Raw genomic sequence first — 72,089 nt, forward strand, 5'->3', positions numbered from 1 at the left:
GGTTACGGTGGAGTCTGTGACCTTCATACCCTCAGGTCACATGGCATGATACAGTGATGATAATGTGAGCATGTCCCTCTTAAAGGTAAACTGCACATTAATAGGAGATAAACAGAAACTGGGTCAACATTTCAGGAGAAGTAGGATGGGCCAGTGTTTTTGTGCTGGCATTTCTCACTCCTCCCCATGTGACAGTAAAACTCTACTCACTGTGCCTCTGGTCAGGTTTGATTTTGACCTGATGAAGGGATGTTAGCCTGTCATTCCCTCAGCCTCTCCTGCTGAGGACTACTCTAATTCAATGGAATACTATCTCCATTAATCCATCCATTGCGCCAGGAAGGATTTGAGTATCAGTGTGGACACAAGTTCAAGCTCCCTGACTTTTATTGTCAGGTTACGTTCTGGCTCAGATACTCGCGAGGTTTTCTGATCAAATTTGATTTTATCTGCACCCTGTAGTTACATGAGCTCGGATCCTTGACCAATCTTCATGACAGAGCCTTGCTCAAAGCTTAACAGTCCTGGTTGAAAGACTGTGGAGATGGATATATTGGATCTCATTTACCACCCCCTGAGAAAAAGAACAGGAAATGACGTCACATGGGAAATGACATCACCAACCCAAGGAATCCCCAACATATAAATAGAAAGCAGGAAACACTAGGAGTGCTTCGTCCGGAGGCTCACTGAAGATGTTACCTCGTACGGTGATGAAACGTCTGAAAATGAACCTTCCAGCTCAGTGAGCAAACCTACATCCAGAACCCCAACCTCAGCTACAAATCTCAAAACTTGCTAAGACGGATATAATCCTAGAATTTTACAGTGCAGGAGGTCATTGCACCCAGCATGTGTGTACCAGCTCCTGTAAGAGCTAGCCAGCTAGTCCCATTCCCCAGCCCTATCTCTGTAGCCCTCTTCATCACTTTCAATGGAACGCACCTCCACCACTCTTCCAGGGAGCACATTCCAAATCCTAACACCTCTCTGAGTCAAGGAGATTCTCCTCATGTCACTCCTCGCTCTCTTGCTAATAATCTTAAAATGGTGACCCCTAGTTACTGACAGACTAACTACTAAAATAGAATATCCTTCCTTACCCTGTCAAAATTGTTCATAATTTTGTACACCTCAATGAGGTCACCTCTTAATCTTCACTGATCTAAGGAGAATCAACCCAATCTCTCTAATCTTTCCTTGCATTTAAAATCCCTCATTCATGGTATTGTTCTCGTGAATTTCCTTTGCACTTTCTCCAGGATTTTAACATCCTTCCTTATACAGTATACGGTGCCCAGAACTTAACACATGATTCCAAAAGTGCTCTGATCAATGATGTGTCAAGGTGTAACATCACTTCCTTGTGCCTTATTAAATTTGAAACAAACAAGACTTCTCAAGTGTTCTCAATCAGAGTACAATCACAGAGGAACTCTGGAGAATGGGGAGTTTTGAGGCTCTGAGGAGGCATGAGATGGTGGAGGTGTTTGAATGAACTGAAGATGTAGGGGGTGAGGGGAGGAATATATTGGATGGAGGACAGAGAGGATTGGAGGAATTGAACTGGTGCAAAAAGTACTGATCACATGAACTGTTTTCATAACCCTGAGCTCTGGTGATTTAATGTGTTTGTGTCCGTTTGTGTGTGTGTCTGAGTATGTAAATGTTTGAGAGTGTCCATGTGTGTGTTTGAATGTGTGTTGTCCAATGCAGTGGTCCTATCTCACACTGGCCTTCCCAGCACGTACACTCTGCTCAGGCAGCAGAGACTGCGCTGGCTGGGCCACACCCACCGCATGGAGGACGGCCACATCTCAAAGGATACCCTCCATGGAGAGCCTGCAACTGGAAAGAGACCCATTGGGTGTATACCAGCTGCACTACAAGGACATGAAAGGGCTTGAGGGACATGAAAGGGCTTGATATCGATACGGAACCCTGGGAAAGGCTTGCAGCTGACCGCACGAGATGGAGAATCACCCAGAACCAACACCTGAAGACAGGGGAAAAGAAGCTGATAAGAGCTGCAGCAGACAAGCGGGCAACAAAGGAGAGCAGCAGCTCCAGCAGATCAACAACCACATACAGAAATGATCTCTGTGACTGGGACTGGGGTCACTCCAGCATTGGTCTCTTCAGTCACAAGCAACATCGCTTCAGGGAAACAGAAAGCCAGAATAACCAGGATTCAACCCATGGTCAGCCATGTTTGAAAGGGGCCTCACTCACTCACTTGAGTGTGTATGTGTTTGAGATTGAGTGTGTATGTATGGGTGTGTGAAAGTGAGGACTGCAGATGTTGGAGATCAGAGTTGAGAGTGTGGTGCTGGAAAAGCACAGCAGGTCAGGCAGCATCTGAGGAGCAGGAGAATCGATGATACGGGCAAAAGTCCTTCATCAGGAACAAGTGTATGTGTGTGTGTTTGAGTTTGAGTTTGAGTGTGTGCGTTGGAGTTTCTGTGAGTGTGTTGGGGTTTGAATGTGTGTATGCATGTGTTAGGGTTTGAGTGTATCTGTGTGTGTGTGTCTGTGCGTGTATATTGGGGTTTGAGTGTGTGTGTGTGTCTGTGTGAGTGTGTTGGAGTTTGTGTGCGTATGTGTGCATGTGTTGGGGTTTGAGTGTGTCTGTGTCTGTGTGTGTGTTGGGGTTTGAGTGTGTGTGTGTGTGTGCATGTGATAGGGTTTGAATGTGTCTGTGTCTGTGTGTGTTGGGGTTTGAGTGTGTGTGTGTGTTGGGGTTTGAGTGTATGAGTGTGTTGTGGTTTGACTGTGTGTGTGAGTGTTGGAGTTTGAGTGTGTGTGCGTGAGTGTGTGCATGTGTTGGGGTTTGAGTGTGTGTGTTGGAGTTTGAGTGTGTGTGTGAGTGTGTTGGGGTTTGAGTGTGTGTGCGTGAGTGTGTGCATGTGTTGGGGTTTGAGTGTGTGTGAGTGTGTGTGTTGGAGTTTGAGTGTGTGTGTGAGTGTGTTGGGGTTTGAGTGTGTGTGCGTGAGTGTGTGCATGTGTTGGGGTTTGAGTGTGTGTGAGTGTGTTGGAGGTTGAATGTGTGTGTGTGTTGGGATTTGAGTGTGTGTTGGAGTTTGAGTGTGTGTGTGTGTGTGTGTTGGAGTTTGAATGTGTGTGTGAGTGTGTTGGGATTTGAGTGTGTTTGTGTGTGAGTGTGTGTTGGAGTTTGAATGTGTGTGTGAGTGTGTTGGGGTTTGTGTGTGAGTGTGTTGGGATTTGAGTGTGTTTGTGTGTGAGTGTGTGTTGGAGTTTGAATGTGTGTGTGAGTGTGTTGGGGTTTGAGTGTGTGTGTGTTGAGGTTTGAGTGTGTGTGAGTGTGTTGGGGTTTGAGTGTGTGTGTGTGTTGGGGTTTGAGTGTGTGTGTGTTGGGGTTTGAGTGTGTGTGTGTGTGTGTTGGGGTTTGAGTGTGTGTGTGTGTTGGGGTTTGAGCGTGTGTGTGTGTGTTGGGGTTTGAGTGTGTGTGAATGTGTTGGGGTTTCAGTGTGTGAGTGTGTTGGGGTTTGAGCGTGTGTGTGAGTGTGTTGGGGTTTGAGTGTGTGAGTGAGTGTGTGTTGGGGTTTGAGTGTGTGTGTGAGTGTGTTGGGGTTTGAGCGTGTGTGTGTGTTGGGGTTTGAGTGTGTGTGAATGTGTTGGGGTTTGAGTGTGTGTGTGTGTTGGGGTTTGAGTGTGTGCGAGTGTGTTGGGGTTTGAGTGTGTGTGAATGCGTTGGAGTTTGTGTGTGAATGTGTTGGGGTTTCGGTGTGTGAGTGTGTTGGGGTTTGAGCGTGTGTGTGAGTGTGTTGGGGTTTGAGTGTGTGAGTGAGTGTGTGTTGGGGTTTGAGTGTGTGTGTGAGTGTGTTGGGGTTTGAGCGTGTGAATGTGTTGGGGTTTGAGTGTGTGTGTGTGTTGGGGTTTGAGTGTGTGCGAGTGTGTTGGGGTTTGAGTGTGTGTGAATGCGTTGGAGTTTGTGTGTGAATGTGTTGGGGTTTCGGTGTGTGTGCGAGTGTGTGTTGGGGTTTGAACATGTGTGTGAGTGTGTTGGGGTTTGAGTGTGTGTGAATGTGTTGGGGTTTGAGCGTGTGTGTGAGTGTGTTGGGGTGTGAGTGTGTGTTTGTTGGGGTTTGAGTGAGTGTGAATGTGTTGGGATTTGAGTGTGTGTGTGTGTTGGGGTTTGAGTATGTGTGAGTGTGTTGGGGTTTGAGCGTGTGTGTGTGTGTGTTGGGATTTGAGTGTGTGTGAATGTGTTGGGGTTTGAGTGTGTGTGAATGTGTTGGGATTTGAGTGTGTGTGTGAGTGTGTGTTGGGGTTTGAGTATGTGTGAATGTGTTGGGGTTTGAGTGTGTGTGTGTGTGTTGGGGTTTGAGTATGTGTGAGTGTGTTGGGGTTTGAGTGTGTGTGTGAGTGTGTGTTGGGGTTTGAGTGTGTGTGAATGTGTTGGGGTTTGAGTGTGTGTGAATGTGTTGGGATTTGAGTGTGTGTGTGAGTGTGTTGGGGTTTGAGCGTGTGTGTGTGTGTGTTGGGGTTTCAGTGTGTGTGAATGTGTTGGGGTTTGAGTGTGTGTGAATGTGTTGGGGTTTGAGTGTGTGTGTGAGTGTGTTGGGGTTTGAGCGTGTGTGTGAGTGTGTGTTGGGGTTTGAGCGTGTGTGTGAGTGTGTGTTGAGGTTTGAGCGTGTGTGTGTGTTGGGGTTTGAGTGTGTGTGAGTGTGTGTTGGGTTTGAGTGTGTGTGTGAGTGTGTGTTGGGGTTTGAGCGTGTGTGTGTGAGTGTGTGTTGGGGTTTGAGGGTGAGTGTGTGTGAGTGTGTGTTGGGGTTTGAGTGTGTGTGTGAGTGTGTGTTGGGGTTTGAGCGTGTGTGTGAGTGTGTGTTGGGGTTTGAGTGTGTGTGAGTGTGTGTTGGGGTTTGAGTGTGTGTGTGAGTGTGTGTTGGGGTTTGCGCATGTGTGTGTGTGAGTGTGTGTTGGGGTTTGAGCGTGAGTGTGTGTGAGTGTGTGTTGGGGTTTGAGTGTGTGTGTGAGTGTGTGTTGGGGTTTGAGCGTGAGTGTGTGTTGGGGTTTGAGTGTGTGTGTGTGTGTTGGGGATTGAGCGTGAGTGTGTGTGTTGAGGTTTGAGTGTGTGTGAGTGTGTGTTGGGGTTTGAGTGTGTGTGTGTGTGTTGGGGTTTGAGCGTGTGTGTGTGTGTGTGAGCGTGTGTTGGGGTTTGACTGTGTGTGAGTGTGTGTTGGAGTTTGAGTGTGTTGGGGTTTGAGTGTGTGTGAGTGTGTGTTGGGGTTTGAGCGTGTGTGTGAGTGTGTGTTAGGGTTTGAGTGTATCTGTGTGTGTGTCTGTGCGTGTATATTGGGGTTTGAGTGTGAGTGTGTGTCTGTGTGAGTGTGTTGGAGTTTGAGTGTGTGTGTGTGTTGAAGTTTGTGTGCGTATGTGTGCATGTGTTGGGGTTTGAGTGTGTCTGTGTCTGTGTGTGTGTTGGGGTTTGAGTGTGTGTGTGTGTGTGCATGTGATAGGGTTTGAATGTGTCTGTGTGTGTTGGGGTTTGAGTGTGTGTGTGTGTTGGGGTTTGAGTGTATGAGTGTGTTGTGGTTTGACTGTGTGTGTGAGTGTTGGAGTTTGAGTGTGTGTGCGTGAGTGTGTGCATGTGTTGGGGTTTGAGTGTGTGTGTTGGAGTTTGAGTGTGTGTGTGAGTGTGTTGGGGTTTGAGTGTGTGCGTGAGTGTGTGCATGTGTTGGGGTTTGAGTGTGTGTGAGTGTGTGTGTTGGAGTTTGAGTGTGTGTGTGAGTGTGTTGGGGTTTGAGTGTGTGTGCGTGAGTGTGTGCATGTGTTGGGGTTTGAGTGTGTGTGAGTGTGTTGGAGGTTGAATGTGTGTGTGTGTTGGGATTTGAGTGTGTTTGTGTGTGAGTGTGTGTTGGAGTTTGAGTGTGTGTGTGAGTGTGTTGGAGTTTGTGTGTGAGTGTGTTGGAGTTTGAGTGTGTTTGTGTGTGTTGGAGTTTGAATGTGTGTGTGAGTGTGTTGGGATTTGAGTGTGTTTGTGTGTGAGTGTGTGTTGGAGTTTGAATGTGTGTGTGAGTGTGTTGGGGTTTGTGTGTGAGTGTGTTGGGATTTGAGTGTGTTTGTGTGTGAGTGTGTGTTGGAGTTTGAATGTGTGTGTGAGTGTGTTGGGGTTTGAGTGTGTGTGTGTTGAGGTTTGAGTGTGTGTGTGTTGGGGTTTGAGTGTGTGTGTGTGTGTGATGGGGTTTGAGTGTGTGTGAGTGTGTTGGGGTTTCAGTGTGTGAGTGTGTTGGGGTTTGAGCGTGTGTGTGAGTGTGTTGGGGTTTGAGTGTGTGAGTGAGTGTGTGTTGGGGTTTGAGTGTGTGTGTGAGTGTGTTGGGGTTTGAGCGTGTGTGTGTGTGTTGGGGTTTGAGTGTGTGTGAATGTGTTGGGGTTTGAGTGTGTGTGTGTTGGGGTTTGAGTGTGTGCGAGAGTGTTGGGGTTTGAGTGTGTGTGAATGCGTTGGAGTTTGTGTGTGAATGTGTTGGGGTTTCGGTGTGTGTGCGAGTGTGTGTTGGGGTTTGAGCATGTGTGTGAGTGTGTTGGGGTTTGAGTGTGTGTGAATGTGTTGGGGTTTGAGCGTGTGTGTGTGTGTTGGGGTGTGAGTGTGTGTTTGTTGGGGTTTGAGTGAGTGTGAATGTGTTGGGGTTTCAGTGTGTGTGAGTGTGTTGGGGTTTGAGCGTGTGTGTGAGTGTGTTGGGGTTTGAGTGTGTGAGTGAGTGTGTTGGGGTTTGAGTGTGTGTGTGTGTGTGTTGGGGTTTGAGCATGTGTGTGTGTGTGTGTGTTGGAGTTTGAGCGTGTGTGTGAGTGTGTTGGGGTTTGAGTGTGTGTGAGTGTGTGTTGGGGTTTGAGTATGTGTGAGTGTGTTGGGGTTTGAGCGTGTGTGTGAGTTTGTTGGGTTTTGAGCGTGTGTGCGAGTGTGTGTTGGAGTTTGAGCGTGTGTGTGAGTGTGTTGGGGTTTGAGTGTGTGTGAATGTGTTGGGATTTGAGTGTGTGTGTGTGTTGGGGTTTGAGTATGTGTGAGTGTGTTGGGGTTTGAGCGTGTGTGTGTGTGTGTTGGGATTTGAGTGTGTGTGAATGTGTTGGGGTTTGAGTGTGTGTGAATGTGTTGGGATTTGAGTGTGTGTGTGAGTGTGTATTGGGGTTTGAGTATGTGTGAATGTGTTGGGGTTTGAGTGTGTGTGTGTGTGTCGGGGTTTCAGTGTGTGTGTGTGTTGGGGTTTGAGTATGTGTGAATGTGTTGGGGTTTGAGTGTGTGTGTGTGTGTCGGGGTTTCAGTGTGTGTGTGTGTTGGGGTTTGAGTATGTGTGAGTGTGTTGGAGTTTGAGTGTGTGTGTGAGTGTGTGTTGGGGTTTGAGTGTGTGTGAATGTGTTGGGGTTTGAGTGTGTGTGAATGTGTTGGGGTTTGAGTGTGTGTGTGAGTGTGTTGGGGTTTGAGCGTGTGTGTGTGTTGGGGTTTGAGTGTGTGTGAATGTGTTGGGGTTTGAGTGTGTGTGTGAGTGTGTTGGGGTTTGAGCGTGTGTGTGTGTTGGGGTTTGAGTGTGTGTGAATGTGTTGGGGTTTGAGTGTGTGTGAATGTGTTGGGGTTTGAGTGTGTGTGTGAGTGTGTTGGGGTTTGAGCGTGTGTGTGTGTTGGGGTTTGAGTGTGTGTGAATGTGTTGGGGTTTGAGTGTGTGTGTGTGTTGGGGTTTGAGTGTGTGCGAGTGTGTTGGGGTTTGAGTGTGTGTGAATGCGTTGGAGTGTGTGTGTGAATGTGTTGGGTTTTCGGTGTGTGTGCGAGTGTGTGTTGGGGTTTGAGCATGTGTGTGAGTGTGTTGGGGTTTGAGTGTGTGTGAATGTGTTGGGGTTTGAGCGTGTGTGTGAGTGTATTGGGGTGTGAGTGTGTGTTTGTTGGGGTTTGAGTGAGTGTGAATGTGTTGACATTTGAGTGTGTGTGTATGTTGGTGTTTGAGTGTGTGTGTGTGTGTTGGGGTTTGAGTGTGTGTGTGTGTGTTGGGGTTTGAGTATGTGTGAGTGTGTTGGGGTTTGAGCGTGTGTGTGTGTGTGTTGGGATTTGAGTGTGTGTGTGAGTGTGTGTTGGGGTTTGAGTATGTGTGAATGTGTTGGGGTTTGAGTGTGTGTGTGTGTGTCGGGGTTTCAGTGTGTGTGTGTGTTGGGGTTTGAGTATGTGTGAGTGTGTTGGGGTTTGAGTGTGTGTGTGAGTGTGTGTTGGGGTTTGAGTGTGTGTGAATGTGTTGGGGTTTGAGTGTGTGTGAATGTGTTGGGGTTTGAGTGTGTGTGTGAGTGTGTTGGGGTTTGAGCGTGTGTGTGAGTGTGTGTTGGGGTTTGAGTGTGTGTGAATGTGTTGGGGTTTGAGTGTGTGTGAATGTGTTGGGGTTTGAGTGTGTGTGTGAGTGTGTTGGGGTTTGAGCGTGTGTGTGAGTGAGTGTTGGGGTTTGAGCGTGTGTGTGAGTGTGTGTTGAGGTTTGAGCGTGTGTGTGTGTTGGGGTTTGAGTGTGTGTGAGTGTGTGTTGGGGTTTGAGTGTGTGTGTGAGTGTGTTGGGGTTTGAGCGTGTGTGTGAGTGTGTGTTGGGGTTTGAGTGTGTGTGTGTGAGTGTGTGTTGGGGTTTGAGCGTGTGTGTGAGTGTGTGTTGGGGTTTGAGTGTGTGTGAGTGTGTGTTGGGGTTTGAGCATGTGTGTGTGTGTGTGAGTGTGTGTTGGGGTTTGAGCATGTGTGTGTGTGAGTGTGTGTTGGGGTTTGAGCATGAGTGTGTGTGAGTGTGTGTTGGGGTTTGAGTGTGTGTGTGAGTGTGTGTTGGGGTTTGAGCGTGAGTGTGTGTTGGGGTTTGAGTGTGTGTGAGTGTGTGTTGGGGATTGAGCGTGAGTGTGTGTGTTGAGATTTGAGTGTGTGTGAGTGTGTGTTGGGGTTTGAGTGTGTGTGAGTGTGTGTTGGGGTTTGAGCGTGTGTGTGTGTGAGCGTGTGTTGGGGTTTGACTGTGTGTGAGTGTGTGTTGGAGTTTGAGTGTGTTGGGGTTTGAGTGTGTGTGAGTGTGTGTTGGGGTTTGAGCGTGTGTGTGAGTGTGTGTTGGGGTTTGAGTGTGTGTGTGAGTGTGTGTTGGGGTTTGACTGTGTGTGAGTGTGTGTTGGGGTTTGAGCGTGTGTGTGTGTGTGTGTTGGGGTTTGAGTGTGTGTGTGAGTGTGTGTTGGGGTTTGAGTGTGTGTGTGAGTGTGTGTTGGGGTTTGAGCGTGAGTGTGTGTTGGGGTTTGAGTGTGTGTTGGGGTTTGAGCGTGAGTGTGTGTGTTGAGGTTTGAGTGTGTGTGAGTGTGTGTTGGGGTTTGAGTGTGTGTGTGAGCGTGTGTTGGGGTTTGACTGTGTGTGAGTGTGTGTTGGAGTTTGAGTGTGTGTGTTGGGGTTTGAGCGTGTGTGTGAGTGTGTGTTGGGGTTTGAGCGTGTGTGTGAGTGTGTGTTGGGGTTTGAGTGTGTGTGTGAGTGTGTGTTGGGGTGCTGTAAGGGCAAATTGTTGTTTTCATGTCTATGCTTCCCCCAGCACAGTGTGTTGTGTGGGGAGAGGAGAGGTTTATTGTTTGGGATAATGCTAATTTCTGAGGTTGGATTTAGGCTATCCCTACCACTGTCACAAAGTGTAGTGGGAAATTTATGGTGAATATTAACATGAAGTGGATGGTAGCCCAGTGTTCTGATTTCTTCCTTAAATGCTGGTTTAGGATTACTTTGTACATTCACAGAATTAAATTGCTCTTTTGTTAGAATCTAAGAACTCAAAGGAGGATTATCATTTTAATAAGATATAAAACCTCTCACACAGCCTCTGGATCTATTCCACCCCATGAAGCACTCAGTTTATCACGAAGGAGGTGAACTGGTTGTAACTCAGCTCCTTGATATGGAGGGGGAGGGGACTCACTCCCTTTGTGTTCATTAGGTAGCATGGCTTGCAAATCCTGCATTTTAACATTGTTTGTCCCAAGGCCATTTCACAAAGCGTTAGTCTGATAGCTCTCCCATTATTGATTCTGTGAAGTGTTTTGATCTCCTCCTTAACATGGTGATCATTCAAAGTTCAAACTAAAGGCAGCAGAAACTATCCCTGGAATATCACACAGCAGCAGCTGAGACCCCTGGGACATTAGCCACACGTGGCTGTACACCTCTTTGGTGGATCTTCTTGCAGAACACAATTACATTGAAGACATTACGTCAAGAGGATTTCTGTTACAAGCAAGGGCCACAGTGTTGCACAAACTGGAATAATGTTTGAGAAAATCTAAGCTGCTCATTGGTCTGGAGACTGGACTGAACATGAATGTTTTCAAAATTACTGAATCAAATATCAGTAATTTTCATTTTCAGACAGCCTTTGATAACCAGACAATGATGACAATTCCCTCCCCTACTGCAGCTTAGTGTACAGACAGCTCAAAGTGGCAGGATAGTCAGGTGTGAGCATCAGGAAGAGCAGACAGTAGTAACATGACAAGTGTTCCGATTATTAGAAAGAGATGTTCAGGAAAGGAACTTTTTCTATCACCAGTGACCACATCATCGTGTGAAAATTCAGAAGAGATCAAATGCACATGCACACTTAACAGGATATCAGATATAACAAGATACCCTCCGTCAATGCGGCACTCCCTCAGCACTGACCCTCTGACAGTGCGGCACTCCCTCAGCACTGACCCTCTGACAGTGCGGCACTCCCTCAGTACTGACCCTCTGACAGTGCGGCACTCCCTCAGCACTGACACTCTGACAATGCGGCACTCCCTCAGCAGTGACCCTCTGACAGTGCAGCACTCCCTCAGTACTGACCCTCTGACAGTGCGGCACTCCTCCAGCACTGACCCTCCGACAGTGCGGCACTGCCTCAGTACTGACCCTCCTCTATCATGAATCAGGGTGTTGGGTTAAGCAGTTTAGTTGAGATTTGATTATGATCGTGCAGTTCAAAATCTCTCCGGGCTCTTCCTATCGCCCTTTCCCTGTTTCTGACGACAGAGCAGTAAATCCTCGGAGGATAATTCTCAGCGTTTGCTGTTTTTCAGCAGCTCTTCCTGCAGATCCTGGTGCAGTGAACCTAGTTACTGATCATTGTGTGGGTGTGTGTGAGGGTGGAATACTTACAGAATGTACTCGTGAAACTTCGGGGTATGGAGAGTGGTGCATCCATTGAAAGAACAATGAACACATATCTCAAGGAGTTGGCATTAATATTAAATTTTTGGCTTATTATCCATACATCTGAATACAATATCATGGAGTAAATTAAACAACTTAGTACCTTGGATTTTGCTTGTTCCAATGTATACCCTGTCCTAGAGTCACAGATGAGGACACGCAGTCCATCGAGTCTGTGTGCTAGCTCTGTCCCTCTTGCTCTATCCCCACTCTGTTACATTTCTGCCCCCTGTTTGCAGATTGGAATTTTTTTTTGAGGGTGATGTGATGTCTGTGAGTGGGGCACCTGGAATCAGAGTGTGTGACAGGGTCAATAGTCCGTACCTCTGGGCAGGGAGGTCTAAGGACAGAGAGAGGTCCATTTGGCCCCACCAGCCTGCTCTCTCATTCAATGGGATCATGGCTAATCCAAAATTCCTCATGCCTACTTTCTTTTGTCTCTCCCTGTAACCCTGATCCCCCGACTGATCAAGGATCTGTCTCAGCCTCAAACATGCACAGGGACTCTGCCCCACAGCTCTCTGTGGCAAGGAGTTTCAAAGACACTCAACCCACTAAGAGAAGAAATTCCTCCCCACCTCAGTCTGAAACTGATGCCCCTTTATTCTAAGGCTGTGTCCTCTGGCCCTAGTTTCTCCCTTGAGGCGAAACAACCACTCAGCACTTACTCGTTAAGAATCCAATATATTCCAATGGGATCATCTATCATTCTTCTCAATTCAAAGAATTCTTGAATTCCAAAAGGACCAGTGAAGGTTCAATGGAAGTCTTTAGAGCTCACAGGAAATGGAGCCATGATAGAAGCAGGAATTCTGAAGTACACTGGCCATAATGATGGAGCGCTGCTCGTTGGATGCTGCCTGAACTGCTGTGCTCTTCCAGCACCACTGATCCAGAATAATGATGGAGCAGACCTGAGGGGCTGAATGGCCTCATTCTTGTACCTATAAGAGAGGGTGAGGGCTGACTGCCTGCCCCTCTTCCGCGATTACGTTAGAGCCCAGGTGTCCTTGGAGAAGGAGCACGCGGTGTCCACCAACACCCTGGAGTTGTTCAGGGAGAGGTGGGCGCCGCAGGGAGTGGAGTGCATCATTTCTCCCTCCAACTCTATTTTGATTTAGTCCCTACCCTCCCCTTCACTGTTTTTGATCACACAGCATTGCCCTTTGATGTGAAGGGCAGTGTTTGTCACTGGCTACCCGGGTGTTTTCCTATCTTCCTGGTGGTGGAATTTGAATAAAGATTCGTGCACTTTGTGTCTTTCACTGTGTCTCACACCTGCACACACACACCATGGGTGCTGGGGAAAAAAATAAGCACTACCGCACTTAGGCGGTAGTGTGGGGGTTTAAAAAAAATTACAAAAAAATAAATAGAAGTGTCTTCGAAAAAAAAATAAAACAAACTCCATTTGATGTGAAGGGCAAAAAAAGAAAAAATAAGACAGGGTGAGTGTGTAAACCAGGATCATTACAGATTGCACCCCTCCAGTGCTGACTCCATTATAATTAAAAGAGTGCCAGTCATTTTGGATGATCTATTTAATTCTAAAAGCTCCCCTTAGATCAGTGGGTGGTCTTTCTGCATAGAGCGGGAGATGAATCCACAGCGTTTATCCATTATCAGGAACACATGATATTGAAGAGAGGTCTGAAGGACTCAGTAACAGCACAGAGTCAATGTCAGTTATTGATAATTAAACTGGGAGAGGTGTCTGGCAGCTAATGGGAACTGATCACCTATTCATGGAGCGTAAAACTGAAATCAAGTGGTTCCACTCTCAGGGCAATCTCAGTGTATTCTGTCGCTGTAAACACGGGCAGAACCCAGGGATCTCCCTTTGGGTTCTGTACAGCAGCAGTGGCTGCCAGGGAAGGGGGGAAAGGTCACAGTGAACTCATCCAGGATCGGGCCTCATTGGTGGCTGTGCAGGAGCTGAGGCCTCTGTCAGTTCGCATCTGCGCGTCTCCCAGCAAAGGAACAGGCCATTGGGTCCATCGAATTTATGTCAGCATATTGCCATACTAACAACAATAACTTGCAGTTAAACATTTAAGTGGAGAAAATATTGGAGGGATCACCGCACTGTCGGAGGGTCAGTGCTGAGGGAGTGCCGCACTGTCAGAGGGTCAGTGCTGAGGGAGTGCCGCACTGTCGGAGGGTCAGTGCTGAGGGAGTGCCACACTGTCGGAGGGTTGGTACTGAGGGAGTGCCGCACTGTCAGAGGGTCAGTGCTGAGGGGGTGCCGCACTGTCGGAAGGTCAGTGCTGAGGGAATGCCGCACTGTCAGAGGATCAGTGCTGAGGGAATGCCGCACTGTCGGAGGGTCAGTGCTGAGGGAATGCCGCACTGTCAGAGGGTCAGTGCTGAGGGAATGCCGCACTGTCAGAGGGTCAGTGCTGAGGGAGTGCCGCACTGTCGGAGGGTCAGTGCTGAGGGAGTGCCGCACTGTCAGAGACGCCTATTTATGTTTCAGGCCCAGTTTACGTTCAACACTTTGACACTGTCTCAGGCTGACTGCCAGCAGTGTTTGCAACTAATCTTATTTTGCATAAAAACACCTTTAAACATGGCTTCTTGCGGTACTGATTTGCAAAATGAGTATTTGATTCCTGTCACTGGCTGGTTGTTTACACAGAGCGGTGTTAGAGCTTTTCCACTCTGTGAGAAGGGTGTCAGGTTAAGTGCCTCACGTCAGTTTTGCTCTGTCTGCAGATCAGGATAAGACTTTCATCACCATTCTGACAAGGAAACTCAAGGCAGGAAGGCTTTCTGAACCTGCGCCAGATCCCAAGTGAGACTGTGTTCAATTTTGGGCTTCACACTTTTTGAATGTTGTGATGTTGTGAAGGTTCTGACAATGTTACAGAGACAGTTTTCTGGAACAGTGCTCATAAATTGCAGCTCTGATGGGCTTTTGTGGATACAGGCTGTCCGTATCCCGAGGGGTCTGGGGAGAGGGAACTGTGTCAATGGCTGATGGGTGGATAATGACAGGACTTGGCTCACGATGACTGGCAAAAGACACAGAGGTGACCTCAGGAGAAGACCTTTTTTGCAATGAATGGTTAGGACTTGGAATGAGCTGCCTGACTAGGCAATGGAAACAGATTCTCATCTGGCCTTTGTAAAAGAATTGGATAAATACTGAAAAAGGAAAGAATTTATATAATCTATAAAGAAATTATAGGATGCGGGACTCATTGGATTGCTCCTTTAAAGAGCCAGCAGAAATTTGATGGGCTGAATGGTCTCCCTCTGTCCTGTTCTGTTTTATGATTCTATGGTCACTGATCCAACATCTGAGGGACTAATTGCAGGTAACCCTCCTTTTACTGTCTGATAACTCCCTTGTGTCTTATCATACTGCTCAGACACTACCAATCCTCTCTAAGGTACAACAGTAATCATGGACACTGATATCCCTCTGATACCTCTGTCTGAATGTTTCGTGGGAGCTCGGTTAATCCAGGTCAGCTGGACAAAGGCCAAACGTTTGTTTCTCCGACTCCTCTTTGAGATTTTTCAACAAAAACGTTTTGATTTTCCGGGGCTGTGTTTTGGTTTCCAAGGGCTCATTTTTCATTCTCACCAACTCCTTTATGAGGTGATATTGTCATGTGATCATTTTACCTTGTGTGCTTGTGTTACAGGACGAGGGATATGCTCTCAAACAGAAGCAGGATCAGAAATATTCATCCATATCCTCAATAATCATTTCCATTCACAACACATGTGGAAAGCATTGATTTCCTCAACACTACCATATTTAAATTAGCATATGAAACAGGTAAAAGTTAAAAATAGTTATTTTAAAGATAATGGACATACACATTTGTATATGAAAGACCTTTACCCTAAACATGTATTTTTGCAACTGGTGAGGTCACCAAATAGTTGCATGTTTGTTTTTTGAACAGTCACCCTTCTCAAATAATGCTCGGTTTGTAAAACAATGGGACGTAATTTATGCATATATGCAAATCCTTATGAAATAGAATTGTTCAGTATCAAATTATCTCTTTGACACAGTATTTATTACATAGCAACCATTACTTTTTCACTCCACCAGTAATTCCTGAATATGTACAGCTTTAAGCTAGAGACTCCACATTCATTTGTAAGGAATTTATTAGTTCAGTGGTTTCAAGATTTCCTGGTTCTGAACTAACTCAGTATTCCTTTGTTGAAAGGTTTACATTTTTTCACTCCCATTACCCCACTTGCAGCCCCTCATCCTGATTTTTAGCTACTCAACCCCATCACCTCCACCTCCTGAACCCTAGGTTTCCAGCCCCTCACTCACTATCACCACTCACCTTTTCTATGCCACTCCTACTGTTAGCTGTTTCTCTCTCATGCTTGCTGCTGATAGATTCACTATGAGCCTATCAGCAGCAAGCACTGGAGTAAAGCAGTGTGTGATTGGAGGAGCAGCTTCTTGGGAATCTGGACTGTTCAGCTTTGGGGAGGGGGGGGGGGGAAGAAACCTTTCTCCCAACCCCCCTCATGATGGAAGGTCCCTATCCTTTGGGATATTCTTGGGGGTGGAGACTCCCTACAGCCAGATCTTTAAAACAGGAGGGGTTGAGCCTCTGATCACCACAGGTGACCTGCATATATATTGCATGTTTTAAATGGACATCAAAATGGCAGTAGTCCATTCTGCTCCTCAAACTTGCTCCACCCTCAAATGTTTATCAAGGGGGAAAAGTGATTGAACCGGAAAAATTGAAGCATGTTCCTATCTGATTTGTGGGATGAATTGAGAATGGTCATCGCTGATTGTGACTGGTCAACTAAAACCAGTTGGAAATGATTGGCGTTGTTTGGCCAGCAAATATTATCATGTTTTGTTTAACAATCCTGGTTAAATGCAATTTATTCAAACTGAAAATCAGGGAAGCTCCCAATGAATGAAGGGTAAAAACAATGACTGCAGATGCTGGAAACCAGATTCTGGATTAGTGGTGCTGGAAGAACACAGCAGTTCAGGCAGCATCCAAGGAGCAGCGAAATCGACGTTTCGGGCAAAAGCCCTTCATCAGGAATAAAGCAGAGAGCCTGAAGTGTGGCGAGATAAGCTGGTGGGGGTGGGGGTGGGGAGAAAGTAGTATAGAGTACAATATGTGAGTAGGGGAGGGGATGAAGGTGATAGGTCAGGGAGGAGAGGGTGGAGTGGAGTGGCCCAACATTTCAACTCCCCCTCCCACTCTGCCGAGGACATAGAGGTCCTGGGCCCCCTTCACCGCCGCTCCCTCACCACCAGACGCCTGGAGGAAGAACGCCTCATCTTCTGCCTCGGAACACTTCAACCCCAGGGCATCAATGTGGACTTCAACAGTTTCCTCATTTCCCCTTCTCCCACCTCACCCTAGTTCCAAACTTCCAGCTCAGCACTGCCCCCATGACTTGTCCTACCTGCCTATCTTCTTTTCCACCTATCCATTCCACCCTCCTCCCTGACCTATCACCTTCATCTCCTCCCCCACTCACCTATTGTACTCTATGCTACTTTCTCCCCACCCCCACTCTCCTCGAGCTTATCTCTCCATGCTTCAGGCTCTCTGCCTTTATTCCTGATGAAGGGCTTTTGCCTGAAATGTCGATTTTACTGCTCCTCGGATGCTGCCTGAACTGCTGTGCTCTTCCAGCACCACCAATCCAGAATCCCAATGAATGAAGGCCTAGCGGTGAAAGGTCTATCTACGACTGCTGGAGCCTCAGTGAGCAGTACTGGTTTCTTCAGATTCTGAAGACTGAGTTCCTGGATTGGACTACGTCCCTGAGCTGACACTCCCATGGCTGGACTGAGGGAATGCTGCATTGCCAGTGGTGCCATCCTCTGGGTCTGACTGTTATACAAGGCCCTGCCTACCCTATGAGGTGAACCAAACACAATCCCATGGAACTAGGTGGAAGAGGAGCATGAGAGTTGTCCCCAGTGTCCATCCAATATTTATCCATCAATCAACATCATGTTACTGTTTGTGGGCGTTGGCTGTGTGTTCATTGGCTGTTGTCTGTCTGACATTATGACAGTGACTACAAATCAGAATTATTTCAAGAGCTGCAGAGAACGTTGGGACGTACAGAGGTTGTGAACATTGCTATAAGATATTCAAGCTTTCACTGTTGTAGGGCTGAGTTCTCAGTTGAAGATGATGTGTCCTTGATATTGATTCCTGTCACGAAAAAGAGCCAGTTAATGCTCCAAAGGGCTTTACTGCCAGTGAAATATAGTTGTGGCTGTAACTTGCAAAGTGCATTTTGCTGTGCAGGAGTTGGGACTTGCCAATGTGACGCCCCTCCCCTTGCTGAAGAGCTTTTGCAGAGCAGTCTTATTCTTCACTGGGCATTGTCAATGATACATTCAGGCAAACAGATTTGACATGACAAAAATGTAAGATCAAACCGAGAAACCACTCTTACATTAACCCGGATTGTCTTGTTCAAGTGGATCGTGTAACTGGCTCTAACCCTGGGCTCTGCTCCTGATCTTGTCCAATCTCAATTCCCTCCATTTTGTTTTTGGAAGTTTAATGGGGTCCATGTTGAGTGACAGAGTTTTCCACGTGTCTGAACAGCGAGATGTCCTACTCAAAATCGTTTAAGGACGGAGAATTAATGCTGACCTTGTCAATGAAGCTGATCTCCTCTGAACAAGTAAACATCATCAGAACGGAAAATCTCAGATCTTTGGAACTGGTGACCAGGTGGTTTCTTTTCTACTTTTTTTGTTCGTCAACAACAACCTGCATTTCGGTGGCACCCTTAACATGATTTATAAGTCCTCATGGTATTTCACAAAACACAAGCAAATAACATTTGACACCAAGTCACATAATAAGATGTTAAGTGTCTTTCACTGTGTCTCACACCTGCACACACAAACCATGGGTGCTGGGGAAAAATAAGCACTACCGCAGTTAGGTGGTAGTGTGGGGGTTAAAAAAAAAAGAAAAAAAAAGAAAAAAAAATGTTAAGTGTTGGGAGGTGCTCATTTAACGAGGAGCAGTTTGAAAGGGGTAAGATAGAGAGTGAATGAGTGAATGATTGGGCAAGTTTAGATTTACCCCTTTCCTTTCAAAATTCCTTTACACAAGACTTGGAGAATCCAATGCATTTCCAAACATTCGCCAAAAGGCAGATCCAATACACCATGGATAAGTGTGAGATTATCCAGTCTTGGAGAAGGAATGAAGGGTGCAGAGTATTAACCTGTGAGAGACTGGAAACTATTGATACCAAAATCCACCTAAATGACCTTGTTCATAACTCACTGAAAACTAAAATGCAGGTGCAGCAAATAATTAGGAAGGTAAAGGGAGTACTGTAATTTGTTGCAAGAGGGAATATGTACAAGAATAAAGATTTTAACTTTGATTGTTTGAGAGACCACACTTGGAGCTGTGAACAGATTTGGTCCCTTTCACTAAGCAGGGAAATATTTGAGATGGAGGTTCCCGGATTAGACTCTGAGTTGGGGCTGGTTCCTATCAGAAGAGATTGGGGCAACTGTGCCTCCCAACAAATATAGCGGAGAAGAATCAGAGGGTGATCTCATAGACCACCTCAACCTGTCCACCCCTTTCACCCACTCCAACCTCTCACCCTCGCAACGTGCAGCCCTCCACTCCCTCTGCTCCAACCCCAACCTCACCATCAAACCGGCAGACAAGAGAGGTGCGGTAGTAGTTTGGCGCACCGATCTTTATATTGCTGAGGCTAAACGCCAGCTCGCAGATACCTCCTCCTACTGCCCCCTTGACCATGACCCCACCCCCCACCACCAAACCATCATCTCCCAGACCGTCCATAACCTCATCACCTCGGGGGACCTCCCATCCACCGCCTCCAACCTCATAGTCCCACAACCCCGCACCGCCCGCTTCTACCTCCTGCCCAAAATCCACAAACCTGACTGCCCCGGACGACCCATCGTCTCAGCCTGCTCCTGCCCAACCGAACTCATCTCCGCATACCTCGACACGGTCCTGTCCCCCTTAGTCCAAGAACTCCCCACCTACGTTCGGGACACCACCCACGCCCTCCACCTCCTCCATGATTTTCGCTTCCCCGGTCCCCAACGCCTTATCTTCACCATGGACATCCAGTCCCTGTACACCTCCATCCCCCATCACGAAGGACTCAAAGCCCTCCGCTTCTTCCTTTCCTACCGACCCAACCAGTACCCTTCCACTGACACCCTCCTTCGACTGACTGAACTGGTCCTCACCCTGAACAACTTCTCTTTCCAATCCTCCCACTTCCTCCAAACCAAAGGAGTAGCCATGGGCACCCGCATGGGCCCCAGCTATGCCAGCCTCTTCGTAGGGTATGTGGAACAATCCATCTTCTGCAGCTACACTGGCACCACACCCCACCTTTTCCTCCGCTACATCTATGACTGTATCGGCGCCGCCTCGTGCTCCCACGAGGAGGTTGAACAGTTCATCCACTTTACTAACACCTTCCACCCCGACCTCAAATTTACCTGGACCGTCTCAGACTCCTCCCTCCCCTTCCTAGACCTCTCAATTTCTATCTTGGACGACCGACTCAACACAGACGTTTACTATAAACCGACCGACTCCCACAGCTACCTAGACTACACCTCTTCCCACCCTGCCCCCTGTAAAAATGCCATCCCATATTCCCAATTCCTTCGCCTTCGCCGCACCTGCTCCCAGGAGGACCAGTTCCAATACTGTACAACCCAGATGGCCTCCTTCTTCAAGGACCACAATTTCCCCCCAGACGTAGTCGACGATGCTCTCCACCGCATCTCTTCCACTTTCCGCTCCTCCGTCCTTGAACCCCGCCCCTCAAATCGCCACCAGGACAGAACCCCACTGGTCCTCACCTACCACCCCACCAACCTCCATGTACAGCGTATCATCCGCCATCATTTCCACCATCAAGGATATATTTCCCTCCCTACCCCTATCAGTGTTCCGGAAAGACCACTCTCTCCGCGAGTCCCTCGTCAGATCCACACCCCCCACCAACCCAACCCCCACTCCCAGCACCTTCCCCTGCAACCGCAAGAAATGCAAAACTTACGCCCACACCTTCCCCCTTCACTTCCCTCCAAGGCCCCAAGGGATCCTTCCATATCCACCACAGATTCACCTGCACCTCCACACACATCATTTACTGCATCCACTGCACCCGATGTGGCCTCCTCTACATTGGGGAGACAGGCCGCCTACTTGCGGAATATTTCAGAGAACATCTCTGGGACACCCGCACCAACCAACACAACCACCCCGTGGCTGAACACTTTAACTCCCCCTCCCACTCTGCCAAGGACATGCAGGTCTTTGGCCTCCTCCATCGCCAGACCATGGCAACACGACGCCTGGAGGAAGAGTGCCTCATCTTCCACCTAGGAACCCACCAACCGCAGGAGATGAATGCAGATTTCTCCAGCTTCCTCATTTCCCCTCCCCCCACCTTATCTCAGTCCCAACCTTCGGACTCAGCACCGCCTTCTTGACCTGCAATCTTCTTCCCGACCTCTCCGCCCCCACCCCCTCTCCGGCCTATCACCCTCACCTTAACCTCCTTCCACCTCTCGCATTCCCAACGCCCCTCCTCCAAGTCCCTCCTCCCTACCTTTTATCTTAGCCTGTTTGGCACACCCTCCTCATTCCTGAAGAAGGGCTTATGCCCGAAACATCGATTCTCCTGCTCCTTTGATGCTGCCTGACCTGCTGCGCTTTTCCAGCAACACATCTTTAAGCTGTGATCTCATAGAATCCTAACAGTGGAGAAACAGACCATTCAGTTCATTAATTCTACACTGACCCTCCAAAGAGCATCCCACCACAAGCTAGCCCTATCTCCATAGCTCCATATTTACCATCTCCCTAACCCACGCAGCTTTGCATTGTGGGAGGAAATCTGCACAGAAACAGGAAGAACGTGCAAACTCCACACAGACAGTTGCCCGAGGGTAGAATTGAGCCCTGGTGGATCCCTGACTCTGTGAGGCAGCTGTGCTAACCCCTGAGCCACCGTGCTACCTCATCAAAGTAAACAAAATTCCTTCAGGGTGTGAGTGGGTGGTTGCAGGAAGGCTGTTTCCCCTGGCTGGGGGCTCTAAGAGGAGGAGACAAGCCTCAGAACAAGAGATGGTCATTTCAGGCTAAATGAGGAGGGTTCTTTGGAATTTTCTATCCCGGGGGACTGAAGCTCAATCACTGATCATGTTCAAAACTGAAGTCAGTGGATATCTAGAGACTAATGATATAAAATGCTGTAGGATATAGCGGGGGAAAGTGCTGAAAGAGACGATCAGGCTTGCTCTAATGAAATGGCACAACGGGCTTTAATGGGTTAAATGGCCTCCTCCAGTTACTTTAAATAGACATTTTTTATACTTATAACTTGTCCTCTCATTTTTAACTTTATTTTTCAAATCTAGAATGTCTGTTCCTTTGAGAAATATCCAATTTGGTGTCTATTAACTCCCAAAATGCATCATGTCCCATCTGTTCAGATTCACCTTAACCCATTCTCTGCTAAACTCGTCTCCTCCTGAAGTCACTTCGTTTTCCCTTCACACTTAAACAAAGTCTCTCAGGTTGAATCTTTTGCAAATTTGCACATTATTCGCATAAAGAAAACTCCGAGTTATTTACATGTAGTAATGGACAGTTGTCCCAACACTGATCCCTGAGCGATGGTCTGTTCCCATGGGCCAGGTGCTCCGGTTTCCTCCAACAGTCAGGGGTGTGCAGGTTAGGTGGACTGACCATGGTAAATGCAGGGTTACAGGGGTCAGCTGGGGATTGAGGGGGGTGGATCACTCTTTGGCGGGTCAGTGACGATTCAATGGGCCGAATGCCCTGCTTCCTTACTGTAGGAATTTCCTCTTCAGCCTGCAGAACACCCTGTAACACTTGCTTCATTGACCAAGGTTAAAAATCACACACCAGGTTATAGTCCAACAGGTTTATTTGGAAGCACACTAGCTTTCGGAGCGCTGCTCCTTCGTCAGGTGGTTGTGAACAGGAGCGGTGTTCTGAAAGCTAGTGCTTCCAAACAGACCTGTTGGACTATAACCTGGTGTTGTGTGATTTTTAACTTTGTCCACCCCAGTTCAACACCGGCACTGCCACATCATGACTTCAGTGACCAACACAAATCCAGTACAGCAGCCAATCAAACACCTTTGAGAAATTCCTACATGCAACCTTCATGTGCATGCACACACACATACACACACACACACATACACACACACACATATACACACACACATACACAGACAGACACACACATACACACACACACATACACACACAGACACAGACACACACAGACACAGACACACACACAGAGACAGAGACAGACAGTCACACACACATACAAACACACAGACACACACACACAGACAGACAGACACACTCACATTTTGGATTAGTGGTGCTGGAAGAGCACAGCAGTTCAGGCAGCATCCAAGGAGTAGCAAAATCGACGTTTCAGGCAAAAGCCTTACACACATATACACACACTCACAGACAGAGACAGACAGACAGACACACACACACACATATACACACACACACAGACAGACAGACACACATATACACACTCACACACAGACAGACACACACACACAGACAGATACGCACAGACACAGACACAGACACACACACTCACAGACAGATACAGACACATACACAGATGCACACACAGACAGACACACACACTCACAGACAGATACACACACAGACAGATACACACACACACAGACAGATAGACACACACAGGCACACACAGACAGACACACACACACAGACACACACACAGACAGACACACACAGACACACGCATACAGACAGACATACACACACACAGACACACACATGCACACAAACACACAGCCACTTCCTCTGTCCACATTATATTCCTTAACATGCTTTGTTCAGATACGTCTTAAACAATTGCATTGGTTATTTTACAGCTGGTCAATTGCAATCAGTATTCACAGACAGAATCAAACTGCTTTTCACGTGAGTCAGTTAGACAACAGGATTGATGAGGGCAGAGCAGTAGATGTGATCTATATGGACTTCAGCAAGGCGTTCAACAAGGTTCCCCATGGGAGACTGGTTAGCAAGGTTAGACCTCATGGAATAAAAGGAGAACTAGCCATTTGGATACAGAACTGGCTCAAAGGTAGAAGACAGAGGGTGCTGGTGGAGGGTTGTTTTTCAGACTGGAGGCCTGTGACCAGTGGAGTGCCACAAGGATCAGTGTTAGGCCCTCTACTTTTCATCATTTATATAAATCATTTGGATGCGAGCATAAGAGGTACAATTAGTAAGTGAGCAGATGACACCAAAATTGGAGGTGTAGTGGACAGCAAAGCAGGTTACCTCAGATTACAACAGGATCTTGACCAGATGAGCCAATGGGCTGAGAAGTGACAGATGGAGTTTAATTCAGATAAATGCGAGGTGCTGCATTTTGGGAAAGCCAATCTTAGCAGAACTTATACACTTAATGGGAGTCCTCGGGAGTGTTGCTGAACAAAGAGACCTTGGAGTGCAGGATCATAGCTCCTTGGATAGGATAGTGAAGAAGATATGCTTTCTTTTATTGAGTACAGGAGTTGGGAGGTCATGTTGTGGCTGTACAGGACATTGGTTAAGCCACTGTTGGAATATTGCGTGCAATCTTGGTCTCCTTCCTATCGGAAGGATGTTGTGAAACTTGAAAGGGTTCAGAAAAGATTTGCAAGGATGTTGCCAGGGTTGGAGGATTTGAACTATAAGGAGAGGCTGAACAGGCTGGGGCTGTTTTCCCTGGAGCATCGGAGGCTGAGGGGTGACCTTATAGAGATTTATAAAATCATGAGGGGCATGGATAGGATAAATAGGCAAAGTTTTTTCCCCTGGGGTGAGGGAATGCAGAACTAGGGGGCATAGGTTTAGGGTGAGAGGGGAAAAATATAAAAGAGACCTAAAGGGCAACTTTTTCATGCAGAGGGTGGTACGTGTATGAAATGAGCTGCCAGAGGATGTGGTGGAGGCTGGTACAACTGCAACATTTAAAAGGCAACTGGATGGGTATATGAATAGGAAGAGTTTGGAGGGATATGGGCCGGGTGCTGGCAAGTGGGACTAGATGGTGTTGGGATATCTGGTCGGCATGGACAGGTTGAACCGAAGGGTCTGTCTCCATGCTGTACATCTCTATGACCTGATGGTAATTCCGCCTTTCTCTGGTGGATATTCATTTTTTGACTCATGGAGAATGTGATACGAGGGAGTGTGACATGGGGGTGTGTGACACAGGGGTTGGGGGTGGGGGGGGGGGGGGGGGGGGAGGCGTGGGGGGGAGGGGTTGTAGTGGATGAATTTGCACAAGATGTTACATGGTAAGCCAGGCACCTGGGGCTCTGAGTATTCATAACCATCTTTGAAAGTACACACTGAATCATATTTATACAAAACAGGCTTAGCACTTGCACAAATACTGAAATGCCAATCTCTCTGTATTAAGTCCTCCTGCATGTTCATTGTTGGTTTAATTTGGCCATTTTTCATTTCAGGCGTGGGCCCTGACAGCTGGGTTTAATGTGTTCTGGGCGGATTGCTCAAGTTTCTTTTCCACTTATGGAGGAGTTGAAACCTAAAGGCTTTCAATATCAGCCAGGAACAATCAATCCGAGCGGGAATTCAACAGACATGTCTTCCTGCAGAAACTGGGGAGAATGGAATACCCGCTCCCATAGGGAATGGGGTGGGTGATGGTTGGGAATGTGGACTCACTTCCACAGGGAGTTGGGGTAGGGGGGGTTGTGGAGAATGTGGGACTCATTCCCACAGGGAGTGATGGGGGGGTGTGGTGGTTGTGGAGAATGTGGGACTTGCTCAGGGAGTGAGAGTGAATTGAATGATATCGATTTATTTAAAGGGAAGCACATGAGGGAACCAGAAATGGAAATGTTGGCTGTTAGGGTGAGATGGGATAGTGTGGGCGGGCATCTAGTGTGAGGCATAAACCCTCGCACAGATGTGTTGGGATAAATGGCCTGTTTCTTTACAGGATGTACGGTATATTTCCATGTTACTGGCTCAAATACAACTCCGGGTCAAACCCTCCCTGACTCTGTAGGTGACATCACTGGCTTATCCAGTGCAGACCCAACCTTGAAGTTTATGTGACGTTTATTGTTCTTACCTCGTCAAAATGGGGAAATGTGATCAGTGGAAGTGAGCTGAAGGAAAGTTTCTAATTGTATCTTGTGTTTTGTCATCTCAAAACACTTGGCATCCATTGAAGTGCTTGTGAAATGTAGTCACTGTTGTAATATAGGAGCCAGGATAACAGTTTTGTGCACAGTAAGATCCCATAAACAGTAATAAGGCAAATGGCCAAATCACCGATCCGGAGTGGCTTGAGGGCTAACTGTTAGCGCGGACAACATTCCCTACTCCCTCAACAGTGGTCATGGTATCTTCTCCATTTCCCCTGAGGGGGCAGGTAAGGTCATTGGAAGAGGTGCCCTCCATGTGTACTGCACTCTGTCAGTCTGTATTGGGAATATCAGGCTGGATTCGGAATGAGGTGTATGAGTGGATGGAGAGGCTGCGGATGTTGGGCTTGTTCTCCTCAGAGTAGAGAAGCTAAAGTGAATAAATCAAAATTCTGCAGAGGCTGAATATTTGATTTAAACAGAGAAGCTCAGCAGGTCTGGCAGCTTCTGTGGAGAGAGAAACAGAGTTCACATTTCGATTCACATTTCTGAATCTTCCTCAGAATGCAAACGAAAGCCTCCATTTGCCGAGAGGTGTGAAGGAGGAGTGAAGGACTTCTGGGGAGTCATGTATTTGTGTGGTTGCGTTACTCGAAACACCACTCGGGTAGTGTCTCCCATCCATCCTCCTCCTCTAACCAAGAAAAAAGGTTCTGTGTGCCAGATCGGTAAGGTACCGAGATTTTTTATTCCTTATTTTTTCATCAGTCTCTTTGGGAATTTAGAATAGTGGGAATGGGAGGCTAGGGCAGTTGAATGTTCCTCCTGCAGAATGTGGGAGGTAAGGGTCACCACTAGTGTCCCTGCTGACTGTATCTGCGGGAAGTGCACCCAACTCCAGCTCCTCGAAAACCACGGGAGGGAATTGGAGCTGTATGAACTTTGGATCATTCGGGAGGCAGAGGGGGTAATTGAGAGGAGTTACAGAGAGGTAGTCACTCCTCAGGTACAAGGAAAAGGCAGATGGGTTACCATCAAGGGATGGAAAGGGAACTGGCAGGCAGTGTAGGGATCCCCTGTGGCCGTTCCCCTCAACAACAAATATACCGTTTTGGATACTGTTGGGGGGGATGACTTACCAGGGGAAAGCAGTGGGGCACAGGGCCCTGGCACAGAGTCTGTCCCTGCTGCTCAGAAAGGAAAGGGGTAGACGAGCAGAGCAGTAGTCATTGGGGACTCCATAGTTAGGGGGACAGATAGGAGGTTCAGTGGGGATGAGAGAGACTCACAGTTGGTGTGTTGCCTCCCAGGTGCCAAGGCCAGTGGTGTCTCGGATCATGTTTTTGGGATCCTTAAGGGGGAGGGGGAGCAGCCCCAAGTTGAGGTCCATATAGGCACCAATGACATAGGTAGGAAGAGAGATGGGGATTTAAGGCAGAAATTCAGGGAGCTAGGATGGAAGCTTAGAGCTAGGACGAAGAGAGTTGTTATCTCTGGTTTGTTGCCCGTGCCACGTGCTAGTGAGGAGAGGAATAGGGAGAGAGAGGAGTTGAACATGTGGCTACAGGGATGGTGCAGGAGGGAGGGTTTTGGATTCTTGGATAATTGGGGCTCTTTCTGGGGTAGGTGGGACCTCTACAAGCAGGATGGTCTTCATTTGAACCAGAGGGGTACCAATATCCTTGGTGGGGGGGCGTGTGTGGAAATTTGCTAAGGCTATTGGGGTGGGTTTAAACTAATCTGGCAGGGGGATGGGAACCAAAATTGTAGTTCGAGTATAGAAATGTTAAGAGTAGGGAGGTCTGAAATCAAATTTCAGGAACACAAGATGGCACCGGCAAGCAAGAGGTTGGTTTGAAGTGTGTCTACTTCAACGCCAGGAGCATCCAGAATAAGGTGGGTGAACATGCAGCATGGGTTGGTGCCTGAGGCTTTGATGTTGTGGCCATTTCGGAGACATGGATAGAGCAGAGACAGGAATGGTTGTTGCAGGTTCCAGGATTTACATGTTTCGGTAAGAACAGAGAAGATGGTAAAAAAGGGGGAGGTGTGGCATTGTTAGTCAAGGACAGTATTACAGAGGCAGAAAGGATGTTTGGGGACTCGTCTACTGAGGTAGTATGGGCTGAGGTGAGAAACAGTAAAGGAGAGGTTACCCTGTTGGGAGTTTTCTATAGGCCTCCAAATAGTTTCAGAGATGTAGGGTAAAGGATAGCAAAGATGATTCTCAAAGATGAGAGAGGGTAGTTGTCATGGGGGACTTCAACTTTCCAAATATTGACTGGGAACACTATAGTACGAGTACTATGGATGGGTCAGTTTTTGTCCAGTGTGTGCAGGGGGGCTTCCTGACACAGTATGAGACAGGCCAACAAGGGGCGAAGCCACATTAGATTTGATATTGGGTAACGAGCCGGCCAGGTATTAGACTTGGAAGTAGGTGAGCACTTTGGTGATAGCGATCACAATTCTGTTATGTTTACTTTAGTGATAGAAAGGGATAGGTGTATACCACTGGGCAAGAGCTACAGCTGGGGGAAAGGCAATTATGATGTGATTAGGCAAGATTTAGGAAGCATAGGATGGGGAAGGAAACTGCAGAGGATGGGCACATTAGAAATGTGGAGCTTATTCAAGGAAAAGCTCCTGTGTGTCCTAGATAAGTATGTACCTGTCAGGCAGGGAGGAAGCTGTAGAGCGCGGGAGCCGTGGTTTACGAAGGAAGTGGAATCTCTGGTCAAGAGGAAGAAGAAGGTTTATGTTAGGATGAGATGTGAAGGCTCAGTTAGGGCGCTTGAGGGTTACAAGGTAGCCTAAAGAGAGAGCTCAGAAGAGCCAGGAGGAGACATGAGAAGTTGTTGGCGGATAGGATCAGGGTAAACCCTAAGGCTTTCTATAGGTATTTAAGGAATAAAAGAATGACGTGAGTAAGATTAGGGCCAATCAAGGATAGTAGTGGGAAGTTGTGTGTGGAGTCAGAGGAGACGGGGAAGCACTAAATAAATATTTTTCGACAGTATTCACTCTAGAAAACGACAATGTTGTCAAGGAGATTACTGAGATACAGGCTACTAGACTGGGGGTGGGACTGAGGTTCACAAGGAAGAGGTATTAGAAATCCTGCAGAGTGTGAAAATAGATAAGTCCCCTGGGACAGATGGGATTTATCCTCGGATCCTCTGAGAAGCAAGGGAGGAGATTGCTGAGCCTTTGGCATTGATCTTTAAATCATCATTGTCTACAGGAATAGTGCCAGAAGACTGGAGGATAGCAAATGTGGTTCCCTTGTTCAAGAAGGGGAGTAGAGACAATCCTGGTAATTATAGACCCGTGAGCCTTACTTCAATTATTGGAAAAGGTTACAAGAAATAGGATTTATAATCATCTAGAAAATAATAAATTGTTTAGGGACAGTCAGCACGGTTTTGTGAAGGGTAGGTCGTGTCTCACAAACCTTATTGAGTTCGTTGAGAAGGTGACCAAACAGGTAGATGAGAGTAAACCGGTTGATGTGGTGTATTTGGATTTCAGCAAGGCGTTCGATAAGGGTCCCCACAGTAGGCTATTGTACAAAATGCGGAGGAATAGGATTATGGGAGAGACAGCAGTTTGGATCAGTAATTGGCTTGCTGAAAGAAGACAGAGGGTGGTGGTTGATGGGAAATGTTCATCCTGGAGTCCAGTTACCAGTGGTGTACCGCAAGGGTCAGTGTTGGGTCCACTGCTGGTCGTCATTTTTATAAACGACCTGGATGAGGGTGTAGAAGGGTGAGTTAGTAAATTTTCAGACAACACTAAGGTCGGTGGAGTTGTGGATAGTGACGAAGGATGTTATAGGTTACAGAAAGACATAGATAAACTGCAGAGCTGGGCTGAGAGGTGGCAAATGGAGTTTAATGTGGACAAGTGTGAGGTGATTCACTTTGGTCAGAGTAACCAGAATGCAAAGTACTGGGCTAATAGTAAGATTCTTGGTGGTGTAGATGAGCAGAGAGATCTCGGTGTCCAGGTACACAGATCCTTGAAAGTTGCCACCCGGGTTGACAGGGTTGTTAAGAAGGCATACAGTGTTTTAGCTTTTATTAATAGAGGGATCGAGTTCCAGAACCATGAGATCATGCTGCAGCTGTACAAAACTCTGGTGCGGCCACACTTGGAGTATTGTGTACAGTTCTGGTCACCGCATTATAAGAAGGATGTGGAAGCGTTGGAAAGAGTGCAGAGGAGATTTACTAGGATGTTGCCTGGTATGGAAGGAAGGTCTTACGAGGAAAGGCTGAGGGACTTGAGGCTGTTTTCGTTGGAGAGAAGAAGGTTGAGAGGTGACTTAATAGAGACATATAAGATAATCAGAGGGTTAGATAGGGTGGACAGGGAGAGCCTTTTTCCAAGTATGGTGATGGTGAGCATGAGGGGACATGCTTTAAATTGAGGGGTGATAGATATAGGACAGATGTCAGAGGTAGTTTCTTTACTCAGAGAGTAGTAAGGGTATGGAATGCTTTGCCTGCATCGGTAGTAGATTTGCCAACTTTAAGTACACTTAAGTCATCATTGGACAAGCATATGGATGTACATGGAATAATGTAGGTTAGATGGGCTTCAGATTGGTATGAGCTGAAAATGTGTTGCTGGAAAAGCGCAGCAGGTCAGGCAGCATCCAAGGAACAGGAGAATCGACGTTTCAGGCATAAGCCCTTCTTCAGGCTTATGCCCGAAACGTCGATTCTCCTGTTCCTTGGATGCTGCCTGACCTGCTGCGCTTTTCCAGCAACACATTTTCAGCTCTGATCTCCAGCATCTGCAGCCCTCACTTTCTCCTTCAGATTGGTATGACAGGTCGGCGCAACATCGAGGGCTGAAGGGCCTGTACTGTGCTGTAATGTTCTATGTTCTATGTAAAGTAAAATTCCCTGGAAGTAATTGAATCTGTGAATGATTTCAATGGAATAATTAATCCGACTCTTTACGTTTCAGGAGAAATAGTAACCACAGAAAACAGATTTGCAATAACTTGCAAGAGAAGCAGAGAGACAGAAGCATTCCGGAATAAATAGCCGTGTTCTGGTGCAGATCCACACAAACTACGTTCTCCATATACTGGCATTCACAGCTGGAAGGATTCTGAGCCAGAATCACAGGAAACAGTTTGGAGGGATGTCCCAATGCCAGGCATTTGGGGTGACTGGAAAGAGAGGGTGACCTTTGGTAGCAACAGCCCCCTCCCAAAGGCGGCACGGTGGCACAGTGGTTAGCACTGCTGCCTCACAGTACCAGAGACCTGGGTTCAATTCCCGCCTCAGGCAACACATTCTCCCCGTGTCTGCGTGGGTTTCCTCCGGGTGCCCTGGTTTCCTCCCACAGTCCAAAGATGTGCAGGTCAGGTGAATTGGCCATGCTAAGTTGCCCGTAGTGTTAGGTGAAGGGGTAAATGTAGGGGAATGGGTCTGGGTGGGTTGCACTTCGGAGGGTCGGTGTGGACTAGTTGAGCTGAAGGGCCTGTTTCCAGACTGTAAGTAATCTAATCTAATCTAGATAGTTTCCTGTAGAGTGTAGTTTTCTTTGTGTGTGTGTGGTGGGGGAGTCTTCATACCCAGAGACTCAGAGCTTGCAGGGTGCCAGCGGATAATTGTTGAGGTAGCTACAAGAAACATCTTGATTAATACTCAGGACCGCAGGCAACACAAAGGGTGCCATTCGGCCCATTGGGCTGTGTGCTGGCTGTCTTCAAGTACCACTACACCTCCCACCGTCTTCTCCCTGTACGTCTGCATGTTCTTCCTGTTCAGATAACAATCCAGTTCCCTCCCGAAATCCTCGATTGACCCTCCCTCCTCCACACCCTCGGGTCATGCATTAAACTCTAACCCCTCACGATCTGGACAGGACTTTCCTGTCAACATGGCCTCTCTGACCCATGACATATGCCCTCTCATTCTCACTTTTCCAACCAATGAGGACAGTTTTCCCCACTCAACTCTGTCCAGACCCCTCATGATTTAGAGTTTATAAATCAGAGCAGAGAATACAAAACGAAAGACAGCGTAGGAGTAATTGGATTAGAGAGTAACTCTTTCATCCAGACGGAGAGGGTAGGGATTTGGCACTCACTGCCTGAAAGTGTGGGCAAGGTAGAAATTCTCTTGGCATTTATAAAGCCCTTTGTGTTGATGTGGTTCAGTGGTTAGCACTGCTGCCTCATAGTATCAGATACTTGGGTTCAATTCTAGCCTCGGGTGACTGTCTGTGTGGAGTTTGCAGTGTGTGTCTGCGTGGGTTTCCTCCCACAGTCTAAAGATGTGCAGGTTATGTGAATTGACCATGGGGAATGCAGAGTTATGGGAAGGGGTGGGTCATTCGATGGGTTGAATGGTCTCTACGTGCACAGTTGGAGTCCTGTGAGTTACAGGCCAATAGGATGAGGTTGGATTCCGATCAGCTCTGAGATGAAAGGTTGATCGTTCTGACGTGCTGCTTTTCGTGCTCGAACTTGTCAGTCTCTGCTGGAGTATTGTGAGTAATTCACTTCAGGAATTGTTCAGGTATTTAACTCCGACTGGCACAAAGGTCAAACAGACCTGATGTGGAACAAAGCTCGATGGTTCTTTCAAAGGACAGGTTCGCACAGTGGGACGAATGGCCTCCTATGTTGGTGTACGTATTTTTCATATCTAACCTCTCATTTCCTTTTGCAAAGAGGAGCTCCTCAGCCTGTTGGGTTATTTTCTGATAATTCTAACCTCAGTACCGGTATCAATATCGTAAATCCACTTTAAGATCATAAGACCATAAGACATAGGAGTGGAAGTAAGGCCATTCGGCCCATCGAGTCCACTCCGCCATTCAATCATGGCTGATGGGCATTTCAACGGCACTTACCCGCATTCTCCCCATAGCCCTTAATTCCTTGTGACATCAAGAATTTATCAATCTCTGCCTTGAAGACATTTAGCGTCCCGGCCTCCACTGCACTCCGCGGCACTTTAGCACTGTCTCTGGTACCCTGCACAGAGGCAAGAACCAGGCACAGGTAAGTGGGAGCCCACCAGAAACTGAAGGGCTAACCCAGTCAGAAATATAAAACAACGGGAATGGCTTTGACACTGACTCATGGTTAGGTCACTGAACTATTCCTAAAATTCCTCTCAAAGTCTGCTTCCAGACTCTGCTGCAGTGCTATGTTTGCTCCATTTGTTCACAGCTCCAAGCTGCTATAGCAGCTGCAGAGGGCTTAGGCAGGGATGAGTGATGATCAGTCGATGTACAGTAATAGACCCAAGGGCATCTCTGGTCTTACAGCCGGATGTAGTGTGCTGGAGTGGGGATGGCTACATACTGCTGTATGCTGCTGTATACTAAGCCAAAGATGTGCAGGCTAAGTGGATTGGCCGTGCTAAATTGCCTCTCAGGGTCCAGGGATGTGAAGGTTAGGTGGATTAGCCATGGGGAATGCAGGGTTACATGGATAGGGTAATTGGGGGAGGGGTCTGGGTGGGATGCTCTTTGAAAGGTCGGTTCGGATTCAATGGGCCAAATGGCCTGCTTCCACACTATCGGGATTCTATGATTCTATTGCTACGCACTGCTGCGTGCGGGGGTGATGGCTGAGGGGCATTATCATTGGGCTGTTAATCCAGATACCCAGGGAATGTTCGGGGGGCCTGGGTACAAATCCTGCCACAGCAGATGGTGGAGTCTGAAATGACCGAGAACCCGTCATTAACTGTTGGGGGCAAAAAAACCATCTGGTTCATTAATGCCCTTCAGGGAAAGAAACTGGGGGGGGGGGAGGGGGTATGGGGTTGGGGTACTGAAGAATGTTTAGTTTCATGAAAATCTCACAGAGGTAGTTGATTTCTTGCTGCCTGTTTGTACCGATTAGCTCCAATTAATTTTTGGGGAGATGATGGATTTGTGGGAATGTCACTGGAAGTTAATCCAGTGACCCGGGCTGATGATTGTGGTGACTGGTATAAACCCCACAAAGCTGGCTGCGGGGATTTTAAAAATCTGGAATTAAAAGGCACTTTTAGTCATACTGACCAAGAAACGAGCATTACCTGTTGTAAAAACCCATCTGGTTCACTAATATCCTTTTGGGGAGGAAATCTGCCACCCTAACCTGGTCTGGTCTATATGTGACTCCAGACCCATTGCAATGTGATTGACTCTTCACTGCCCTCTGTCCCTCGCGACCATTTCAATCAGCTCAAGGGCAATTTAGGTGGGCCTCAAACACTAGCCTCAACCAAATCCCATGAACAAATTTAAGCAAAGGAAACAGCTGAATTTTCAGCAGAGTTTCCAGTCCTTATTATCCTTGGATCACTCCATTAGCTAATGCCATGGGCTTATGGGCTGTTCAGTCTCATATGATACCAACACATCATCCGAGCAAGTGATATATTGGTCTAGTTCCACTGGTCAAGCCAAGACATTAGCTGCCTCATCGGTTTGGTATTACCTAACCTTTGACATGGAGGCAGAATTTAGTCCTGAAATAATTTTTATTGAATTCAAAATCCTGGAACTTCTTTCCTCACAGAATTGTGGTTTGGTTTGATTAGTTAGCTCAGTTGGCTGGACGGCTGGCTTGCGATGTTAAATTCCTGAACCTGCTGAGGACTCTCCTTCATATTAAACCACCACCAGTCATCTCTCTCTCTCAGAAAGACTATGGTGACTTTACCTGTCCCTACCAGGGAGTTGGGCAAATTGTGAAGGAGGCACACTTCCATGTTGTTCTGGGCCAGTAGGAATGGGCAATAAATCTGTGATGCCCACATCCTGTACACACCAAAAAGCAAACGGAATGAACCAGGGCCCATTGTGCCTCAGACTGAAAATGCTGGAGATCACAGCAGGTCGGGCAGCATCCATGGAGAGGGAGCAAGCGAATGTTTTGAGTCTGGATGAGTGGACATGTTTTGTTTTCAGTACAGATTCCAGCATCTGCAGTAACTTGCTCCCACCTGGGTGATCCTGTCTCTGAGTTAACACTTACAATCTTTCAAACTTACACCTCAGTAAAAATGCCCAGAGATTCACAATGACCCTGCCACAACTGTACAAATCCTTTGGGTATTACCTTTCACTTATTATTCTTATAAAAACATGCAACATCCAACTTCTGATTCTTCTCCCCTCTCTGCTACTTCCTGGTCTTTGCCAATTATTATAAATCATTAAATCAATCTGCATCACCTCTAACCTTACTGAGCAGAAAGACAGATGAACTATAAGAGTGATTAGGAGAGGTGATCAGATGTAAGGCCAGATATAGCTCATGTATTCTCCAATACATTTTCCTTTAAACCCAGCAGGTTAATAAATGAGAAATGGTGCAGTGATTAGGAAAACGTAACTGTGGGGTGGCTGACTGTGATTAATGGAAAGTGCAGGACTCTAATCAATCAAATTGATGGGGCATTTCGGTTTATTGTTGTTCTTATTAACCTTCCCACCAGACAATCTGTTCATCATAAACATCTCCCCCTCAGATCCACGCACAAAGACAACTCCTTCGATATATTTCTCTTCCATTTATGTGCACTGATGACAATTTGGTAATTCATTGTTAATTTAATTACATGGAGGAGTCTGTCACATTGCTATTCTGGGAGAAGGTTTTTGGATTTTCTGCATTCTGTCCTACCTTCTGACCATAATCAATTCTGCAAACCTTCTCCCTGCCATTGTGTAATGAAAATTCAGGTTGTTCTGATTGAACGCATGTTTCGTTAATGTCAATTTGCTATGACACGATTGCTGAATTGCGGACGCTGTTTCTAAAGCACGGACGGTGTCAGCTGTAACGCGATTACAGCACCAACACTTTACTCGCTGTTTCTAAAGCACGGACGGTGTCAGCTGTAACGCGATTACAGCACCAACACTTTACTCGCTGTTTCTAAAGCACGATTCTTCTATAATGTGGAGTTGCACAAGAACCAGCTATCGTGTTAAAGAAGAACTGGCTGTAAAACCTTTCATGATAACAGAATTCCTCCCTCTCAGGTTGTAGGAACATAGGAGCAGGCCATTCACCCATCTATCATGACTGACCGGTGACCTCAATGGCACATTTCTACACTATCTCCACATCTCTTGATCTCATCAGTGTTCAGAAATCCAGCCATTTCTATCTTGAACCTGTTCAGTTTCCACATCCCATTGGGGTAGAGAATGCCAAAGATTCACCCCCCAGCCCCCCCCTCCCCCCCATCTCAGAGTAAAGAAATTCCTCCTTATGTCAGCCTTAATTGACCTCCCCTTCTCCTGAGATTAACCCCCATTGGGTCTACACTCACCAGTCACGGGAAACATGCTATCCACATCTACCCTAGAAACACAACCTGGAAACATTTAGAAAGTTTCAATGACATCACTTCCCATTCTTCAAACCTCTGGAGAATTCAGGGCCTGTCTCTTCAATCTCTGCTCAGAAGACAATCCTGCCTCCTCAAGGATTAATCTGGTGAATCTCCATTCACTGTCTCTACAGCAAATATTACCTTCGATAGGAAACCAGACTTTACACAATACTCCAGGTGAGATCTCATCAAGGCTCTATACAGCTGCAACAAGACATCTTTACTGTCTTCAAATCCTCTTGCGATGAAGCTCAACATGCCAGTTGCTTTTCTTAATTATTTGATTTCTATTTTGCTAACTTCTGATGTGGAGGTGCTGGTGTTGGACTGAGGTGGAGAAGGTCAGAATTCACATGAAACGAGATTATAGTTCAAATTCACAAACTTTTGGAATGCTATGATTGGACCGTAATGTGGTGTCATGTGACTTCTGACTTTGCTGACTTCTAGTAGCTCTATGAGCAAGGCAAGGCCCCCAGGTCCCTTTGAACACATGAACTTCCCGACTTCTCACCATTTAAGAAATATTCTTGTTCCATTTCTCCTGTCAAGGTGGATGTAACTGAGTCACACTGTAACCATCTGCCGGGTCCAAACCCGTGAACGTAGTCTGTCCAAGTCCTCTTGAAGCCTCCTCGCATCTCACCTTGCCATTGGTTCCTGTGTTATTGGCAGATCTGGAAGGAATACAATTTGTCCCCAAATCATTTGCAGAGATTGTAGGACAGCCGAGAATTAGGAGGAAAAGGCAGGAAAGTGTACGTGAGGAATGTCAGACCATCCTTGATACTATTGACTAATGGAGCAGGCTTGAGGGCCGAATTGTCTTATTGGAAGCAGTTGTGGACCTAGCTCTGACCCCTATAGCATTCTATTAGCATCAGCCTGTCCTCCTGAGAATGAACAGTTTATTTGCTGATTTCTGTCTGTTAATCAATTCTCAATCCACACTAGTCCATTCCCTTCAATCCATACCTCTGTGTGGGACTTTATCTGATGCTGTCTGAAAATATCTTTGTTGGTTTTTGACCTGTTGGGACAGCTCTATCCCTTTGCAGACGGAGGTCTGAACCACATGCTCTCTGATTCCCCCAGGATTTGGAACACCCTGCACTTATTAATCCGCTAGCCTTCTGTATGATGGACTTCCTGACTCAGTCAGCAACCAGCCTTAGAGTCAGGATCCACTGCAACAAGAAGCAACAGATTCTTGTTGTCTCAGCCCCTCTCATATTGAGTAAGCAGGGAGCAGACATTACTGACCCAGTGACCAGCACGTACCACATTACTGACCCAGTGACCCCATGTACCACATTACTGACCCAGTGACCCCATGTACCACGTTACTGACCCAGTGACCCGCACGTACCACATTACTGACCCAGTGACCCCATGTACCACGTTACTGACCCAGTGACCCCATGTACCACATTACTGACCCAGTGACCCGCACGTACCATGTTACTGACCCAGTGACCCGCACGTACCACATTACTGACCCAGTGACCCCATGTACCACGTTACTGACCCAGTGACCCCATGTACCACATTACTGACACAGTGACCCGCACGTACCACATTACTGACCCAGTGACCCCATGTACCACGTTACTGACCCAGTGACCCCATGTACCACATTACTGACCCAGTGACCCGCACATACCACGTTACTGACCCAGTGACCCGCACGTACCACATTACTGACCCAGTGACCCCATGTACCATGTTACTGACCCAGTGACCCGCACGTACTACATTACTGACCCAGTGACCCCATGTACCATGTTACTGACCCAGTGACCCCATATACCATGTTACTGACCCAGTGACCCGCACGTACCATGTTACTGACCCAGTGACCCGCATGTAGCACATTACTGACCCAGTGACCCCATGTACCATGTTACTGACCTAGTGACCCCATGTACCATGATACTGACCCAGTGACCCGCACGTACCACATTACTGACCCAGTGACCCCATGTACCATGTTACTGACCCAGTGACCCGCACGTACCACATTACTGACCCAGTGACCCCATGTACCATGTTACTGACCCAGTGACCCCATGTACCATGTTACTGACCCAGTGACCCGCACGTACCACGTTACTGACCCAGTGACCCCATGTACCATGTTACTGACCAAGTGACCCCATGTACCATGATACTGACCCAGTGACCCGCACGTACTACATTACTAACCCAGTGACCCGCATATACCACATTACTGACCCAGTGACCCGCACGTACCACATTACTGACCCAGTGACCCCATGTACCACGTTACTGATCCAGTGACCCCATGTACCACATTACTGACCCAGTGACCCGCACGTACCACGTTACTGACCCAGTGACCCGCACGTACCACATTACTGACCCAGTGACCCCATGTACCATGTTACTGACCCAGTGACCCGCACGTACTACATTACTGACCCAGTGACCCCATGTACCATGTTACTGACCCAGTGACCCCATATACCATGTTACTGACCCAGTGACCCGCACGTACCATGTTACTGACCCAGTGACCCCATGTACCATGTTACTGACCCAGTGACCCGCACATACCACGTTATTGACCCAGTGACCCGCACGTACCACGTTACTGACCCAGTGACCCCATGTACCATGTTACTGACCAAGTGACCCCATGTACCATGATACTGACCCAGTGACCCGCATGTACCACGTTACTGACCCAGTGACCCGCATATACCACGTTACTGACCCAGTGACCCGCACGTACCACGTTACTGACCCAGTGACCCGCACGTACCACATTACTGACCCAGTGACCCCATGTACCATGTTACTGACCCAGTGACCCGCACGTACTACATTACTGACCCAGTGACCCCATGTACCATGTTACTGACCCAGTGACCCGCACGTACCACATTACTGACCCAGTGACCCCATGTACCATGTTACTGACCCAGTGACCCGCACATACCACGTTATTGACCCAGTGACCCGCACGTACCACGTTACTGACCCAGTGACCCCATGTACCATGTTACTGACCAAGTGACCCCATGTACCATGATACTGACCCAGTGACCCGCATGTACCACGTTACTGACCCAGTGACCCGCATATACCACGTTACTGACCCAGTGACCCGCACGTACCACATTACTGACCCAGTGACCCGCACGTACCACATTACTGACCCAGTGACCCCATGTACCATGTTACTGACCCAGTGACCCGCACGTACTACATTACTGACCCAGTGACCCCATGTACCATGTTACTGACCCAGTGACCCGCACGTACCACATTACTGACCCAGTGACCCCATGTACCATGTTACTGACCCAGTGACCCGCACGTACCACATTACTGACCCAGTGACCCCATGTACCATGTTACTGACCCAGTGACCCGCACATACCACGTTATTGACCCAGTGACCCGCACGTACCACTTAACTGACCCAGTGACCCCATGTACCATGTTACTGACCAAGTGACCCCATGTAACATGATACTGACCCAGTGATCCCATGTACCATGTTACTGACCCAGTGACCCCATGTACCATGTTACTGACCCAGTGACCCGCACATACCACGTTATTGACCCAGTGACCCGCACGTACCATGTTACTGACCCAGTGACCCCATGTACCATGTTACTGACCAAGTGACCCCATGTAACATGATACTGACCCAGTGACCCGCATGTACCACGTTACTGACCCAGTGACCCGCATATACCACGTTACTGACCCAGTGACCCCATGTACCATGTTGCTGACCCAGTGACCCCATGTACCATTTTACTGACCAAGTGACCTCATGTATCAAAACCTCTGCCTCCTGGTACTGATATCGTTCTCAATTCAACCAGTAAACCTGTCATCAGTCTATTGTCCAACTCGTAAATGTATGTACATTCATTATGTTTTAAAAATGATTACCATAGGGTTCTATGCTGCGTATCCCTTCACCACAGACCCTCAATCACTGACCCTCCATCACTGTCCCTCCATCACTGACCCTCCACCACTGTCCCTCCATCACTGTCCCTCCATCACTGTCCCTCCATCACTGTCCCTCCATCACTGACTCTCCATCCCTGTCCCTCCATCCCTGTCCCTCCTTCACTGACCCTCCATCACTGACCCTCCATCACTGTCCCTCTAATCACTGACCTCAATCACTGTCCTTCCATCACTGACCCTCCACCACTGACCCCCCACCACTGACCCTCCATCACTTTCCCCCATCACTGTCCCTTCATAACTGACCCTCCACCACTGACCCTCCATCACTTTCCCTCATCACTGTCCCTCCATCACTGTCCCTCCATCACTGACCCTCCATCACTGTCCCTCCATGACTGACCCTCCATCACTGTCCCTCCATTACTGTGCCTTCATTACTGACCCTCCACCACTGACCCTCCATCTGAGTCCCCATCACTGACACTCCATCACTCACCCTCCACTACTGACCTTTCATCACTGTTCCTCCATCACTGACCCTCCATCACTTTCCCCCATCACTATCTCTCCACCACTGTCCCTCCATTACTGTCCCTCCCTCACTGACCCTCCATCACTGTCCCACCATTACTGTCCCTCTCTCACTGTGCCTCCACCACTGACCCTCCATCACTTTCCCCCATCACTGACCCTCCATCACTGACCCTCCACCAGTGACGCTCCACCACTGTCCCTCCATCACTGAATCTCCATCACTGACCCTCCATCACTTTCCCCTATCACTGTCCCTCCATCACTGACCCTCCACAACTGATCCTCCATTATTGTCCCTCCACCACTGACCCTCCACCACTGTCCCTCCCACACTGTCCCTCCCACACTGACCCTCCACCACTGACCCTCCATCACTTTACCCGCATCACTGACCCTCCATCACGATCTCTCCACCACTGACCCCCCACCATTGACCATCCATCACTGACCCCCCACCACTGACCCCCCACCATTGACCCTCCACCACTGACCCTCCACCACTGTCCCTACATCACTGACCCTCCATCACTGTCCCTCCAATACTGTGCCTTCATCACTGACCCTCCACCACTGACCCTCCATCTGAGTCCTCATCACTGACACTCCATCACTCACCCTCCACTACTGACCTTTCATCACTGTCCCTCCATCACTGACCCTCCACCACTGTCCCTCCATCCCTGTCCCTCTATCACTGACCCTCCATCACTGTCCCTCCATCACGGAACCACCATCACTGACCCTCCACCACTGACCCTCCATCACTTTCCCCCATCACTGTCCCTCCATCACTGACCCTCCATCACTGTCCATCCATCACTATCTCTCCACCACTGACCCTCCATCACTTTCCCCCATCACTGTCCCTCCATCACTGACCCTCCACCATTGACCCTCCACCACTGACCCTCCACCACTGACCGTCCATCACTTTCCCCCATCACTGTCCCTCCATCACTGACCCTCCATCACTGTCCCTCCATCACTATCTCTCCACCACTGTCCCTCCATTACTGTCCCTCCCTCACTGACCCTCCATCACTGTCCCACCATTACTGTCCCTCTCTCACTGTGCCTCCACCACTGACCCTCCATCACTTTCCCCCATCACTGACCCTCCATCACTGACCCTCCACCAGTGACGCTCCACCACTGTCCCTCCATCACTGAATCTCCATCACTGACCCTCCATCACTTTCCCCTATCACTGTCCCTCCATCACTGACCCTCCACAACTGATCCTCCATTATTGTCCCTCCACCACTGACCCTCCACCACTGTCCCTCCCACACTGTCCCTCCCACACTGACCCTCCACCACTGACCCTCCATCACTTTACCCGCATCACTGACCCTCCATCACGATCTCTCCACCACTGACCCCCCACCATTGACCATCCATCACTGACCCCCCACCACTGACCCCCCACCATTGACCCTCCACCACTGACCCTCCACCACTGTCCCTACATCACTGACCCTCCATCACTGTCCCTCCAATACTGTGCCTTCATCACTGACCCTCCACCACTGACCCTCCATCTGAGTCCTCATCACTGACACTCCATCACTCACCCTCCACTACTGACCTTTCATCACTGTCCCTCCATCACTGACCCTCCACCACTGTCCCTCCATCCCTGTCCCTCTATCACTGACCCTCCATCACTGTCCCTCCATCACGGAACCACCATCACTGACCCTCCACCACTGACCCTCCATCACTTTCCCCCATCACTGTCCCTCCATCACTGACCCTCCATCACTGTCCATCCATCACTATCTCTCCACCACTGACCCTCCATCACTTTCCCCCATCACTGTCCCTCCATCACTGTCCCTCCATCACGGAACCACCATCACTGACCCTCCACCACTGACCCTCCATCACTTTCCCCCATCACTGTCCCTCCATCACTGACCCTCCATTACTGACCCTCCATCACTGTCCCTCCCTCACTGACCCTCCACCACTGACCCTCCATCACTTCCCCCATCACTGTCCCTCCATCACTGACTCTCCATCACTGACACTCCATCACTGTCCCTCCATCACTGTCCCTCCCTCACTGACCCTCCACCACTGACCCTCCATCACTTTCCCCCATCACTGTCCCTCCATCACTGACCCTCCATTACTGACCCTCCATCACTGACCCTCCATCACTGACCCTCCATCACTGTCCCTCCATCACTGTCCCTACATCACTGACCCTCCATCACTGTCCCTCCACCACTGTCCCTCCATTACTGTCCCTCCATCACTGACCCTCAATCACTGACCCTCCATCCCTGTCCCTCCATCACTGACCCTCCATCACTGTCCCTCCATTACTGTGCCTTCTTCACTGACCCTTCACCACTGACCCTCCATCTGAGTCCCCATCACTGACACTCCATCACTCACCCTCCACTACTGACCCTCCATCCCTGTCCCTCCACCACTGTCCCTCCATCCCTGTCCCTCTATCACTGACCCTCCATCACTGTCCCTCCATCACTGACCCTCCACCACTGACCCTCCACCACTGACCCTCCATCACTTTCCCCCATCACTGTCCCTCCATCACTGACCCTCCATCACTGTCCCTCCATCACTATCTCTCCACCACTGACCCTCCATCACTGACCCTCCATCACTGTCCCACCATTACTGACCCTCCATCACTGTCCCTCCATCACTGTCCCTACATCACTGACCCTCCATCACTGACCCTCCATCCCTGTCCCTCCATCACTGTCCCTCCCTCACTGACCCTCCACCACTGACCCTCCATCACTTTCCCCCATCACTCTCCCTCCATCACTATCTCTCCACCACTGTCCCTCCATCACTGACCCTCCATCACTGTCCCCCCATCACTGTCCCCCCATCACTGTCCCTCCATCACTGACCCTCCATCACTGTCCCTCCATCACTATCTCTCCACCACTGACCCTCCATCACTGACCCTCCATCACTGTCCCTCCATTACTGTCCCTCCCTCCCTGTCCCTCCATCACTGACCCTCCATCCCTGTCCCCCCATCACTGTCCCTCCATCACTGACCCTCCATCCCTGTCCCTCCATCACTATCTCTCCACCACTGACCACCCACCACTGACCCTCCACCATTGACCCTCCATCACTGACCCCCCACCACTGACCCCCCACCATTGACCCTCCATCACTGACCCTCCATCACTGACCCTCCATCACTATCCCTCTATCACTGGCCCTCCACCACTGACCCTCCACCACTGTCCCTCCATCACTTTCCCCCATCACTGTCCCTCCATCACTGTCCCTCCATCACTATCCCTCCATTACTGTCCCTCCATTACTGTCCCTCCATCACTGACCCTCCACCACTGACCCTCCATCACTTTCCCCCATCACTGACCCTCTATCACTGTCCCTCCATTACTGTGCCTTCATCACTGACCCTCCACCACTGACCCTCCATCTGAGTCCCCATCACTGACACTCCATCACTCACCCTCCACTACTGACCTTCCATCACTGTCCCACCATCACTGACCCTCCATCACTGGCCCTCCATCACTGAACCACCATCACTGACCATCCATTACTGTCCCTCCATCACTGACCCTCCATCACTATCACTCCACCACTGACCCTCCATCACTGACCCTCCATCACTGTCCCTCCATTACTGTCCCTCCCTCACTGACCCTCCATCACTGTCCCACCATTACTGTCCCTCCCTCACTGTGCCTCCACCACTGACCCTCCATCACTTTCCCCCATCACTGTCCCTCCATCACTGACCCTCCATCACTGACCCTCCACCAGTGACGCTCCACCACTGACCCTCCACCATTGTCCCTCCACCACTGTCCCTCCATCACTGTCCCTCCATCACTGACCCTCCATCACTGACCCTCCACCAGTGACGCTCCACCACTGACCCTCCACCACTGACCCTCCACCATTGTCCCTCCATCACGATCTCTCCACCACTGACCCCCCACCATTGACCATCCATCACTGACCCTCCATCACTGACCCTCCACCATTGACCCTCCACCACTGACCCTCCACCACTGACCGTCCATCACTTTCCCCCATCACTGTCCCTCCATCACTGACCCTCCATCACTGTCCCTCCATCACTATCTCTCCACCACTGTCCCTCCATCACTGACCCTCCATCACTGACTCTCCATCACTGACCCTCCATCACTATCTCTCCACCACTATCCCTCCATCACTGACCCTCCATTACAGACCCTCCATCCCTGTCCCTCCACCACTGACCCTCCATCACTTTACCCGCATCACTGACCCTCCATCACAATCTCTCCAGCACTGAACCCCCACCATTGACCATCCATCACTGACCCTCCATCACTGACCCTCCATCACTATCCCTCTATTACTGGCCCTCCACCACTGACCCTCCACCACTGACCCTCCACCAATGACCCTCCATCACTTTCCCCATCACTGTCCCTCGATCACTGACCCTCCATCACTGACCCTCCATCACTGGCCCTCCATCCCTGTCCCTCCACCACTGTCCCTCCATCCCTGTCCCTCTAACACTGACCCTCTATTACTGTCCCTCCATCCCTGTCCCTCCACCACTGTCCTTCCATCCCTGTCCCTCTATCACTGACCCTCCATTACTGTCCCTCCATCCCTGTCCCTCCACCAGTGACGCTCCACCACTGACCCTCCACCATTGTCCCTCCACCACTGACCCTCCATCACTGACTCTCCATCACTGACCCTCCATCACTTTCCCCCATCACTGACCCTCCATCACTGACCCTCCACAACTGACCCTCCATTATTGTCCCTCCACCACTGACCCTCCACCACTGTCCCTCCATCACTGTCCCTCCATCACTGTCCCTCCACCACTGACCCTCCACCACTGTCCCTCCCTCACTGACCCTCCACCACTGACCCTCCATCACTTTACCCGCATCACTGACCCTCCATCACTGACCCTCCACAACTGACCCTCCATTATTGTCCCTCCATCACTGACCCCCCACCACTGACCCCCCACCATTGACCATCCATCACTGACCCTCCACCACTGACCCTCCACCACTGACCGTTCATCACTTTCCCTCCATCACTGTCCCTCCATCACTGACCCTCCATCACTGACCCTCCAACACTGTCCCTCCATCACTATCTCTCCACCACTATCCCTCCATCACTGTCCCTCCATTACTGTCCCACCATTACTGTCCCTCCCTCACTGTGCCTCCACCACTGACCCTCCATCACTTTCCCCCATCACTGTCCCTCCATCACTGACTCTCCATCACTGACCCTCCATCACTATCTCTCCACCACTATCCCTCCATCACTGTCCCTCCATTACTGTCCCACCATTACTGTCCCTCCCTCACTGTGCCTCCACCACTGACCCTCCATCACTTTCCCCCATCACTGTCCCTCCATCACTGACTCTCCATCACTGACCCTCCATCACTATCTCTCCACCACTGTCGCTCCATCACTGACCCTCCATTACTGACCCTCCATCACTGTCCCTCCCTCACTGACCCTCCACCACTGACCCTCCATCACTTTCCCCCATCACTGTCCCTCCATCACTGACTCTCCATCACTGACACTCCATCACTGTCCCTCCATCACTGTCCCTCCCTCACTGACCCTCCACCACTGACCCTCCATCACTTTCCCCCATCACTGTCCCTCCATCACTGACCCTCCATTACTGACCCTCCATCACTGACCCTCCATCACTGACCCTCCATCACTGTCCCTCCATCACTGTCCCTACATCACTGACCCTCCATCACTGTCCCTCCACCACTGTCCCTCCATTACTGTCCCTCCATCACTGACCCTCAATCACTGACCCTCCATCCCTGTCCCTCCATCACTGACCCTCCATCACTGTCCCTCCATTACTGTGCCTTCATCACTGACCCTTCACCACTGACCCTCCATCTGAGTCCCCATCACTGACACTCCATCACTCACCCTCCACTACTGACCCTCCATCCCTGTCCCTCCACCACTGTCCCTCCATCCCTGTCCCTCTATCACTGACCCTCCATCACTGTCCCTCCATCACTGACCCTCCACCACTGACCCTCCACCACTGACCCTCCATCACTTTCCCCCATCACTGTCCCTCCATCACTGACCCTCCATCACTGTCCCTCCATCACTATCTCTCCACCACTGACCCTCCATCACTGACCCTCCATCACTGTCCCACCATTACTGACCCTCCATCACTGTCCCTCCATCACTGTCCCTACATCACTGACCCTCCATCACTGACCCTCCATCCCTGTCCCTCCATCACAGACCCTCCATCACTGTCCCCCCATCACTGTCCCTCCACCACTGACCCTCCATCACTGACCCTCCATCACTGACCCTCCATCACTGTCCCTCCATTACTGTCCCTCCCTCCCTGTCCCTCCATCACTGACCCTCCATCCCTGTCCCCCCATCACTGTCCCTCCATCACTGACCCTCCATCCCTGTCCCTCCATCACTATCTCTCCACCACTGACCCCCCACCACTGACCCTCCACCATTGACCCTCCATCACTGACCCCCCACCACTGACCCCCCACCATTGTCCCTCCATCACTGACCCTCCATCACTGACCCTCCATCACTATCCCTCTATCACTGGCCCTCCACCACTGACCCTCCACCACTGACCCTCCATCACTTTCCCCTATCACTGTCCCTCCATCACTGTCCCTCCATCACTATCCCTCCATTACTGTCCCTCCATTACTGTCACTCCATCACTGACCCTCCACCACTGACCCTCCATCACTTTCCCCCATCACTGACCCTCCACCACTGACCCTCCATCACTTTCCCCCATCACTGTCCCTCCATCACTGACCCTCCATCACTATCCCTCTATCACCGACCCTCCACCACTGACCCTCCACCACTGACCCTCCATCACTTTCCCCCATCACTGTCCCTCCATCACTGTCCCTCCATCACTATCCCTCCATTACTGTGCCTTCATCACTGACCCTCGACCACTGACCCTCCATCTGAGTCCCCATCACTGACACTCCATCACTCACCCTCCACTACTGACCTTCCTTCACTGTCCCTCCATCACTGACCCTCCATCACTGGCCCTCCATCACTGAACCACCATCACTGACCATCCATTACTGTCCCTCCATCACTGACCCTCCACCACTGACCCTCCACCACTGACCCTTCACCACTGACCCTCCATCACTTTCCCCCATCACTGTCCCTCCATCACTGACCCTCCATCACTGTCCCTCCATCACTATCTCTCCACCACTGACCCTCCATCACTGACCCTCCATCACTGTCCCTCCATTACTGTCCCTCCCTCACTGACCCTCCATCACTGTCCCACCATTACTGACCCTCCCTCACTGTGCCTCCACCACTGACCCTCCATCACTTTCCCCATCACTGTCCCTCCATCACTGACCCTCCATCACTGACCCTCCACCAGTGACGCTCCACCACTGACCCTCCACCATTGTCCCTCCATCACTGTCCCTCCATAACTGTCCCTCCATCACTGACTCTCCATCACTGACCCTCCATCACTTTCCCCCATCACTGACCCGCCATCACTGACCCTCCACAACTGACCCTCCATTATTGTCCCTCCACCACTGACCCTCCACCACTGTCCCTCCCTCACTGACCCTCCACCACTGACCCTCCATCACTTTACCCACATCACTGACCCTCCATCACAATCTCTCCACCACTGACCCCCCACCATTGACCATCCATCACTGACCCCCCACCACTGACCCCCCATCATTGACCCTCCATCACTGACCCTCCATCACTGACCCTCCACCACTGACCCTCCACCACTGACCCTCCACCACTGACCGTCCATCACTTTCCCCCATCACTCTCCCTCCATCACTGACCCTCCATCACTGTCCCTCCATCACTATCTCTCCACCACTGACCCTCCATCACTGACCCTCCATCACTGTCCCTCCATTACTGTCCCTCCCTCACTGACCCTCCATCACTGTCCCACCATTACTGTCCCTCCCTCACTGTGCCTCCACCACTGACCCTCCATCACTTTCCCCCATCACTGTCCCTCCATCACTGACCCTCCATTACTGACCCTCCATCACTGTCCCTCTATCACTGACCCTCCACCACTGACCCTCCATCACTTTCCCCCATCACTGTCCCTCCATCACTGACTCTCCATCACTGACCCTCCATCACTATCTCTCCACCACTATCCCTCCATCACTGACCCTCCATTACAGACCCTCCATCCCTGTCCCTCCACCACTGACCCTCCATCACTTTACCCGCATCACTGACCCTCCATCACAATCTCTCCAGCACTGAACCCCCACCATTGACCATCCATCACTGACCCCCCACCACTGACCCCCACCACTGACCTTCCACCACTGACCCTCCATCACTGACCCTCCATCACGATCTCTCCACCACTGACCCTCCACCACTGACCCTCCATCCCTGACCCTCTATCACTGTGCCTGCACCACTGACCATCCACCACTGACCCTCCATCAGAGTCCCCATCACTGACACTCCATCACTGACCCTCCTTCACTGACCCTCCATCCCTGTCCCTCCACCACTGTCCCTCCATCCCTGTCCCTCCATCACTGACCATCACTGTCTTCCACCATTGTCCCTTCACCATTGTCCCTCCACCACTGTCCCTCCATCACTGACCCTCCATCCCTGTCCCTCCATCCCTGTCCCTCCATCACTGGCCCTCCATCCCTGTCCCTCCATCACTGACCCTCCATCCCTGTCCCTCCATCCCTGTCCCTCCATCACTGGCCCTCCATCCCTGTCCCTCCAACCCTGTCCCTCCACCACTGACCATCACTGTCCTCCACCATTGTCCCTTCACCATTGTCCCTCCACCACTGTCCCTCCATCACTGACCCTCCTTCATTATCCCTCCATCACTGACCCTCCATCACTGACCCTCCACCATTGTCCCTTCACCATTGTCCCTCCACCACTGTCCCTCCATCCCTGTCCCTCCATTCCTGTCCCTCCATCCCTGACCCTCCATCACCTGTCCCTCGTTCATTGTCCCTCCATCACTGTCCCTCCATTACTGTCCCTCCATCACTGACCCTCCATCACTGACCCTCCACCACTGACCCTCCATCACTGACGCTCCACCACAGATGCTCCACCACTGACCCTCCACCACTGACCGTCCATCACTGTCCCTCCATCACTGACCCTCCATTACTGTCCCTCCATCCCTGTCCCTCAATCACTGGCCCTCCATTACTATCCCTCCATCCCTGTCCCTCCATCCCTGTACTTCCACCACTGACCCTCCATCACTTGTGCCTCGTTCATTGTCCCTCCATCACTGACCCTCCATCACTGTCCCTCCATCACTAACCCTCCATCACTGACCTTCCACCAATGTTCCTCTATCACTATCTCTCCACCACTGACCCTCCATCACTGACCCTCCATCACTGACCCTCCATCACTGTCCCTCCATCACTGACCCTCCACCACTGACCCTCCATTACTGTCCCTCCATCACTGACCCTCCTTCATTGTCCCTCCATCACTGACCCTCCATTACTGACCCTCCACCATTGTCCCTTCACCATTGTCCCTCCACCACTGTCCCTCCATCCCTGTCCCTCCATCACTGCCCTCCATCCCTGTCCCTCCAACCCTGTCCCTCCACCACTGACCATCACTGTCCTCCACCATTGTCCCTTCACCATTGTCCCTCCACCACTGTCCCTCCATCCCTGTCCCTCCATCACTGCCCTCCATCCCTGTCCCTCCATCCCTGTTCCTCCACCACTGACCCTCCATCCCTGTCCCTCCATCCCTGTTCCTCCATCACTGGCCCTCCATCCCTGTCCCTCCATCACTGACCCTCCTTCATTGTCCCTACATCCCTGTCCCTCCATCACTGTCTCTCCATCTCTGACCCTCCATTCCTGTCCCTCCATCCCTGTCCCTCCCTCCCTGTCCCTCCATTCCTGTCCCTCCATCCCTGTCCCTCTATCACTGACCCTCTATTACTGTCCCTCCATCCCTGTCCCTCCACCACTGTCCTTCCATCCCTGTCCCTCTATCACTGACCCTCCATTACTGTCCCTCCATCCCTGTCCCTCCACCAGTGACGCTCCACCACTGACCCTCCACCATTGTCCCTCCACCACTGACCCTCCATCACTGACTCTCCATCACTGACCCTCCATCACTTTCCCCCATCACTGACCCACCATCACTGACCCTCCACAACTGATCCTCCATTATTGTCCCTCCACCACTGACCCTCCACCACTGTCCCTCCATCACTGTCCCTCCATCACTGTCCCTCCACCACTGACCCTCCACCACTGTCCCTCCCTCACTGACCCTCCACCACTGACCCTCCATCACTTTACCCGCATCACAGACCCTCCATCACGATCTCTCCACCACTGACCCCCCACCATTGACCATCCATCACTGACCCCCCACCACTGACCCCCCACCATTGACCATCCATCACTGACCCTCCACCACTGACCCTCCACCACTGACCGTTCATCACTTTCCCTCCATCACTGTCCCTCCATCACTGACCCTCCATCACTGACCCTCCATCACTGTCCCGCCATCACTATCTCTCCACCACTATCCCTCCATCACTGTCCCACCATTACTGTCCCTCCCTCACTGTGCCTCCACCACTGACCCTCCATCACTTTCCCCCATCACTGTCCCTCCATCACTGACTCTCCATCACTAACCCTCCATCACTATCTCTCCACCACTGTCCCTCCATCACTGACCCTCCATTACTGACCCTCCATCACTGTCCCTCCCTCACTGACCCTCCACCACTGACCCTCCATCACTTTCCCCCATCACTGTCCCTCCATCACTGACTCTCCATCACTGACACTCCATCACTGTCCCTCCCTCACTGACCCTCCACCACTGACCCTCCATCACTTTCCCCCATCACTGTCCCTCCATCACTGACTCTCCATCACTGACACTCCATCACTGTCCCTCCATCACTGTCCCTCCCTCACTGACCCTCCACCACTGACCCTCCATCACTTTCCCCCATCACTGACCCTCCATCACTGACCCTCCATCACTGTCCCTCCATCACTGTCCCTACATCACTGACCCTCCATCACTGTCCCTCCACCACTGTCCCTCCATTACTGTCCCTCCATCACTGACCCTCAATCACTGACCCTCCATCCCTGTCCCTCCATCACTGACCCTCCATCACTGTCCCTCCATTACTGTGCCTTCATCACTGACCCTTCACCACTGACCCTCCATCTGAGTCCCCATCACTGACACTCCATCACTCACCCTCCACTACTGACCCTCCATCCCTGTCCCTCCACCACTGTCCCTCCATCCCTGTCCCTCTATCACTGACCCTCCATTACTGTCCTTCCATCCCTGTCCCTCCAACACTGACCCTCCACCACTGACCCTCCACCATTGTCCCTCCACCACTGACCCTCCATCACTGACTCTCCATCACTGACCCTCCATCACTTTCCCCCACCACTGACCCTCCATCACTGACCCTCCACAACTGACCCTCCATTATTGTCCCTCCACCACTGACCCTCCACCACTGTCCCTCCATCACTGTCCCTCCATCACTGTCCCTCCACCACTGACCCTCCACCACTGTCCCTCCCTCACTGACCCTCCACCACTGACCCTCCATCACGATCTCTCCACCACTGACCCCCCACCATTGACCATCCATCACTGACCCCCCACCACTGACCCCCCACCATTGACCATTCATCACTGACCCTCCACCACTGACCCTCCACCACTGACCGTTCATCACTTTCCCTCCATCACTGTCCCTCCATCACTGACCCTCCATCACTGACCCTCCATCACTGTCCCTCCATCACTATCTCTCCACCACTATCCCTCCATCACTGTCCCTCCATTACTGTCCCACCATTACTGTCCCTCCCTCACTGTGCCTCCACCACTGACCCTCCATCACTTTCCCCCATCACTGTCCCTCCATCACTGACTCTCCATCACTGACCCTCCATCACTATCTCTCCACCACTGTCCCTCCCTCACTGACCCTCCACCACTGACCCTCCATCACTTCCCCCATCACTGTCCCTCCATCACTGACTCTCCATCACTGACACTCCATCACTGTCCCTCCATCACTGTCCCTCCCTCACTGACCCTCCACCACTGACCCTCCATCACTTTCCCCCATCACTGTCCCTCCATCACTGACCCTACATTACTGACCCTCCATCACTGACCCTCCATCACTGACCCTCCATCACTGTCCCTCCATCACTGACCCTCCATCACTGTCCCTCCACCACTGTCCCTCCATTACTGTCCCTCCATCACTGACCCTCAATCACTGACCCTCCATCCCTGTCCCTCCATCACTGACCCTCCATCACTGTCCCTCCATTACTGTGCCTTCATCACTGACCCTTCACCACTGACCCTCCATCTGAGTCCCCATCACTGACACTCCATCACTCACCCTCCACTACTGACCCTCCATCCCTGTCCCTCCACCACTGTCCCTCCATCCCTGTCCCTCTATCACTGACCCTCCATTACTGTCCCTCCATCCCTGTCCCTCCACCAGTGACGCTCCACCACTGACCCTCCACCATTGTCCCTCCACCACTGACCCTCCATCACTGACTCTCCATCACTGACCCTCCATCACTTTCCCCCATCACTGACCCTCCATCACTGACCCTCCACAACTGACCCTCCATTATTGTCCCTCCACCACTGACCCTCCACCACTGTCCCTCCATCACTGTCCCTCCATCACTGTCCCTCCATCACTGACCCTCCACCACTGTCCCTCCCTCACTGACCCTCCACCACTGACCCTCCATCACTTTACCCGCATCACAGACCCTCCATCACGATCTCTCCACCACTGACCCCCCACCATTGACCATCCATCACTGACCCCCCACCACTGACCCCCCACCATTGACCATCCATCACTGACCCTCCACCACTGACCCTCCACCACTGACCGTTCATCACTTTCCCTCCATCACTGTCCCTCCATCACTGACCCTCCATCACTGACCCTCCATCACTGTCCCTCCATCACTATCTCTCCACCACTATCCCTCCATCATTGTCCCTCCATTACTGTCCCACCATTACTGTCCCTCCCTCACTGTGCCTCCACCACTGACCCTCCATCACTTTCCCCCATCACTGTCCCTCCATCACTGACTCTCCATCACTGACCCTCCATCACTATCTCTCCACCACTGTCCCTCCATCACTGACCCTCCATTACTGACCCTCCATCACTGTCCCTCCCTCACTGACCCTCCACCACTGACCCTCCATCACTTCCCCCATCACTGTCCCTCCATCACTGACTCTCCATCACTGACACTCCATCACTGTCCCTCCATCACTGTCCCTCCCTCACTGACCCTCCACCACTGACCCTCCATCACTTTCCCCCATCACTGTCCCTCCATCACTGACCCTCCATTACTGACCCTCCATCACTGACCCTCCATCACTGACCCTCCATCACTGTCCCTCCATCACTGTCCCTACATCACTGACCCTCCATCACTGTCCCTCCACCACTGTCCCTCCATTACTGTCCCTCCATCACTGACCCTCAATCACTGACCCTCCATCCCTGTCCCTCCATCACTGACCCTCCATCACTGTCCCTCCATTACTGTGCCTTCTTCACTGACCCTTCACCACTGACCCTCCATCTGAGTCCCCATCACTGACACTCCATCACTCACCCTCCACTACTGACCCTCCATCCCTGTCCCTCCACCACTGTCCCTCCATCCCTGTCCCTCTATCACTGACCCTCCATCACTGTCCCTCCATCACTGACCCTCCACCACTGACCCTCCACCACTGACCCTCCATCACTTTCCCCCATCACTGTCCCTCCATCACTGACCCTCCATCACTGTCCCTCCATCACTATCTCTCCACCACTGACCCTCCATCACTGACCCTCCATCACTGTCCCACCATTACTGACCCTCCATCACTGTCCCTCCATCACTGTCCCTACATCACTGACCCTCCATCACTGACCCTCCATCCCTGTCCCTCCATCACAGACCCTCCATCACTGTCCCCCCATCACTGTCCCTCCACCACTGACCCTCCATCACTGACCCTCCATCACTGACCCTCCATCACTGTCCCTCCATTACTGTCCCTCCCTCCCTGTCCCTCCATCACTGACCCTCCATCCTTGTCCCCCCATCACTGTCCCTCCATCACTGACCCTCCATCCCTGTCCCTCCATCACTATCTCTCCACCACTGACCCCCCACCACTGACCCTCCACCATTGACCCTCCATCACTGACCCCCCACCACTGACCCCCCACCATTGTCCCTCCATCACTGACCCTCCATCACTGACCCTCCATCACTATCCCTCTATCACTGGCCCTCCACCACTGACCCTCCACCACTGACCCTCCATCACTTTCCCCCATCACTGTCCCTCCATCACTGTCCCTCCATCACTATCCCTCCATTACTGTCCCTCCATTACTGTCACTCCATCACTGACCCTCCACCACTGACCCTCCATCACTTTCCCCCATCACTGACCCTCCACCACTGACCCTCCATCACTTTCCCCCATCACTGTCCCTCCATCACTGACCCTCCATCACCATCCCTCTATCACCGACCCTCCACCACTGACCCTCCACCACTGACCCTCCATCACTTTCCCCCATCACTGTCCCTCCATCACTGTCCCTCCATCACTATCCCTCCATTACTGTGCCTTCATCACTGACCCTCCACCATTGACCCTCCATCTGAGTCCCCATCACTGACACTCCATCACTCACCCTCCACTACTGACCTTCCTTCACTGTCCCTCCATCACTGACCCTCCATCACTGGCCCTCCATCACTGAACCACCATCACTGACCGTCCATTACTGTCCCTCCATCACTGACCCTCCACCACTGACCCTCCACCACTGACCCTTCACCACTGACCCTCCATCACTTTCCCCCATCACTGTCCCTCCATCACTGACCCTCCATCACTGTCCCTCCATCACTACCTCTCCATTACTGTCCCTCCCTCACTGACCCTCCATCACTGTCCCACCATTACTGACCCTCCCTCACTGTGCCTCCACCACTGACCCTCCATCACTTTCCCCCATCACTGACCGTCCATTACTGTCCCTCCATCACTGACCCTCCACCACTGACCCTCCACCACTGACCCTTCACCACTGACCCTCCATCACTTTCCCCCATCACTGTCCCTCCATCACTGACCCTCCATCACTGTCCCTCCATCACTACCTCTCCATTACTGTCCCTCCCTCACTGACCCTCCATCACTGTCCCACCATTACTGACCCTCCCTCACTGTGCCTCCACCACTGACCCTCCATCACTTTCCCCCATCACTGTCCCTCCATCACTGACCCTCCATCACTGACCCTCCACCAGTGACGCTCCACCACTGACCCTCCACCATTGTCCCTCCATCACTGTCCCTCCATCACTGTCCCTCCATCACTGACTCTCCATCACTGACCCTCCATCACTTTCCCCCATCACTGACCCTCCATCACTGACCCTCCACAACTGACCCTCCATTATTGTCCCTCCACCACTGACCCTCCACCACTGTCCCTCCCTCACTGACCCTCCATCACTTTACCCGCATCACTGACCCTCCATCACGATCTCTCCACCACTGACCCCCCACCATTGACCATCCATCACTGACCCCCCACCACTGACCCCCCACCATTGACCCTCCATCACTGACCCTCCATCACTGACCCTCCACCACTGACCCTCCACCACTTTCCTCCATCACTATCTCTCCACCACTGACCCTCCATCACTGACCCTCCATCACTGTCCCTCCATTACTGTCCTTCCCTCACTGACCCTCCATCACTGACCCTCCACCACTGACCCTCCACCACTTTCCTCCATCACTATCTCTCCACCACTGTCCCTCCATCACTGACCCTCCATCACTGTCCCACCATTACTGTCCCTCCCTCACTGTGCCTCCACCACTGACCCTCCATCACTTTCCCCCATCACTGTCCCTCCATCACTGACCCTCCATTACTGACCCTCCATCACTGTCCCTCTTTCACTGACCCTCCACCACTGACCCTCCATCACTTTCCCCCATCACTGTCCCTCCATCACAGACTCTCCATCACTGACCCTCCATCACTATCTCTCCACCACTATCCCTCCATCACTGACCCTCCATTACAGACCCTCCATCCCTGTCCCTCCACCACTGACCCTCCATCACTTTACCCGCATCACTGACCCTCCATCACAATCTCTCCACCACTGACCCTCCACCACTGACCCTCCATCACTGACCCTCCATCACGATCTCTCCACCACTGACCCTCCACCACTGACCCTCCATCCCTGACCCTCCATCACTGTGCCTGCACCACTGACCATCCACCACTGACCCTCCATCAGAGTCCCCATCACTGACACTCCATCACTGACCCTCCTTCACTGACCCTCCATCCCTGTCCCTCCACCACTGTCCCTCCATCCCTGTCCCTCCATCACTGACCATCACTGTCTTCCACCATTGTCCCTTCACCATTGTCCCTCCACCACTGTCCCTCCATCACTGACCCTCCATCCCTGTCCCTCCATCCCTGTCCCTCCATCACTGGCCCTCCATCCCTGTCCCTCCATCACTGACCCTCCATCCCTGTCCCTCCATCCCTGTACTTCCACCACTGACCCTCCATCACTTGTGCCTCGTTCATTGTCCCTCCATCACTGACCCTCCATCACTGTCCCTCCATCACTAACCCTCCATCACTGACCCTCCATCACTGACCCTCCATCACTGTCCCTCCATCACTGACCCTCCACCACTGACCCTCCATTACTGTCCCTCCATCACTGACCCTCCTTCATTGTCCCTCCATCACTGACCCTCCATTACTGACCCTCCACCATTGTCCCTTCACCATTGTCCCTCCACCACTGTCCCTCCATCCCTGTCCCTCCATCACTGCCCTCCATCCCTGTCCCTCCATCCCTGTCCCTCCACCACTGACCATCACTGTCCTCCACCATTGTCCCTTCACCATTGTCCCTCCACCACTGTCCCTCCATCCCTGTCCCTCCATCACTGCCCTCCATCCCTGTCCCTCCATCCCTGTTCCTCCACCACTGACCCTCCATCCCTGTCCCTCCATCCCTGTTCCTCCATCACTGGCCCTCCATCCCTGTCCCTCCATCACTGACCCTCCTTCATTGTCCCTACATCCCTGTCCCTCCATCACTGTCTCTCCATCTCTGACCCTCCATTCCTGTCCCTCCATCCCTGTCCCTCCCTCCCTGTCCCTCCATTCCTGTCCCTCCATCCCTGACCCTCCATCACCTGTCCCTCGTTCATTGTCCCTCCATCACTGACCCTCCATTACTGACCCACCATCACTGACCCTCCACCACTGACCCTCCATCACTGTCCCTCCATCACTGACCCTCCATTACTGTCCCTCCATCCCTGTCCCTCAATCACTGACCCTCCATTACTATCCCTCCATCCCTGTCCCTCCATCCCTGTACTTCCACCACTGACCCTCCATCACTTGTGCCTCGTTCATTGTCCCTCCATCACTGACCCTCCATCACTGTCCCTCCATCACTATCTCTCCACCACTGACCCTCCATCACTGACCCGCCATCACTGTCCCTCCATCACTGTCCCTCCATCACTGACCCTCCATCACTGTCCCTCCATCACTATCTCTCCACCACTGACCCCCCACCACTGACCCTCCATCACTGTCCCTCCATCACAGACCCTCCACCACTGACCCTCCATCACTGTCCCTCCATTACTGACCCTCCACCACTGACCGTCCACCACTGCCCCTCCATCCCTGTCCCTCCTTCATTGTCCCTCCATCACTGTCCTTCCACTACTGACCCTCCATCACCTGTCCCTCGTTCATTGTCCCTCCATCACTGACCCTCCACCACTGACCCTCCATCACTGTCCCTCCATTACTATTCCTCCAACACTGACCCTCCATCACTATCTCTCCACCACTGACCCTCCGCCACTGACTCTCCATCTGAGTCCCCATCACTGACCCTCCCTCACTGACCCTCCCTCACTGACCCTCCATTACTGTCCCACCATCCCTGTCCCTCCATCACTGTTCCTCCATCCCTGTCCCTCCATCCCTGTCCCTCCATCCCTGTCCCTCCATCACTGTCCCTCCATCACTGACCCTCCATCACGGACCCTCCATCACTGACCCTCCATCACAGTCCCTCCATCTCTGTCCCTCCCTCACTGACCCTCCATCACTGACCGTCCATCACTGACCCTCCACCATTGTCCCTCCACCACTGTCCCTCCATCACTGACCCTCCACCACTGACCCTCCATCACTATCTCTCCACCACTGACCCTCCTTCACTGACCCTCCATCCCTGACCCTCCATCAATGTCCCTCCAGCACTGTCCCTCCATTGCTGTCCCTCCCTCACTGACGCTCCATCACTGTCCCCCCATAACTGTCCCTCCATCATTGACCGTCCATCACTGACCCTCCACCACTGACCCTCCACCACTGACCCTCAATCACTGACCCTCCATCACTGTCCCTCCACCGCTGACCCTCCATCACTGATCCTCCGTCACTGTCCTTCCATCACTGTCCCTCCATCACTGTCCTTCCATCACTGTCCCTCCACCACTGTCCTTCCATTACTGTCCCTCCATCCCTTTCCCTCCACCACTGACCCTCCATCACTGTCCCTCCATCACTGACCCTCCATCACTGACCCTCCACCATTGACCCTCCATTACTGTCCCTCCACCGCTGACCGTCCACCACTGTCCCTCCATCACTGACCCTCCAACACTGTCCCTCCACCACTGTCCCTCCATCATTGTCCCTCCATTACTGACCCTCCACTACTGACCCTCCACCACAGTCCCTCCATCACTGACCCTCCATCACCGTCCCTCCATCACTGACCGTCCACCACTGACCCTCCACCACTGACCCTCCATTACTGTCCCTCCATCACTGACCCTCCACCACTGACCCTCCATCACTGTCCCTCCATCACTGTCCCTCAATCACTGACCCTCCATCACTGTCCCTCCACCACTGACCCTCCATTACTGTCCCTCCATCCCTTTCCCTCCACCACTGACCCTCCATTACTGTCCCTCCATCACTGACCCTCCATCACTGACCCTCCATCACCGTCCCTCCATCACTGACCGTCCACCACTGACCCTCCACCACTGACCCTCTATCACTGACCCTCTATCACTGACCCTCCACCACTGACCCTCCATCACTTTCCCCCATCACTGTCCCTCCATCACTGACTCTCCATCACTGACCCTCCATCACTATCTCTCCACCACTATCCCTCCATCACTGACCCTCCATTACAGACCCTCCATCCCTGTCCCTCCACCACTGACCCTCCATCACTTTACCCGCATCACTGACCCTCCATCACAATCTCTCCAGCACTGAACCCCCACCATTGACCATCCATCACTGACCCCCCACCACTGACCCCCCACCACTGACCTTCCACCACTGACCCTCCATCACTGACCCTCCACCACTGTCCCTCCACCACTGACCCTCCACCACTGACCCTCCATCCCTGACCCTCTATCACTGTGCCTGCACCACTGACCATCCACCACTGACCCTCCATCAGAGTCCCCATCACTGACACTCCATCACTGACCCTCCTTCACTGACCCTCCATCACTGTCCCTCCACCACTGTCCCTCCATCCCTGTCCCTCCATCACTGACCATCACTGTCTTCCACCATTGTCCCTTCACCATTGTCCCTCCACCACTGTCCCTCCATCACTGACCCTCCATCCCTGTCCCTCCATCCCTGTCCCTCCATCACTGGCCCTCCATCCCTGTCCCTCCATCACTGACCCTCCATCCCTGTCCCTCCATCCCTGTCCCTCCATCACTGGCCCTCCATCCCTGTCCCTCCAACCCTGTCCCTCCACCACTGACCATCACTGTCCTCCACCATTGTCCCTTCACCATTGTCCCTCCACCACTGTCCCTCCATCACTGACCCTCCTTCATTGTCCCTCCATCACTGACCCTCCATCACTGACCCTCCACCATTGTCCCTTCACCATTGTCCCTCCACCACTGTCCCTCCATCCCTGTCCCTCCATCACTGTCCCTCCATCCCTGTCCCTCCATCCCTGTCCCTCCACCACTGACCCTCCATCGCTGTCCCTCCATCCCTGTTCCTCCATCACTGGCCCTCCATCCCTGTCCCTCCATCACTGACCCTCCTTCATTGTCCCTATATCCCTGTCCCTCCATCACTGTCTCTCCATCTCTGACCCTCCCTCCCTCCCTGTCCCTCCATCCCTGTCCCTCCCTCCCTCCCTGTCCCTCCATTCCTGTCCCTCCATCCCTGACCCTCCATCACCTGTCCCTCCATCACTGACCCTCCATCACTGACCCTCCACCACTGACCCTCCATCACTGACGCTCCACCACAGATGCTCCACCACTGACCCTCCACCACTGACCGTCCATCACTGTCCCTCCATCACTGACCCTCCATTACTGTCCCTCCATCCCTGTCCCTCAATCACTGGCCCTCCATTACTATCCCTCCATCCCTGTCCCTCCATCCCTGTACTTCCACCACTGACCCTCCATCACTTGTGCCTCGTTCATTGTCCCTCCATCACTGACCCTCCATCACTGTCCCTCCATCACTAACCCTCCATCACTGACCTTCCACCAATGTTCCTCCACCACTGACCCTCCATTACTGTTCCTCCATCACTGACCCTCCTTCATTGTCCCTCCATCACTGACCCTCCATTACTGACCCTCCACCATTGTCCCTTCACCATTGTCCCTCCACCACTGCCCCTCCATCCCAGTCCCTCCATCACTGCCCTCCATCCCTGTCCCTCCAACCCTGTCCCTCCACCACTGACCACCACTGTCCTCCACCATTGTCCCTTCACCATTGTCCCTCCACCACTGACCCTCCATCACTGACCCTCCATCACGATCTCTCCACCACTGACCCTCCACCACTGACCCTCCATCCCTGACCCTCCATCACTGTGCCTGCACCACTGACCCTCCACCACTGACCCTCCATCAGAGTCCCCATCACTGACACTCCATCACTGACCCTCCTTCACTGACCCTCCATCCCTCTCCCTCCACCACTGTCCCTCCATCCCTGTCCCTCCATCACTGACCATCACTGTCTTCCACCATTGTCCCTTCACCATTGTCCCTCCACCACTGTCCCTCCATCACTGACCCTCCATCCCTGTCCCTCCATCCCTGTCCCTCCATCACTGGCCCTCCATCCCTGTCCCTCCATCACTGACCCTCCATCCCTGTCCCTCCATCCCTGTCCCTCCATCACTGGCCCTCCATCCCTGTCGCTCCAACCCTGTCCCTCCACCACTGACCATCACTGTCCTCCACCATTGTCCCTTCACCATTGTCCCTCCACCACTGTCCCTCCATCACTGACCCTCCTTCATTGTCCCTCCATCACTGACCCTCCATCACTGACCCTCCACCATTGTCCCTTCACCATTGTCCCTCCACCACTGTCCCTCCATCCCTGTCCCTCCATCACTGTCCCTCCATCCCTGTCCTTCCATCCCTGTCCCTCCACCACTGACCCTCCATCGCTGTCCCTCCATCCCTGTTCCTCCATCACTGGCCTTCATCCCTGTCCCTCCATCACTGACCCTCCTTCATTGTCCCTATATCCCTGTCCCTCCATCACTGTCTCTCCATCTCTGACCCTCCCTCCCTCCCTGTCCCTCCATCCCTGTCCCTCCCTCCCTCCCTGTCCCTCCATTCCTGTCCCTCCATCCCTGACCCTCCATCACCTGTCCCTCGTTCATTGTCCCTCCATCACTGTCCCTCCATTACTGTCCCTCCATCACTGACCCTCCATCACTGACCCTCCACCACTGACCCTCCATCACTGACGCTCCACCACAGATGCTCTACCACTGACCCTCCACCACTGACCGTCCATCACTGTCCCTCCATCACTGACCCTCCATTACTGTCCCTCCATCCCTGTCCCTCAATCACTGGCCCTCCATTACTATCCCTCCATCCCTGTCCCTCCATCCCTGTACTTCCACCACTGACCCTCCATCACTTGTGCCTCGTTCATTGTCCCTCCATCACTGACCCGCCATCACTGTCCCTCCATCACTAACCCTCCATCACTGACCTTCCACCAATGTTCCTCTATCACTATCTCTCCACCACTGACCCTCCATCACTGACCCTCCATCACTGACCCTCCATCACTGTCCCTCCATCACTGACCCTCCACCACTGACCCTCCATTACTGTCCCTCCATCACTGACCCTCCTTCATTGTCCCTCCATCACTGACCCTCCATTACTGACCCTCCACCATTGTCCCTTCACCATTGTCCCTCCACCACTGTCCCTCCATCCCTGTCCCTCCATCACTGCCCTCCATCCCTGTCCCTCCAACCCTGTCCCTCCACCACTGACCATCACTGTCCTCCACCATTGTCCCTTCACCATTGTCCCTCCACCACTGTCCCTCCATCCCTGTCCCTCCATCACTGCCCTCCATCCCTGTCCCTCCATCCCTGTTCCTCCACCACTGACCCTCCATCCCTGTCCCTCCATCCCTGTTCCTCCATCACTGGCCCTCCATCCCTGTCCCTCCATCACTGACCCTCCTTCATTGTCCCTACATCCCTGTCCCTCCATCACTGTCTCTCCATCTCTGACCCTCCATTCCTGTCCCTCCATCCCTGTCCCTCCCTCCCTGTCCCTCCATTCCTGTCCCTCCATCCCTGACCCTCCATCACCTGTCCTTCGTTCATTGTCCCTCCATCACTGACCCTCCATTACTGACCCACCATCACTGACCCTCCACCACTGACCCTCCATCACTGTCCCTCCATCACTGACCCTCCATTAATGTCCCTCCATCCCTGTCCCTCAATCACTGACCCTCCATTACTATCCCTCCATCCCTGTCCCTCCATCCCTGTACTTCCACCACTGACCCTCCATCACTTGTGCCTCGTTCATTGTCCCTCCATCACTGACCCTCCATCACTGTCCCTCCATCACTATCTCACCACCACTGACCCTCCATCACTGACCCGCCATCACTGTCCCTCCATCACTGTCCCTCCATCACTGACCCTCCATCACTGTCCCTCCATCACCATCTCTCCACCACTGACCCCCCACCACTGACCCTCCATCACTGTCCCTCCATCACAGACCCTCCACCACTGACCCTCCATCACTGTCCCTCCATTACTGACCCTCCACCACTGACCGTCCACCACTGACCCTCCATCACCTGTCCCTCGTTCATTGTCCCTCCATCACTGACCCTCCACCACTGACCCTCCATCACTGTCCCTCCATTACTATTCCTCCAACACTGACCCTCCATCACTATCTCTCCACCACTGACCCTCCGCCACTGACTCTCCATCTGAGTCCCCATCACTGACCCTCCCTCACTGACCCTCCCTCACTGACCCTCCATTACTGTCCCACCATCCCTGTCCCTCCATCACTGTTCCTCCATCCCTGTCCCTCCATCACTGTTCCTCCATCCCTGTCCCTCCATCACTGTCCTTCCATCACTGACCCTCATCACGGACCCTCCATCACTGACCCTCCATCACAGTCCCTCCATCTCTGTCCCTCCCTCACTGACCCTCCATTACTGACCGTCCATCACTGACCCTCCACCATTGTCCCTCCACCACTGTCCCTCCATTACTGACCCTCCACCACTGACCCTCCATCACTATCTCTCCACCACTGACCCTCCATCACTGACCCTCCACCATTGTCCCTCCACCACTGTCCCTCCATCACTGACCCTCCACCACTGACCCTCCATCACTGTCTCTCCACCACTGACCCTCCTTCACTGACCCTCCATCCCTGACCCTCCATCACTGTCACTCCAGCACTGTCCCTCCATTGCTGTCCCTCCCTCACTGACCCTCCATCACTGTCCCCCCATAACTGTCCCTCCATCATTGACCGTCCATCACTGGCCCTCCACCACTGACCCTCCACCACTGACCCTCAATCACTGACCCTCCATCACTGTCCCTCCACCGCTGACCCTCCATCACTGATCCTCCGTCACTGTCCTTCCATCACTGTCCCTCCACCACTGTCCTTCCATTACTGTCCCTCCATCCCTTTCCCTCCACCACTGACCCTCCATCACTGTCCCTCCATCACTGACCCTCCATCACTGACCCTCCACCATTGACCCTCCATTACTGTCCCTCCACCGCTGACCGTCCACCACTGTCCCTCCATCACTGACCCTCCAACACTGTCCCTCCACCACTGTCCCTCCATCATTGTCCCTCCATTACTGACCCTCCACTACTGACCCTCCACCACAGTCCCTCCATCACTGACCCTCCATCACCGTCCCTCCATCACTGACCATCCACCACTGACCCTCCACCACTGACCCTCCATTACTGTCCCTCCATCACTGACCCTCCACCACTGACCCTCCATCACTGTCCCTCCATCACTGTCCCTCAATCACTGACCCTCCATCACTGTCCCTCCACCACTGACCCTCCATCACTGACCCTCCATCACCGTTCCTCCATCACTGACCGTCCACCACTGACCCTCCACCACTGACCCTCCATCACTGACCCTCCATCACTGACCCTCCACCACTGTCCCTCCATCACTGTCCCTCCACCACTGACCCTCCATTACTGTCCCTCCACCACTGACCCTCCATCACTGTCCCTCCATCACTGTCCCTCCACCACTGACCCTCCATTACCTCCCTCCACCACTGACCCTCCATCACTGACCCTCCATCACTGTCCCTCAATCACTGACCCTCCATCACTGTCCCACCACCACTGACCCTCCATTACTGTCCCTCCATCACTGTCCCTCCACCACTGACTCTCCACCACTGACCCTCCACCACTGATCCTCCGTCACTGACCCTCCACCACTGTCCCTCCACCACTGACCCTCCATTACTGTCCCTCCATCACTATCCCTCCACTGCTGACCCTCCACCACTGATCCTCCATCCCTTTCCCTCCACTACTGACCCTCCATCACTGTCCCTCCATCACTGACCCTCCATCACTGACCCTCCACTGCTGACCCTCCACCACTGACCTTCCATTACTCTCCCTCAATCACTGACCCTCCATCACTGACCCACCACCACTGTCCCTCCATCACTGACCCTCCACCGCTGACCCTCCATCACTGTCCCTCCACCACTGACCCTCCATCACTGAGCCTCCATCACTGACCCTCCACAGCTGACCACCACTGACCCTCCATTATTGTCCCTCCATCACTGACCCTCCATCACTGACCCTCCACCGCTGACCACCACTGACCCTCCATTACTGTTCCTCCACCACTGACCCTCCACCACTGTCCTTCCACCACTGACCCTCCATCCGTGGCCATCCATTACTGTCCCTCCACCACTGTCCCTCCATCACTGACCCTCCATCACTTACCCTCTATTACTGTCCCTCCATCACTATCTCTCCACCACTATCCCTCCATCACTGTCCCTCCATTACTGTCCCACCATTACTGTCCCTCCCTCACTGTGCCTCCACCACTGACCCTCCATCACTTTCCCCCATCACTGTCCCTCCATCACTGACTCTCCATCACTATCTCTCCACCACTGTCCCTCCACCACTGTCCCTCCATCACTGACCCTCCACCACTGACCCTCCATCACTGACCCTCCATCACTGACCCTCCATCCCTGACCCTCCATCCCTGACCCCCTATCACTGCCTTCCTCAATCTCTATTGGGTGTCTTTTCTCAGAAAGTTAATCTGAAAATCCTTGACGTTCTTCGTGAGTCCTGATTGCTCCCATCTCCTCGCGCTCCAGCGCCGAGCCTGACACCATCCAATCCACTGGTCTCTTGCTCTCCTCTCCAAATGCTTCCCATTGGGTGCCCGTCTCCAAAGGTTTGGAACGGCAGGTTTTTAACAGATAAGTCCTTGGTTCATTGTGAAGCAAACACATCAAGGAATATGAGGTAAAGGAAACAAACGTAGCATCAAGGGAGAGGAAATGTGAAGATTAACAAAATAACAGAGCAGATTTAATGGGCTGAATAGTCTCCTGTTCCAACGACTTATCATGCTCCTATATTAATTGGCCCTGTTCAATTTCTTGACCTTGTAATGTGGAATTCACAACGTGCAGTTAGGTTGTGTTCATATTCCACACCATGGATTAAACATTTAATCTTCTAAACAATTCTATCTCTCATTTAAAGGATGGTACATTCGTTCTAACTGACTCTGTCTTATTCGCTCCCTCATAAGGCATAAATAAAGAGCTGTGAAAGCGCCCTACATCTGACAGGATTACAGAGCGATATTAAATTAGAAACATTAGTTTCTTGGCTAAATGCCAGGCAAGATAGTACTGCTGCTAAAATCATGGTGTCATAGAGATGAGGCTGCAACTGATGGTTGCTGGGCCTGTGACAGCAACTCCAGCAGCAGACACATCGTCAAATAGAATTTGATTCCTTCACTCACAGGGAAATTATCGCTGCTTCCAAGAAGAGATTGTTTTTCAAACACAACTTTTCATAAAGAAAATGAGAAATCAGAATCCATTTCAGGGAAATCTTAATCCGGTTCAGTCGCATCAAAGCTGTGGCTGTGGGAAATCCCAAGGCAAAAACAGAGTTCACTTTATTCGAATATTCTAGGACTTTACAGACTGATATTTCACCACAAGTGAAGATAGTCTTCCCAAGATTCACGGAATTTTAATTTAATTGTCACGTGTACTGAGGCACATTGAAAACTTTGTCTTGTGAGCAATACAGGAAGATGAGAGTTAAGTAACATAGATAGTAAATAATAGGTAACCAGCAACAAACACAAAAACACAGGTACAGGCAAATGGTAAGAGTTTGTGAGTCCATTCAGTATTCTAACAACAGTCGGGTAGAAACTGTTTCGAACCAGTTGGTGCGTGTGTTCAGATTTCTGTACCTTCTCCCGCAGCACGGTGGCACAGTGGTTAGCACTGCTGCCTCACAGCACCAGGGACCCGGGTTCAATCCCCGCCTCAGGCGACTGACTGTGTGGAGTTTGCACATTCTCCCCGTGTCTGCGTGGGTTTCCTCCGGGTGCTCCGGTTTCCTCCCACAGTCCAAAGATGTGCAGGTCAGGTGCATTGGCCATGCTATATTGCCCGTAGTGTTAGGTAAGGGGTAAATGTAGGGGTATGGGTGGGTTACACTTCGGCGGGTCGGTGTGGACTTGTTGGGCCGAAGGGCCTGTTTCCACACTGTAATGTAATGTAATCTAATCTAATCTAATCCCCGATGGTAGAGGTTGTAGAAAAGCATTGCCAGGGTGGGATGGGTCTTTGAGAATGCTGGCGGCCTTTCCTTGACAGTGGGCCTGGTAGATGGATTCTATAGATGGGAGGTTGGCCTTTGCGATTGCCCAGGCCGAGTTCACCACTCTCTGTAACCGTCTCTGATTTTGAATGGTACAGTTGCCATACCAGGTAGTGATACATCCAGACAGGATGCTCTCAATGGTGCACCTATAAAATTTGGCAAGGGTATTCACCGTCATGCCAAATTTCCTCAGCTGCCTGAGGAGGAAGAGATGTTGTTGGGCCTTTGTAACCAGTGCTTCCACATGAAGAGTCCAAGAAGAATTGAAGGTAGATTTTTATGGAGACTGTTTTATGTGGAGATCATACTGGGACCCTGGAGTCTGCAGTGGGTTTGAACTTATTGGAAACAGGCTGATTGAGAGAAAGCAATGTCCGTTCAGCAGAGTGTTTGATTCTCCATCGAGTGTGTTCCAGGCCACTTCTCTGTACTCTGTACTTTCACAAGCTCCAAGGACACTCAAAGGCACACAGCAATTAACAATCAACGTCTAATTTAGCTTCAGTTAAACTGCCAATTAGCCGAAGGTCAAGAGGCAGATCGGATGGAGAGGAGATGAAGTTTAGATTTATAAGGATTAACTGTTTTCTTGCGGGTTTACCTTGGTTGGTTCCAATTCCTGTTTGTAGAAATAACTCGTTATTTAGAATGTTTCAGCCCAATATGTGACACTCGTTGTCTCAATCACACATTTCTCTATAAGGGCACTAATTGCTATTTGCTGTTACTTTCTGCTCCCTCTCTCTCCCCCTCCCTCTCCAGAGCTTTGTCTCACATTCCTGAGTATGGTCACTTAACAGACATCTGTGAATCTTAGTTTGAACCAATTCATCTCAAATTAACAATTGCCCCGATATTAACTGCTGTTTGAAGGAGAGCCTTCATATTCTCAACCCCTTTTGACTCCTCATTGACCTCACTCAAATTCTTCAGGTATCCCGGGACATGGACCAGCAGAATCGGCTTCTCTCCACCCACTCTGTTTGTTCACCACAATATCTTAAAACTTTGGGTCAAATCACCTCCTAACTTCAAAGAACTGCAACCCTAATCTCAATTTAATGTTAGGACAGGTGACTGAAAGTCATAGAATCATAGAGATTCACAGCACAGAAAAAGGCCCTTCAGCCCATCGAGTCTGTGATAGTCAAAAACAACCACCTCACTATTCTAATCCCATTTTCCAGCACTTGGCCCATTGCCCTGTACACCTTGTGAGTGTACATTTCAAAGCTGAATTAAAAGAGGTATATTGTAAAGGGTGTCTTAGAGGTTGGGAATAGATGGTGTGAGCTCAGAGCCTCGGTTAGCTGAATGCATGGCTCTCATAATGGAGTGTAGGAAATCAGGGTAGCGCAGGAGGCTAGAATCCCTGGAGCACCGAGCTCTCGGAAGGCTGTGGTACGGAGATACGGAAGGGAAACACCATGGAGGGACAAAAAAATCAGGATGAGAATTTTAAAATTAAGCTTTGCAGGACAAGGGACCAGTGTTGGTCAGCAAGTGTGGGATGGTGGGATATTAGACACTTCCACATGCATGTACCCATGTGCGCACACTCACATGCACAGCACACTTACATGTGAACATATGTATGTGCAGTAACTGGGGCTGTTATGTTCAAGGGACTGGTTGATCTTTTCCTCATGATGAACTTGACCTGCACAGCCCCTGACCACCTGGAGTGAGGTGAAACAGAGAGAGTCTGGAAACAGGGTCGTACTGAGGCATGTGACTCTATTAAACACTGCCATTGGGAGACCGGATTTAGGCTATTGCTAACTTCCTGATGTTGTTGGTCAATTTGTTCTTCGAAAAATATTGGTTCACTAAAAGTCCTGATCTTACTTCTTGTCTTCAGTTGAGTTAATAAACCTTCCATCACCTGAAATGAAAAGAAAACAGTCTGAGTGATAAATGTGTGCAGCCTCACCAACAGAAAATTAATTGCCTGCTTAAAATAGAAATGACTTGCTGGTTTCATGTCAGGTTTCAGCTGTTGTACCTGTAAAAGCAGATATTCATGTGCTGCATAAATCTGAGGTAAACCAGAGAAACAGACAGGTCTGGGACCCAAAACCTGAGAGAAGTGAGTGGCTGCAAAATGTTTGCATTCTGAATAAAAATTAACTTTTAGTGAGTCAGCTTGATGGAAATATGATTGCAAGCTGTTCCTCCAGAGCTTCTGAGGCCCTGCTTTACAAGGATGAGTGGAAACCCTTAGGTACTCAGACTGATTGCTCTCTGTGGGGTAGTACAATTTGTTGAGAAATGACTGTACTGGGTTCTGAAATTCCCTCAATGTGACTGTGTAACTGTATTGTCTAGACCAAAAGAGCACATTCACAGGGCAATGTGGACAGCGAGATTTTTAAAGGCAAGCTGTCCTCGACATTTCAATTTAAGGAGCACCTTTATTAATGCAGAGGTGTCTGCGACATTAGCAGTCACATGGCTTTGAAAATATTACTTTTAGATGTGCTGCTCTCAATAAGAGTGTCTGGGATGTCATGGAAAGCTCAAATAGTTTAAACTTGTCCCTTAGGGAAGGAAGCCTGCCGTCCTTACCCAGTCTGGGTCTGTGCGTGAACCCAGTGGTTGTCTATTCGCTGCCCTCTGAGTTGGCCAAACTGCTCACTTCATTAACCACACTCCATCAGCAACTTCTCAAGGGAAACAAAAGATATCACTAAAGGCCTTACCAGTGGTACCCACAATCTGAGAAGTCATTTTCACAAGTATTGGGTGAGTTCATCCGAATAACTGAACTTGAGTTAGAGTGAAACAAAATCACCGTCAGTGCATAATATTTAAAGAGAAACTGTTCCCAGGAGGTGAAATGATCCCCAGCCCATTTTCTCTCTCCATGAGAAGCTTTTCTTCAATCATTTAAATTCATGTTAAACAGCCTCTCCTTCATTACCTTTATCCTGGTTTCCATGGTATCCCTTTTCTCATGAGAAGTTTTGTTCTCTTGTGCCCTTTCTTAAACATCAATCAAATTTATACAAAGGGATTGATTGTTCCCAACTTGGCTGGTATCATTTTATCTTTTTTGTAAGGGGATGTGGGTGTCACTGGACAAGCCAGTATTTATTACCCAGAAGGCCATTGCTGTGGGTCTGGGTCACATGTAGGCTTGGCTGAGCCATAATGGCAGATTTCCTTACTGAAAGGACATTACTGAACCAGATGTGTTTTTCCAACATTCTGGATCCCACAATGGGATCAGGTCAAATATGGACAAAGAAACCTCCCACATACCATCCTCACTCAGCTGATGAATCAGTATCCTCCATCACCGAGAGGGGCTCGGCAGCAGCATTACTGTTCGAGCTGGTCGGGTTCTAAAGGACATCGCTGCTAGACTGGGTCTGTGGCAGGTGGTGAGGGAACCAACAAGAGGGAAACACATACCTGTCCCCATCCTCACCAATCTGCCGGCAACAGATATATCTGTCCATGACAGTATCGGTAAGAGTGACCACAGTCCTTGTGGAGACAAAGTCCCACCTTCACATTGAGAATACCCTCCATCGTGTTGTGTGGCACTATCACCATGCTAAATGGGACAGACTTCAAACAGATCTAGTAGCTCAAGACTAGGCATCCATGAGGTAATGTGGGCCATCAACAGCAGCAGAACTGTACTCCAGCACAATCTGTAACCTCATGGCCCGGCATGTTCCCCACTCAACCATTACCATCAAGCCAGGGGATCAACCCGGGTTCAATGGAGAGTGTAGGAGGGCCTGCCTGGGGCAGCACCAGGCAAACCTGAAGATGAGGTGTCAACCTGGTGAGGCTACCAATTGGGACTACTCGCCAAACAGCATAAGCAACAAGTGACAGACAGAGCTAAGCGATCCCACAACCAATGGATCAGATCTAAGCTCTGCAGTCCTGGCTATTCAGTCATGAATGGTTGTGGGCAACTAAACAACTCACTGGAGGAGGAGTCTCCATAATATCCCCATCCTCAATGATGGAGGAACCCAGCACATCAGGGCAAAAAATAAAGCTGATGTTTTCTTAGCAATCTTCAGCCAGAAGTGTCAAGTGGATGATCCATCTCAGCCTCCTCCAGCGATCCCCAGTGTGACAGATAAGTGTCTCCAGCCAATTCGATTCACTCCGTGTGATATTAAGAATCAGTTGGAGGCACTAGATACTGCAGAGGCTACGGGCCCTGACAACATTCTGGCAATAGTACTGAGGACGTGTGCTCCAGAACTTGCTGTGCCCCT

The sequence above is a fragment of the Chiloscyllium plagiosum genome, unplaced genomic scaffold (genome assembly GCF_037043375.1).
Source record: "Chiloscyllium plagiosum isolate Xiang-an unplaced genomic scaffold, Cpla_swu_hap1 HiC_scaffold_29, whole genome shotgun sequence".
In the NCBI taxonomy this organism is placed as follows: domain Eukaryota; kingdom Metazoa; phylum Chordata; class Chondrichthyes; order Orectolobiformes; family Hemiscylliidae; genus Chiloscyllium; species Chiloscyllium plagiosum.